The sequence below is a fragment of the Ixodes scapularis genome, unplaced genomic scaffold, assembly GCF_016920785.2.
Source record: "Ixodes scapularis isolate PalLabHiFi unplaced genomic scaffold, ASM1692078v2 PGA_scaffold1__304_contigs__length_218370807, whole genome shotgun sequence".
In the NCBI taxonomy this organism is placed as follows: domain Eukaryota; kingdom Metazoa; phylum Arthropoda; class Arachnida; order Ixodida; family Ixodidae; genus Ixodes; species Ixodes scapularis.
In genome coordinates this window covers 144,657,735-144,718,770 of record NW_024609846.1, presented here as the reverse complement: position 1 = coordinate 144,718,770, position 61,036 = coordinate 144,657,735, and the positions used below count along the sequence as shown (strand labels likewise).

The following is a 61,036-nucleotide window of genomic DNA, read 5'->3' as shown; positions in this document are numbered from 1 at the left end:
CAGATGTAAAATGTGTCCCAGCCAAACTTATTAACGCGGTGAGGGTCACCTCCCAGTGAACACTACGATTACTAGAAGTAGGCTATCTTTCGGTGTTTACGAAAAATAGCAAATCAAGCCAAACATAGGGATGGGTTGTCTTTTGGGGATGGGGCATCTCTCGGAATTGTATGGTAAGAGTTGTAACTGTGCACACTTTATAACGCTTCATGCTGGTCATAACTTGACAGTGCTTGCAAGCTCGGAACATGGGTACTCTTTGGTGCAATCGCCCACAGCTTTTATCCCGTCACCCTTCTGCTCTGTGACAACAAAAATTAAAATGTTCTCAAGCAAAATGCCCCACACGAAAGGCAAGTTATTTCTGCTTTCTTTGCAAGAGTCAAGCAACGAGATCCACGAGTGTAGTTTCAAATACACTATCGTCCAGCCCTGAGCTGAATGGAACAAAAACTATGAGGCCGTCCGTGGTGATGGACTGACTGACTTAATTCTCATGCCTCTGTCTTCCAAAATGATTCCATTATATACTCCATTCACTGAGACTAGAAGCTCCACTTTCAGCACAAGCTCGCTGGCTTTTGCAGTGCTTTGTGTGCTCTTGCCTGTGCATTCACACTTGTGTTAGCAAGGGCAGAAAGCTTGCATCAAAGGTGGAGCTTCTAGTCTCAGCGGGGTGAACAGAGTATAATGGTTCTTTTCCAGAAATATCGGTTTGAGGGCAAATGGATGTAGTACCCTTTCTCTTCCTTCTCGCTGAAGAGAGGGAAGATGGTTTCTTTGTCTCAACTTCGGGACCGAAGACAACCTACGATGGTAGACAAAACCAAAGTTTGAGGGAGCCATATCTAGGCCTTGCAGCAGCTCAACGGGCAAACGGGATGAAACGGGTGGGACGGGCCTTGCGCACGCATTGTTTTCTTGCCACTTAGTCTCGAACCCAGTCGCATGTCTATACTTGTTTTCGCCTCAAGAATTAAATGAGAGTTTGTGCACTGTTCATACGCCACACGAAGTACCTAGCTCTTAAATGATATGGTTGTCGAAGGAACAAATGATGCTTTTGGCATTTGAAATGTGTACGTCTTGATAGGACAACAGATATCTAATCTAATATACACCTACATATATCTTAATTCTCTACATAAAGAGGGAAATTAGTAATGCCCCGCAAGGGGCCAGACATTTTTACTACAGTTCTTGAGGTGTAAACGAGTATTGGCGGCAAGATGTTTTTGTGGCGCCACATCGCGGGCGTCCTCCTGTGACGGAGATGGTAGGGTGCAAACAGACGACGCGCTATGTCAAAGCGTGGAGTGGCTATGTTAGCTTGCATCTATGCCGATTAAAAATAGTTTATTTATTAAAGAAACGTTTATGGCATTTTTGTGAATGGTCTTTCTGATGAATAAAAACATCTTGAGGATGCTTTTTTATATTAAAAAGCTTTAGAATGTTCAAAAACAAGCGCGGAGCTTCACATTACAGCTTGTGCGGCATGTGCAGTGGTTTTGAGTGGGGGGGCAAACCGGACCCCCCCCCCCAGACCGGGGGACGGTACCCTTGGTATCGTTGGGCGCCGCCAACCACTGTTTGACCTGCCCAGTGGCGGCTGTTTCAAGGGGGGCAAAAATACATGCCTTGCCCCCCCACTCTGAGAACTGGGGGAAGGGGGGGGGGGGGGGGGGGGGGGGGGGGGGTAAGCGCCCCCCTTGCCCCCCCAGTTGGTATGCCCAGGGGCATGTGTCAAAGCTATTCACCGCCTCACTAATTTTTTTTTTTATTTTTTTTTATCTGTGGAGGCTGCTGTAGAAAAGTTCTGCGTTCACCAGAGTAAATGACGTAGTGTCTTAGCTGTGCATGCACGCACAGTTGTGTCGCAAAGCGCCGCTCATTTGTTTTAGCTACATTAAGCTTGCTATACCGACTCTTCTATCCAAGTGCGACTTGACAGTTGCTCATGAGCAAATGCTTGTCAGCAGCTGACGCTTAGCTCCTCCTCCATTGAATACGTGGCAAAGAAGTTTGTCACATCGCAACCTCTGCTTGAAAGAAAAGCAGAAAGTTTCATAACTTCTTAAATTGTTGGACATAGCCTGGCAAATTCAGGCAATCGATTCATTTGTTCTATACAATTTTTACTGAGAACTGTTTACACGTTCGCCGAGAAGCGCATCACGCATTATGCGCATTTGGGTCCACAAAATTAAACATACAAACAATGGTAATTTACAGGTGTATACTTTCTTTTTTGGTATGCTGAAGTGTCACCAACTTACTAGATTTAAGACTTCGATCGCGAGAGGGTCTCGCGTGTTTCGCGTCGACCCGGTGAATAAGGCGGGATTTAATTGAAACGAAACTGGAAGCCAGCCACCTCTTCTTCCTGCCAGTTATATTGAGGATGTTTGTTTACTGGTTTACAAAATTCAAAAAGGAATCAACTCGGAACTAATCAGAGACCGTCACTCACAGAACCCATTGCAACCAACGGGATACACAGAGTCGCTTTCATTGAAGTGCAGGGGTTTCCCCAGGAATTGAAATCAGGGGGGTGTCTAAATTTTTAGGGAGGGAGAAGGGGGGGAGGGAGAGTTGAGATAGAGGAGTCGTTGCGAATTAAGGGGTAGCCTTCAGAAAAACAAGGGGGGGGGGGGGGGGGGGGATGTGTAGGGAAATCGCTGCTCAAGTGTGTACTGCACATGTGAGAGGTTCTCGAATTTCGCTTTCTTTTCAATTTGATGAGACATTACTTTCTCAGTTTTATTTTGTCCGAATCATAATAAAAAATACACCCTATTCGCCGTGGTAGATGTTCTAGCTGGGTAAAGCGCTGAATATTCTCTATTTTTGTCATCCAGCTTGTACTGGGTTAGAGAACCATCATCCCAGTGCTTCAACACCTCAGTGCCAAAAGTGCTTGTTAGCACGACTACACGTGCCACAGTTTTAAGCTTTGGTAAAATGTCCACCTCCACGATCCCCAGCGATTCGACACCTCAGCGCCAAAAGTGTTTGTTAGCACGCCTACACGTGCCACGGTTTCAAGCTTTGGTAAAATGTCTTAGAAATATCACTGCACCGAATTAACACAACATGTGAAAGAGCTGCTTTGCCTTGCATTGCCCAAAGAGCGCATGAAGCGAGCTGTTGAGCCAAGGGATCCAAGAACTGCGCGGTCTGTCCCAGTTTGTCCTACCAGTGACGTCACAAACGATGATGATGATAGCTAGAGAAGCACCTTCTGTAGTTCGCGCATACCGCCAATAGTGGCAACAGATAATGGACCTTTTGCAGAAACATCGGTTCGAGAGTAACTGGTTCCAGTACCCTCTCTCTCTTCCTTCTGGCCGAGCAGAGAGGGAAGATGGTTTCGTTGTGTCGACTTCGGGGCGGAAGATTACGCACGATGGGGACAAAGGCGAGTTTGGGGGAGCCGTATCTAGGTCACAGCGCCTCAATGGGTGAACAGGATGTCGCTGACGTTTTGGGTGTGCAACGGGTGGGAGAGGCCTCGCGCGCGCGTTGTTTTTTCGCCACTTAGCCTCGACCCCAGTCGCGTGTCTAGGTGGCAGCACATATTCGCCAAGAGGTCCATTGAAAAAGGTGGATTCAGGACTGGCAGGTGGCTTTACTTTTGGTAAGATTACATGCCCGACGAATGTGCCAGGTGGGAAGGTTTCAATGAAAATAGTTCTTGGTTAGAGCAAACATTCCTGGCAATCCGGCAATGTTTTTTTTTGTTTTTTTTTAATATATAAATTAGATCAGAGTTTAAGTGGAATGAGAGTTCATATCTCCCGGCAAAACAAAGTGATGACGTCACACACACCTATATTGACGCGCGCGCCACCTTGAGGTGAAATATGCAGAAGCCGGCCACAAAAGCCGGCTTCAGGAAAAGATAAAAAAAGGGGAAAACACTTTCAAGAGCGCAGGCCTAGTGGTCATTGCTTCGTGCTTTGTCTCGTTGAATGATTGCTGCGTATGAACTTTTACCACCCGTAGCTTTTGCGTCTCGCACTGCGGAGCGCCTTTGGATCAAGTTCTGCGGCTCTGCTGCTCGCAGGAAACACTTCGTCGTGTTGATCGCTACTCCCATCCCGATTTGTAGCGCTAGCATCTCGGAAGCAGCGATGGTTAGCTGTACCTTCAAACTTCGCACTAAAAAGTAAGTCGACTACGGCAAAAACCTACGCTCCTCGCTTGCTTCGACGCAACCTTGCTTCTAAAGATGGAAAAGCGCGACACAGTCGGTGGTTCAGCGAACGTCACCGAAAACTCTCCGATCGCCGGTGCCGGTAATGGCTGTGTGGCGGGTCGACATGCCGACGAGGCGAGCTCGACTGCCGATGTGATCGCTGATCGCTCAGCGCGGCCGTATGACCGCGGCGAGACGATTGAGGACATCTTGTTGGAACTCAACGCGACGAGTCGGAGCGCTGTTCCTGCGCCCGTGGAAACGCCGCAAGCCCCCGTTGAAGAGTCTGACAGAGATTCAACGTGCGACAAGAAAACGGAATCGATCGCATCGTCGGGTTGTGGTGCGCACGCTTTAGAAGAGGACGATTTGCGCAACCCCGGCGTCGATCCCGAGCCACGGTCTTCGGAGATAGACTACGACGACTACATCGTCGCCGATGAGGCTAGCGCTGACGAGGGTACCACTCAAGATGACTGTGCCACAAAAGACGAAAATGAAGATCGCGTGCCGCTTCCACCATCTGGTAACGACAACAACGGTGAAGAGAAAAACGAATGCTCGGAAGCCGCCGCCACCTCTTCCGAAAAAGCCGGTGGTACAGTCGTAGCCGAGACCGTGAAAGTGACGCAGCTTGATAGTCCAGTCAAGTCCATGGTCGGGAGTCAGGAATCGGGTGAGGTGAAGGAATCCAAAATGTCGAGCGGTCCAGTATCTGAAGTGCCCGGAACGCCACGTAGGACCGGCCGTCAGAGAAATGCTCCGCAGAGGTTGGCGGACGGCACCGAGAAACGTTCCCCTGAACGTAAGCAGACCGGACCCCAAAAACCGGCTGCAGAAGCCGCCGCGGCAGAACTTTTAACAGTTGACCAGAACCATCATGCAGAAGCTGTACCGAACGGCAACGGCAATCTAGCTGGGCAGACGTACAAGGTATCTCCCGGGAAACAGCATTTGACCAAAGCACAAAGAAAGCTCATGGTTGACGATGAAGTGCCTGCATTGCCAAAGCAAGTGACCCCGAGAAAGCGTGCAAGTAAATTAATCGTGGAGGAAGCTGCTGTTCCCCCTGAAGCATCTGTCATTGTGAAACCAGAAATCTTTTCGGATGGTGACAATCCTCTGATTGAATGCAAAACAAAGGCATCACCCAGGGGTAAGCGATTGACCAAAGTGCAGAGCCAAGGTGCACTTGAAGATCAAACATCTGCATCGCCCAAAAAGGGTACTCCGAGAAAACGAGTTGCTACACCAGCTGTGGAACAAATGACAGCCAAGGCCCCCACCAATGGTAATGAACCAGGCATTCTTTCAGGAAGTGATGTTCCTCTGGTCATACACAAAACCAAGCCACTGCCCAGAGCCAAGCAACCACCCAAGGCCAAGCAATTACCTATTTCTTCCAAAAAGGGTACATCAGGAAAACGTGTAACCACGGAAGAAGCCTTGCTTCCTGAAATTGCTGGAACTGATGCCCAGGCAGAAGTCTTTTCGGATGAGGATGCTCCCTTAGCAAAACGTAGAAAGAAGCAATCTTCTGCAAGTAACATGCTGACGAAAGTGCAGAAACAGCTTGCATTAGAGAAACTACCATCTGGTTTGCTAAAACGGGGCACATCAACAGAACATGCATCCAGGTCAGCTTCAGATGTGCCCGCTGTTGCAAACAGCACCGTCCAGCCAGACTTTCTCTCTGATGATGAGGAACCACTTAATAAACGCAAAACAAAGGCTTCACCTAAGAAGCAGGCAGTCAGAGCAAAAAAACAGTTAACACTTGAAGAACAACCACAGGTCACATCCGGTCGAGCGGTGCCAAGAAAGCGTCGGAGCAACGTCGACGCAGGCCTTGAAGTGTCATCTCCACCTAGAAAAGAACTAGAAGTGAAAACAAGAGGCAAGAAGCAGAGAACAGCAGCTGATAAGGACCTGGAACTTCCAGCAGCATCTGCTTTGGGGACTCTGTCTAATGAGAACCAAGAGCCTTCTCTAGCCAAAATGCAACAAAAGGCAGCAAAAAGTGTAAGAGCTTCGAAGAAACCTGGACAACTCAAAGGGCTTCCAACCGAGCCTGATGAACAGCCTATGGAGCATGCAGATGTAGTGCAGGAAAAGCAGGCTACATTGGAAACTGATCCTCTTCAGCAAGTGCATCCTAAAGAGTCCCCGTCCAGTTCTCCACACCCCAGATGCATCTCGGGTAGTCTACAAAATCAAGACCTGTGGACTCTGCGTGATTCTCCCTCCTGGAGAGCGGAACAGTTTGTCTCGTCGGACCGTCTGCTGAGGGAGACCGTCTGCCTCGGCCTCCGTGAACGAGAGGTGACAACAGGTCCCGCTTTCTTGACTATCGAGGTCCCTTCCTCGGGCCTCGACCCCAGACGGTGCTGGGGACCGAAGTCTGCTCGTAGAAGGCCCACCGTGGTTTTTGGTGGCTGTGATCCTTACAAGATGTATGTGAATGTGCACGGCACAAGGGTCCTGCTGCAGCAGTGGAGCCGGGTGTCCAACATCACGCCGACTGTACGACTCACCGACATGTTTGCTACATTTTCTTTGAAGTGATGTCACAATTTTGTTGTGCACACTCAACAAAAGGTCTATTGCAAGGCTTTTTGTTCAGTGATGTCAGAATTTTGTTCATTTCCTCTTCATATTGCTAGTGTACTCAAAATATGGCTGGCTGGGTTTGTTCTTGGATTTTAGAAGTTTTTTTCGGAAAGTTATTTGTGGTCGAGCAACTTTTTCTGAATGCAAAGCATTTCGTCGATTGTCATGGTACATGATGTGTTTACTCCACAGCAGCGTTTTGTGGTTTATTCCACACACCTTTAAGGTGGACTTGAGAGTATGAATTGGATAGATTTTGACATTGTGACAGGCCATCTTGTTTTTCTGTTTTACACATATCCGTAGCGAATTGTAGTTTGAACATGTACCGACGGGGGACTTGGTCTCTTTGGATGTGCTGCACGTGTTTCTAGACTGTGCTGCTTGGTGGTTTAGATGTATACTAAACACCTTGATTACCAACCTCCATATTCATATCCCGTGTGGATGTTGGGCACACCGTCGTAAAATTGGAGTCCCGGTTTTTTTTATTTTAAAGTGCTTCTGCGGCTTGGTTGGGAAAAAAAGTGAAGGTTTTTTGGTTTTTTTTTATTTCCATCAACATTTGGCAGGTGCATTTGCAGATGTGCAAAACAGTTGTACCTCGGGAATCTGCTGCCATCGGCAGTTTCACCCCATCATTCCTCGCCAACAATGTATGTTTTTTACACCATTGTTCATATATTAAAACATTTGTAGACGTTCCTTGCCGTGTAAAAATGTGCAACTGTGACAATTCTCCTGTCTCTCGTTTTCAATCTGCTCAAACATACTTCCCAGGCACTAGCTTCACCTTGAGCATTAGAGGGTGCCCAGTAACAGTGCTCCCATATTTCGAACTCTCTCTGTACTTCCACAAGACCATGCACAACACACAACAGTAGAAGTAGCGCTATCCACCACACGCTGCCCTATGCACTGCACACGGGTTGGGACTCGAGACCAGACTTTTGGCTTTGCAAGATTGCCCTCGCTGCATGGATGTCTACAAACCAGAGGCACACTTCGCAGCAAGGGGGCTCACGGTCGCAGATGTAGCTGCGCTCCCTAGCTTGGTGCAAATGAAGCGGAACAAGGCAGGGGCATCGAGAAAGCGTGCCTGTGGAGGTCTACTCACCCTTTTTTGTTTGGCAACAAACTTGGTTAGCCCCGGCACACTTCCGGTTCACATGTTTCCCAATTTGTTTTACTCGTCATCCTTTTATCGTAAGAGTAAATCAAGTCTGATAGAGCTACGAGTGGCCATTTCCTGAAGATAGCGTGAATATTTGATTATGCAAATACTGGGAAACCTCCCGTCAAGTTCAGAACCGGAAGGGGTTGGTGCCTATTTGCACAATGGCACCACGTTTCGACCCTCGCGAGAAAGAACGAATAGTAAAGCTGACACGCTGGGACTTACGAATTTGACTTAGACCGAAGATGGATTTCGCGGGATCATACTTTCAACACGGGAAATTTGTACATTTATTGATATCGGTTCAAGATCACCGGGGGTAAAAACGTGATGGAACGCAACCTATGGCAAGACTAGCCTTTTCTGTCTGGACGATCTCGCAGTACTAATATTTACAGCAGGGAATATGGCTGGGTTTGTGTACCCGTCAAAAGCACTTCATTTGCACAAGCACTTGCATACCATTAGCACCCTCAAACTTTCCGCCCACACTGCACCATACAGGAATATATGGCACGGTGTGATGCTGCTGTGCTACAACAGAGTGACAATCCTAAGCTGAGTGCAGCAGATGAAGATAAAACATTTTTTTCCCCGTAATTCTGCACTGGTAGAAAAACAGTTTTAGAAATGCGTCATAATTGCGGGTCAACTGGTACTCGGGCCACAAGATGAAGGGGGCACCACTATGCTCCGTTAATGGCACGCGAGACCTGCAAAGGAAACTACCTGAACTTGTCTCGTGTCTGGATGGCATTGCCACAAATCCTCAGTCCGAGTTGTAACAACTCCCTAAACAAGCGATGCAAGGCAGACTAATGGGCCGACCAGCAACGTTGAGCAGCACACATTAGTTTTCAGGTCAGTACAACACGTCCAGTCTCGTTCCGGCCATCGCATGCTACGCACTGTTCCTAAACGCTCCGGAAATGCACGAGATTACCCGCACAGCGCAACACCTCCGGTGTCGCGGCCCACGTCGAAGAAACGGAATCCACACGGCGCCGCATCGATGAGCTCTGCTCCCTTCTTCAGAGGTCGATGAGCAGTTCGAGTCCCCGCTCCTTCTCTTCCCTCCGCCTCCTCTCCTCGATGAGCTTTCTCACCCTCGTCCCGTACTGCCGGTGCAGCTCGGCAAATGTGTACTTGGCCGACGCCACGGCACGTGGTGATGCCGACGCGACCGGCGGCGCCGCCCCCTCGCTGCCGGCGGCAAAGTCCTCCTTCCAGCGATCGAAGGGGTTGAAGCGGGCGGTGCGGCCCGAGGTGTCGCGCACGCACAGGCAGCTGTCCGACCGGTTGGCCGGCAGCTGGCCCCCGACGAGCAGCGGCGTGGTGTTGCCGCACTTGGCAAGCCGCTCGGCCTCGGCCACCTCGCTGAGCTGGCGCTGCAGCTCGGCCACCATGAGCTTCATGTAGTCGTACGAGGCGCAGGCCAGGGCCTTCATCCAGCCCTCCATGCACTCCTGCGACTCAGCCGAAAGCATGTACATCCGGTGGCCCGAGCCGTGGAACACCACCTGGGGAGCAACGGTCGGGTCTCATTAATATCGGCTCAATAACATGGATACCTTGCTGTGTGGGCAAGCTTTTCGGGGACGAACTGGGCAATTAGGTGCGTCTCTGTCTCGCTGTCACGGACGGTTCGCATTATGGATTATTTGTCCGGAGAACAGAGGTGTCCATATGGACGAGATATCGCTGCATTGGCAAACAAGAACACTGATTTGACCTTTTTTCTTTATTGTTTTTGTGCCACTTTTTAAGTGTTAACCCCTAATAACGAGTGTCACTCGTGCCGCCATTTACGGACCATAAAACCCGACCACGAGTGTGACTCGTGTTTCGGTTTCAGAGCTTGTTTTGTGAGCTCTGCGGCAGATGGCAGCACTACCCCTGTTGCTCCTGTTTACCTTGGGTTCTTTTCTTGTTTGCTTTGCCTTTTGACAGAGAGAGGGCGCTCCATTGACAAAAAATAAGCGCACTATTGTAAGCAAGCGCGCCAAAAACATGTCTTCGGCGCGGAGGTCTGCTTTGGCGGACGAAGATATACAAAGACTTCTTTTTGAAAGTGATGAATGCGCCACTATTTCTGACGACGAATCCTGCTGCCTTTCCGATTACTCGGAATCCGATGAGAGTTCAACGGACTGTGAGAAAAGTGTTGAAAACGATGCGAATCCTGGAAGCATTTCATCGACTTCCGCGTCTGCACGTCAGTGGAACTGGGAGAAGAGGGACAACCAGCCTGCTCAGTTCACCTTTGTAGAAACCCCAGGTGTGTCAGCAAGGGTTCAACGCAGTCTTGGTGAGAAGACAAGCGCCTTGTCGACCTTTTCCGTGCTTGCAAGTCATGATTTTTGGGCGTCTGCCTCTGCTGAGACAAATCGCTACGCCGAACAAGAGATGGGCGATGAGGATCGTCCCAAGAAATGCTATGAGGAGCAATGGTTTGACACCATTCCGGATGAGATAAAGGCATACTTTGCCTTGTGCATCATTATGACGCAAGTGAAAAAACACACAGTCAAAAGGAACTGGTCCAAGAGGTCCATAGTGGAGACCCCAATTTTCGGCAAAACAATGTCCTATGTGAGGTTTCTGCTAATCTCTCGATTTCTATCATACTGTAAAGAACTACTGAAGAAGAGGAGACGACCAGAGGTCCTGGTATAGAGCACGAGACTACGCCTGAAAGCCAAGGAAACGTTTTTCTTTATTTTGACTCAAATTGCTTGATTTAAATAAAGCTTTCTGTACGATCTTTAAAGAAAAAAACATGAGTAGGCAAGGGGTTAAATGACCGCATTCCTGACAGTCCACGGCGACGAGTCTCGACCTGCTGCAAGATGGAGAACTAAGCAATTAAAATCTACTTGTATCTTGTGCCCAAAGATGGCGTGAAGTATGAATGTAGTGCTTACTCGCGTATGTCACGCTTTCAACCTAGTCTCGGCGTCGTTTCAGGTTACAACCCTAGCAGCGCAGTCTGATCGGAGAATGATTACCAGCCCAATTGCAAGCACTGCTGTACAGATATAGGCAATGGATAGTATTTAATAAGTAATTTCTGGGGCAAAGTCATAGAAATAACACTGTGCACTATTGCGTGAAAAACGCTGCACAATATAATTTCTAGAATTTTCCCACAACAGCTTGACACTAGGTGTCCGCCGGAAGCTTCCGCATCACTCACTAAAGGAAATCAAACCTAGCCTCAACAGAAATCGAGTCAGGAGAGCCCTTGCCATATCTTCCAGAATGTGAAAAAAGTTGCTAAAAGTGAAACAACGAAAGTAGTGGAAAAACAATAATCGCCGCATTGCCAGCATGATAAACCAACCTTCGATACCTGCGGAGCCTTCTTATTAAAGATACAACCGGAATACTCTGGGCGAGTACAGGCACGACATACTCCAGTTATCTGAGCATTTATGCAAAAGACATTCCCCAAGATGATGCAATGCTGCACTTTGAGCATCCAACGAGGGGGATTGACGGCCAAGTGTGTTGGCACGCAGCAGATTGGAGCATGTGGAGAGAAAGCTCGTGCTCCAGAGCCCAGGGATCCTGGGCTCTATTCTCCCCACTCCTGCCGATTTCAATCTGGACGAGCATCGCACCGGCGTGAGGTCGTGTATCACTACAGCGTGATGCATGTTCAGACCCCGCAATGGCAGTGGTAGTGGCAAGATCTCTCATCTGTAATGGAGATGCCAGACACCCATTGTGGCTAACTAACATTGCACTGCCTAATGAGCAGCGACTTCAATATTTTCCAGGATGGCAACTACAGCATGAAAACTAACGCTTTTAGGGCACTTTAGACGGCCCGCAAAAATCGGTTTTTCAACGTATCGCGCTGCAATTTGCTACAGAGGTGCAAGCAGGTGGTGTAAGTTTACGGTGAAAACAGCAGAAAATAAACTTCTTCCCAGACGATGCACGCCTAGAGAGAAGTGCTGCCGACAGACGGCGTACGCTGCGTCGAGGGAGCGCTGGCCGATTTGGGTTCTTTTACGGGATCGTCTGCCAGCTCACTACTCGTGCATTGCCTGCTAAGTGGCGGCATAGATTGCCCAGAACAGGATGTTTTCTTCTTCTTTTAAATGAGGTAAGTTTGTCGAATATGGCTTTTTAAAATATGTGCAAGCATATCCCTTCATTTTTTCACTGTAAACTTACACCACCTGTTTGTACCTTGTAGCAAATCGTAGCGCAATACGTTGAGAAGCCGATTTTTGCATTAGTTTACATGTGGGTCTAGACATTTCATCACACACTGTTTCATTGAAGCCGTTTCATAGAATGCCATTTCATCAAAGCCGTTTCATCGAACACCGCCTACTTGAGCAGATGGAATTCTACACCTAGGAAATAGTTTTTTTTTTTTAACACCACAAGGAGAACACTGTTATTCAATATAATGGGCCTTTCTCAGAGTTTGGCCACAATCGTGGCTCACCCTTGTGGGAATCGCTCAAAACTTTTCTTGGGGAGCTCCATCATCCACACCAAGACCTGGCGTGTCTGTCGATCCGTGTGTTTAAGTGTGTTCTCTGGTGGCGTTCCATCTTTCGCCATTATGAACATGTCTTTCTGTTGTCGCTTTGCGTGTATCTTTTTTTTTTTTTTTTTTTTTGAATGGCTGAGGACGACCCTGAAGGATTCATGAAAGCCACTGTCTACGATACAGATGACCTCGTTCGTCTTTATACCTTGAAACTCAATCGTCACTTGGGTGTCGCGTCGAGCAAGTAACTGAAAAAAGGGGTCGGCTTTCAAGGCAGTGTTATGTAAGTAATGGTGACCAGTTTTGATCCCGACCCAACTATCCACCTTGTGCGGAGTTTGTGAGCTCCATTTATGAGGCCAAGCCACTACAAACAACTAACTACGCTCTCCTTGAGCGCCTAATTTATTCAAGCTTATTGTGTTCCGTCACTTTGCCATCCTCTGTATTGCGCGAGCGCACGGGGCATCGCCATACCCGGGGCCGTGCAAACAAACTCGGAGGGGGTAAAATCCGAACAGTCCTGATATCGAGAAGGTTCGCCTGCGTCGTCAAAAAATAAGGAACTGTATGTTAGAAACAACCTCTCTTTGAATTCAGCACGTCTACGAACCTCCGATGAAGTGGACCCGGCGAACAGGGGAGTTTACGGTTGGTTGCCAAGGTGTTCCATCAGGCTTCTCTCACCGTAAGGCTTGAATCCATTTCGCACGCCTCAAATGTTTTGCCAGTGACTGATGTTTCTTGTTTTCTTTTTCTTTCACCTTTAACGTGACAAGACGTAAATGTGTATAGCGTGCGCCTGAAGAACGGAAAGCTTTAACCAGTTGTTCTTTACTTGAGTACGGCATGATTAAGTTACACAACCGCGCGTGTACCTTACTGTCTTCTAGTTAAAAGCAGGGACTCAAACCGTAACCGTAACCGAAACCGAAAACCGTTTAGGAACGAAATTTTTTCTGTAACCGTAACCGGAACGAAACCGCTATTTGATATTTATAAAAACCGGAACCGGAACCGGAACCGTAAATTATTCACCGGTAACCGGTTTTAACCAATATTAACCGAAATATAAACTATTAGTTTTTCTGAAGTATGACCTGGAGGAGGGATCTTAAATTGTTGTGGCCATTTGACAGAGTTACTGTCAGCGAGTGGTGCATCTGGTTACATATTTCCATTCAATCTGACTTTAGGAATAAGAATAGTCAGATTGAATTAGTGGTCGAGCTTATAATTAAAAAAATTCTATATTTCTAAATCTGCCACACTCCTACATCGCTACATGTATTCAGTACGTGTCGCTTTCAGTGTATTAACTATTAAGTTCGAATTCTCAGATGTCCATCCAACTCGGTTCTATCAAAAAAACCGATGTTCCTGACATGCAGTAGCCAGTATAAAGAAACGAGGTAAATTGGCCATCATGCAGAGCTGGCGGAAAAGAAAACCTAGGCCCGTTTGCTCGAAGCGCTAACCGCGGCTAAAGTTAGCAGCAGTACCTAGGAGAGGGAGTTTGAAATCACGTGACTGGGGGCTGGGATGCCGGGAAGCATGGCGGCGCCCCGGTGCGTGAGCGCCGCTCGCTTTGTAACTAATATGTCGTTGTAGCTGCACTATCGGGCGCGTTAGTCAGCAACGAATGGTTCAGGAGGCTTTCGCTTTGCCTTACCTCGCTTAAATCGCAAAGCACGAGCAATGACTTCGCGGCATTTGTTGCATAGTCTTTCGATTCTGGCCTTTCTAAGCCTAAATGAACGCGATAATTGTCGGCATGGCAACGTCTTTGGAAAGCGGATTGCCTTGACTCAATCGACCGGATATTAATAGTACACAAAAGAAGACCAGCGTCCCGCCCCAACATACCTTTTTCTAAATTACCCAAGCATCGAGAAGAACGCTGGAAGTGTAATTCTATGGTCCGCGCTCGCTGTCCTTCCTCTTATAAAAGATTCAAAGTAAATAATCATTACAAGACTTGGACGAACGCGCGTGCAAGGCAAAATTTGTTTTAGACTTTTTCCTTTAGAACGATAGGCCCTTAGCTCACAAGTTTTGAGCAGCACTGCAGGCGAGCAAAATAGAATATTTGGCTCGCGTTTCGAACATGCATCAATACGCTTCTCCACTAGAGTTTTTTCTACTCAGTTCCATTCTAAGTTCCAGCGTAGCAGAGGCTACAAGAGCGAGCTGCGAGCTTTCCTCGTCCCTGCCAATCACGCGCGCTCGTGCAGTGCGAGCATCGTTCAGGATGACGCGCTTTTCCGGGTAGCTTCGGGTTCACTATCAAGTAAAGTGAAATATACGTGCTCGGGGAAGCTGTGAAAGAAAGCAAATATGAAAGGAATGTTTAATGGAACGCTGCGGCCGCAAGCAGCATAATTCTGTTCTTTTTTTTTTAACTTTTTTTAGACGTTTTGTTACCGCACATCTACAGATGCTGACAGCGGCTTGTATTCGAACGTGGCACGTGCAAAATCGAACGTTACAGCGCCACACGGATGATGCAGCCAGCAAAACGTGGTCGCGTCTTGCGTAAGTCTTCCGGACGCGCTCGCGCCCCCTGCCCAGAGCAACGGGTATATGACTACTGCATACGCCAGCACGCGCAATGCCTGCAACTACACTCGTAGCATGCACCTCGGTACTTGGGAAATTTGTGTGCTATCAATACAAGGCCGATTGAGTCAAGGCAATCCACTTTCCAAAGACGTTTCCATGCATGCCGACAATTATCGTGTTCATTAAGGCTTAAGAATGGCCAGAATCGAAATACTATCTAAAAAATGCGGCGAGGTCATTGCTCATGCTTTGCGATTTAAGTGAGGTAAGGCAAAGGGAAAGCCTCCTGCACCATTAGCTACTGACTACCGCGCGCGATATTGCAGCTACAACGACATATCAGTTCCGAAGCGAGTGGCGCTCACTTTGCGGGGCACCGCCATGTTTTCCCGCATCCCTACCGATCCCTGTCACATGATCTCAGAATCCCTCTCCTAGGTACTGCGGCTAACTTTAGCCGCGGTTAGCGCTTCGAGCAAACGGGCCCTAAAGCCCCTGTATCCTGGGAAAAGTGGCGCCTTCATTGTTGTGGAAACGCGCGAGACAAGTTCAGCGCGCCACTTCTGGAAAGAACATGGCGTCTGAAATCTAGCTCAGTGCTGCGCTGTGCCGCCTTGACCTTCCCAAGGGATGCACGTTGCACGTGCCTCGTGCATCGACGCACTTTGCGCTACTTTTGAAACATGAAGGGGCTTTAATGGGCCCTGCTGTTCATTAATAATGTTTATGTTGTTCATTTAGTGTGAAACGTGTCGCGAGTGACGATTTTGAAACAACACAGAAAGAAAAAAAAAAGTCAGGGGTTTGACATTGGCGTTTTGTATTATATATACAATATATATATATATATATATATATATATATATATATATATATATATATATATATATATATATATATATATATATGCTCGGGCTGAGAGTGGTGGAAGGATCGAGGAAACGTCAGAAGGGTGTCCGAGTTTTTTTCTTTTCCTTCCCGCGCCGTGACCCTTCTTCAAACCGAGTGGCACCCGCCGCCTAAAGCCCCTTCATGTTTCAAAAGTAGCGCAATGTTCGTCGATGCACAAGGCACGTGCAACGTGCAGCCCTTGGGAAGATCATGGCGGCACAGCGCAACACTTAGCTATTTCAGACGGCATGAATTTCCCAGAAGTAGCGCGTCGCACGTGCCTCGAGCATTTAACATCAATGAACGGCGCCACTTTTCCCAGGATAGAGGGGCTTTACCGTCGCCGGCACTGCCACGCCTCTCAGCTTCTCAACATGACAAAAGAAAAAGCCAGGGAGAAGGATGCCTCCTCGTCAAACGCGCCAACGCGCCACCCTCGTCCAACAGACATGGGATGCAATTTCTGCCTCCTTCGCCTGAACCTTGGGAGCTGCCCTGCTTCCAATCGTCGATGGCCTGGCCAATCTCGCCCCACACGGCCAGCAGTCTCAACAGTCTCTCTGGCAAAACTGTGAACGCGAGCTATTCGAACGTCGGCACGGTAAGCTCGAACATCCACAGACGCGCCGAGAGATCGCTTCCAGCATCGCCGGAGGCCTCCCCCTGCCACCGCCGGAGGTATGGCTTCTACGAGAATCATTTCTACCAGAGCCACCAGCGCAATCCAACTACCTCTGATAGAGCCCCCACCACCCATGCCGGAGCGAGAATCCCATTCATGCCTACGACATTCTGAGCGACCTCGCCCAGGACACCATAAGTTTCTCCACGAGAGATGTCCATGAGATCAGGCATCTCCCCCGCCATCGGTTCTACTGGGATGACATGCTCCCCGAACACCAGCACCTCATTTTCGATAAACTGGAACTCTTCCACGTCGTCGCGAGAGGGAACTGTAGGACGGCAGTCCTATCCCAGACGTCGAGGATTCGAGTCTGAGGTTTTCAGAGAGCTCCCCGACCAGCTACCCAACCAGCCTCGACGCGGACGCCACACGCCTCGTGCTCCCGCGCACACCAGCTACCGCCCAGACACCAAGTCGAAGAGGCCCCCTAATCGTGAGTCCGGCAGCTACGCTGAGTCTTCGAAACCCACCAGTGCCGTCATTGACGGCACAGTCGTCTCCTCGACGCTCCTGTGCGTTTTTCCTGTCGAGGACATTCTCGCCCATGCTCTTTGCGAGGCTGGCGTCTCGGCCGACCGTGCCCGAGCTTGATCTTGGATCGAAGAAAACGACCCAATGGATCCCGACTCGACAACCACCGCCACCGAGCGAATCCTGGAGTGGCTCAGCAGGACCGACAGTCATTGAGCCCCACGCCGATGACGGCTCCTTCGACACGTACGATGGCAAGGAGGAAAACCACACCAACACAAAGGAACACACTACAGACAAACAAAGCGTCGTCGAAGACTCTCAGTCGGACCTGGGTAGCACTGCCTACAAGTCAAAAGCGACGGGACCTACACCGCCAGTCCACTCGACCCAGCAGGCACCTGAAGTCGACTGGGCAGTGTTTAGTGAGGCAAGTAGTTTTCACGGGCCGCCCGACTACGGCGGACTTTCCATTCGCTGCACGAAGGCTTCTTGCCTCACGGCCCGCCCAGCCCAGCTCTCAATTTTATTACTTCATTCCACTTAGCAGTATTTTACTAGTGGATGGCTGTAGTTCTGTTCCTTCCTTCAGTGAAGCGAAGACTCGCCTGCATGTATGAGGTTGAAATCAACTGTAGCGACGAGAAAGTGCGAATGGTTCTTCCAGCATAAAGTGGGAACTTTCTTATGGTAATTGTTTATAAATGGTGTCAAACAACAGAGTAGCGCTGTTTATTTTAATTTTTATTATATAGAACGCGATGATCCCCGAGTACTAGAAGTAACATGTATGCTCGGGCATCAAACTAAATAATGTAAGTAGATGTAGTGAACAAGAGTTGGAGCTAGGAACGTGTGCAACTTCTGACCAATTAGAAGTATTAAGACGTTTCTAGGTTCCTTGTATTTCACGTTATTGGATATCTGAGACTACTTTAAACAGTTTTTTCTAAAATGGCTGTCTAGCATTTCAATTAGACAAATTATTGGAAAAACCGAAATAAACCGGTTTTTATGAACGTGTAACCGGTAACCGAAACCGTAAAAATTAAAACCGTAAAAAACCAAAACGAAACCGTTATCAACAGGAAGCGGTAACCGTAACCGTAACCGAAACGTTATATTTTTCGGTTTGAGTCCCTGGTTAAAAGCAGGATGTCCCACTGTCACGTTGAGGACCCGGCCAGCTGACACCGGGGATTCGCGTCATGGGCTTCTGAAACCGGGGCTTTCAAAAGCGGAGCAAAAAGGCCGTTCGACACCGGGTGCTTTCGTGCACCACCCGCAAAAGGCTGCTGGAACTTTATAAAACCTTGCATTTTAACCAATTTTGCTGCTATTTGTGCTACCTACAGCTGCGCAGCGGTAAGGCACGACGACTATGAAGCCACACCGCAAGAATAGCAGAGAGGGTCAAACCGAACCAGCATTGTCCGAGTGACTGATCGGACGACAGTGCCCCCCAAAGTGGTGCCTTCCCCTTTACTCCCCTCTCTCAGGGTTGGTGCATACTCCCAGCGGTCACTGAAAAAAGTAAATTTGTTAACTCATAAATTTTAAAAGGAAGAAACTTTCTTCTTTTTTCCTTCTAATTCTATTCTTTTTTTTTTTTCTAGTAAATGATGACTTCTGTTGTTAATGTAGCCAATGAAAAATGGGAACACTGACAAACACTTTTTACACCTGTGAACAATAAGTGCAGTGATGAACTTCCGTCCATTCAAGGGCGTATCTTCGTCACTGAAGAGGCATATTCTGCTTCAAGATGAAGACGCTTTCTTGAAGCAATGGTCTGTCCCAATGTCGCACGATAGAAAAAAAAAAAAGACCTGTCTCCCCTCTTTGTTAATTTATTGTAACCGACTGAACTGTGGACCTGCCGGACTTTTTACGTACAGGATATGTTCTTAAAAAGGAAGCTATTCTCCTAGGATAGAATGAAAACACGGGTAAAAAGGTCAAATACAAAATAAAAAAGGTACCGCGAAGAATAGCTGATTCCCTTTTCAGAGAGCGCCTTTCACGCGTGAACGGAGGGATGAAGTGGGAAAAAGTGTGTGGTCGAGAACAGCCACTTACCTCGCCAGAAAATAATAAGTCGCATATCCATTCAAGTTCTGGTATGATAGTTACCTTCTCTGATTCAGTAACCAACGTGTAGGTGGAAAACAAATTTACCGGTGGAGTAATTCGATTTCTGGTGAACTTAGAGCCGCGTCAAAACTATTTCAAAAGCGATATCAAATTATGTAACATGTATTGTAATACTTCCAAATTCTCTAAAGGAAAAATCGATGAAACTGCGTTCGATGAAATGTCCGGTACCCGTTTACATGCTGTACTGCCCGATATGACGCAGTAACAACGCGATTTGCAGGAATTCCTTGCGACTTGCTGTGGACTAGGATACATCTCATTAGGGCCGAACGAGTAGCTCGCATAGAGTCACTTGAGGTCACTCCCAACTACAAGAACCTCCCACACAGTGGATATGCTCCCCATGTTCGAAAACCGCTGTACTACGCCGCATTTGATCGAAGTGAAGTGGCAAACGCAGGCAGAAGCTACTGCTGAGGCGCGCGGAGCGGGCGGCGCTTGAACCCACCTTGAAGGCGAACAGCTCTTCGTTTTCGGCCAATTCGACGGTGCAGCCTTCGAGGATGACGACGCCGACGGGTTCGCGGTCCGTCTTCTTCTCGAAGTAGAAGAGCAGGTTGCCCTTGAGCAGGAACCAGCGCTTTTGGAAGGACCGGTTCACTTCGCCCCGCTTCATGAGCCAGCCTTCTCGGTCCACGGGGGTGTTGCTCAGCGCGAAGGTGACTAGGTTCTTGTCGTTGATCTTCATGATGAGGGCAAGGCGATAGACCAAGCTCCCCTGTAACGTGGTACGTGTACAGAAGCCAAGATTCAGCGACAGTTGTCGCAAAAAATATGACGCTAAAAGAAAAAAGAAAACACGCTCGTTCGCGCGGCGGATTGCGCAGTTTGGCAGGTTAGCATAACGGCAACAGCGCTACGGGCATTTGAGCCATAAATAAATGACGGTAGATCGAGAGGGAGCGCGTAAAAACGCAAAGTTATGTTGTCGAAAGTCGACGCCCGAAGGGCACATACCGCTGCTTCAGCAATCGCTCCAAAACATCAACCTTTCGTCGACGTCAGCTTCCTGGAGACATAACGGTCGCTTGTGAGCAGAGTTCGAGCGACTGCACGGTGGTTTAAAAGACTTCAAAATGTTTCCACGGTAAGGTTTCATTCGGTTCTAATTTAAAACATTTTTATGTCCAAAGATTGGCCGCAGATGCGCGCAGCCGAAACTACGAATTCCAGAGGACCGCAGAATCTGTCGGCCGCTGAGGGCCGTTCAAAATTAATAAGGCTAAAACAATACGAACGCTGGGGGCGCTAGCAACAAGTTGTTTAGGACGGATATGCACGATACACCCAGCGAGGTGAGGGGCTTAGAGCGATACATTGGCAGCTGAAAGTGACCCCCCATCCGGCCGCCGCGATGTTGCATATTTTTGACCTCTGTACATGTGACCTTATAGTTTTACGTCTTTAACCAAAGTACGGCCACGGCGGCCACCGGACGGCCATCTTTCATAGAGCGAAATCGCGTTTTCGCTAGCGTTGCAGAGGCTGACGGCAGCGGCAGCGTGGTGAAGAGACGTTTTCTACTCGTTCGTCGTCATTCGCCGAAGACGTTTTTTTAAAACCCTGTGTAAGCCGTGAGACTTGCCGTTGAGAATAGGGATGTCGCGAACATGTGTCGAACCGAATTTTTGGGTCGAACTTTCACGGTTCGAGTGGGTCGAACCGGTTCGACCAACCTTCGAACTTTTAAGGCTCGTTCACACAGACCCGTTTTCTTACGTTATGTTATGAAAAGTCATCGGGAAATCTGTGCTTCGTATTAAGCGCGGCTACCAATTCAAGGAGACAGCCTGGCACGCGACATTCGAGACACGAATGTTTCGGTGACGAAGAGCTAGGACGGTAAGTTGCCGTGGCGACCGAGGACACAAGGTTCGTCGTAACGTAACGTAAGGAGTTCAGCCGTTCAGCTCGATTCAACTTTTCACACAGCACCGTTTTCTTACGCTACGTTTAAGCCACCGAAACATTCGTGTCTCGAATGTCGCGTGCCAGGCTATCTGCTTGAATTGGTAGCCACGCTTAATACAAAGCACAGATTTCCCGGTGACTGTTCGTGAAAACGGGTCTGTGTGAACGAGCCTTTAACGCTTTAACCACAGGCGACCGGAAGACTGTGGCGGCTGTTGCGACTTGTGTGGGTGGCCAAGGCGTAGCCAGACAAGCGTTTCGGGGCAGTAAAACTGGAAACGCCGATTGGCTGAAAAAAAATGACGTCACTTCCGGTTTTGTTATTTTGTTGATTTTTAGATAACGTTTTAAAGTAAAAATATATAAAAAGGTACTTTTCTTGTTTTTGTTTGTTTTTACTTTTTTTTTTTTTATTTTCCTTGCTTGATTCTTTAATTTTGGCTGGTACGGTTCCGTTCTGTTCCGCCTTGGCGCCCTTGGCCGCGGGGGCAATGTTTTTGTTTTCGTTCTACGTTCAGGTGTTGGGTGGCGACGTATTAACCGTCGATAACCAGCTGAAGCAGCTGAAGTTCTCGAGTGGAACGAGGTTGACTGTGCGCAGTGGCAGCCGTTGACAACAAAAACAATGTATGCACTCAGCTTCGCCGGATGAGTCCCGGCGTCGATCGCGAACCGCCAGAGCCGCCAAATACCTCTCGTACATCTCCAAGAACACCAAGAACAGGAGGTATTCATAAAGGTGAGTGTTCACCGCACTTTAGTGCTTCAGTTCCGTTTGGAGTCGTTTGACGTAATTTAGTCCGGTGCGTCCGGGAACAAAGGCGCTACCAGAAATGGCGGGAATGGTCGGTCGGTGCTGAATGCTGATGCCATCCAAGCGGATTTGAATTGGGTTTCGTGCGCTCAACGTGTCGATTTGTTTCTTGAGCTGCCTTTACCAACCGCTCGCCCGAAATCGTTCGGTAGAACATGCGGACGTGACGGCTAGCAGAGCCCTCCGCAAAGGCTTAGGAGCGCGCTCACAATTTTGGAAGCTTCCGTATGACCGCAAGTGCTCAATAAGTCGCTATAGCAATGATTGCATGCCATCGACACAGACTTCGATCCAGTTTTTCAACGAGACAGGAAGGCCCAACGAAGCAAGCGTAGAATCTGATGCTTCGCCTGTCACTGTCTGCGCGGGAACACGCCGAGAGGCGCTTAAACGAGCTGCCAGGGCGTAATTAAAAAAAAAAAAAAAAAATCTAACGCAGGTCTGAACCACGCGAGGATCGTCTCGAAGCATGGTAGCCTCAACAGACGCTTGCCGCCACACGCGAGGAGAAAGCAGGAGGCCCGAAGTTTGAATGTGAAGGTAAAACGTGCTTTAATAATAATGATTTTTATCTGCACGTTCCTTTGTATGACTAAGGTGATCGTGCTGAGACACAATATAGCAGCGATTGCTCTCGAACAAAGGACAGGACAGCAGAAAGGCAATGAGAGGCAGGGAGATAACTGACCTCTCTGTTGTAAAACATTTTTCAGAGGAGGTGCGAAGAGCTGGCCCTCACTTTTTCAAGGCAGCCGCAGAACACTACGAGCCCCGAATCACTGCCGCGGCTGACTCACGCGGATGCTGTGCTGCACCCTGCACTGCACATGGTTCGAAGCACACTTCAGGGGACCAGTGCATGCCCCTGATGCATCGTCGCGGTATGTTTTGTACTGCTTTTCCTAGCGGTGCACTGAGCAGTCCAATCTTGAAGGGAGCACGCGAGTGCGTAGCCAGTGCTCCATGCAGCAAGGACCGCAAGCACCCGCGGAAGCTTGGAGCACACGCAGTGACGCCAGCAGCCGTGCACGCTGGCGTCGTCTGCTACTGTACCGTCCTTTCGTTCGGTGCGCAGAAAAAAAAAGGAGTGACCGCTCTGTTAAAAGTCTGATGGTGAAGGCATCCTTTACAGAAGCACTGTATGGCTCTCTGCACGCTAGAATGGGGGCTGTCGTTGATGCTCGCAGAGGCGTCGCCCACAACTAAGCAGACGACCAAAGTCCTGAGCAGGTGACTAATCGTTTCATTGTTGTTCTTTGGTAGGGTAAGGTAGATAATGTGCTTCTACTCCCAGCTTTGTTTTTTTTTTTGTTTTTTATCACCATTTAGTATGTTACCATCAAAACAGCATCCTGGTGTTCACATAAATATGTGTTAACAATACCTATCGTCAAATATGTGACTCAAAGAGCCAACTGCGGCCGAGGATATCTTTTAAGTGTTCTTTTTCTCACAAAGATCCCTGGCATCTGGCATTGACTTTTTAGCCACATACCTTGAGTCCACAAAAACAATGTGCTTCAGCTAAATGGTATTCACACAAAATACATCCTGACAAGCTGCTTTCACTCTCGAGCCTCGAAGAAATTTTGCAGTTTGATTTGAACTATGTTGCAGGTTAAGGAGGTAGGGTCAGGGAAAAGAAGGTGGGAGAGGAGGAAGCGGGCACAATGCTGGTCAAACCCTCTCCCTTCGCCGGCGTTGCATCCATCTCGTCCTCTCCCACCTTCCTTTTTCTTCCCCTACCTTCTTGAGTTGTCACCGACCATATAAAAGGCATGCATTGATATCACTTGTTCGTTTTGTGGCCATGGCGCCAGCAAGGTTTGAGAAACGTATCCTGCTTCACAGGAATTCAGCACTCAACATGGAGAAACTATTGGCAGTGCTGCTGTAATGTCTTTGTCCTCGTCTTTTGCAGCGATCTAAAAAAGAGAAATATAATACTAGGAACACAGAGCAACGTCACGCGCCAGTACATAGTGTACTACGAAGGGCAGGTAAATTGACTGCGGAACACGATTTTCTCAATGTCCTCACGGTTCTTTCGGCCAAGTACATACAGATAAGACGATTACCATTAGAAATGTTGAACGCCAATCCGAAATGTTTTTTGGCGGTGTGCCGAGCAAAAGGACATTGCTGCAACAGAAAACATGTGCCATCCTCCGCCTTTGGTGCTTCTGTGTCTGCGCCGAGCTTCCGCAGCCACCAACAGTCAACGCTGCATGGACTGCCCGCCATGCTTTCATGCGTTCCATGTATGATTGGCACGGCATGTGGATGTGTCATGCAAGTGACATCAGCGCTGTTGGCAGTGCCATGCTGGTTGAGCTTTGCTAGGCTCTGACCATTGACAAGCTGTTTTATGCAATAATCGCTCTTGGAAGTCCCCAAACTGTTTTTAGCAATTCAAGTGTCAGATTTTTTTTAGCTATGGTTATACAGGTTTTCTTTTTTAACATTTACAGATTTCAAAGAAAAAGTGAAAGTTATGACAGTTATAAGTTATACGGCCAGGCGGACATTAGATTCATGGAAGAATGCAGCTAAAAGTCCGTGTAGATCATGTGTATCATGCTTCTCTGCAGCGCAGCTACATACTTGCGTAGGACCACCCCCATGAAGTGGGGTGGGGGGGCTGCATGCGTGTGTTGGGTAGCCCCTCTTGGTTTTACAACTCTACCCTGTTGTAAAATTTTAGATTTTAATGCGAACAAGTTGATAACAAAAAAGAACTTGGTCAACATTGATCTTACAACTAGAGATGTAAAAGGAACAAAAATAGAGAACAGCAAAATGTGGAAGAAGACATCTCGCTTCTTTCATTTTCATTTGACTAAGTGACATCGGTCGGCGACTGTAAGACTTTTAATCACAATAGTTATACACCACAGGTCCCGGGGATCATGGCATCGATGAGCTCGCTTTCGCCTTGTCCAAGGTAGCAGCGGAACACTACGGGCAGGCCCGGAGTCACCGCACCGGCTGGCTCACGGGCGTCGTCCTGTACTCTGCACGGCACTGCGTGTGGCTTAACCGGCCAAGCAGAGGGTCACTGCATGACCTTTATGAGGCGTCGCTAGCCATTGTAAGTATATTTTGGACGCTCGTGTCAGGGGATGTACTTTTGTGTTCTACAACAGAACATGTTTGGTGGCGGTTCAGTCTTGCCAATTCAGCCATTTCGAAACATAAATTTGTGGCGACTTGGCTTAGGTTTTCTGGCTCGGCCGTCTTTTGCACCAGTGTCTAGGCTCGGCGTAAGCCTCTTTGTTCTTTATTGTCAAGGCTAGTGTAATTTCTGCTACGCCGTCGAAGCAACTTCTGCATGCGAACAAGATGCAAGACGAAGCTACATGCTCGTGCACAGTGCATGACCACATGTGAAAACTAATAGAGAGTTTGTTTCGCTGCAATCGTGCCCATGCGCACCCACTCGCAACATGAAGTGAGTTTGTTTCGCCGCCGGCACTCCACACGTGCGTGCGCTCGCTGCGCCCTGAGAATTAAGTGTGTACCTGAATGCACTCCCGTCATGCATCACTTAGGCAGGGAACAAGAGCAGATGACTGGTTTGTCCACCATGCGGGACAGTAGAACTGCAGAAAAAGTGAACTTTCTGCTAAAAAAATGACGTCCCACGAGCAACAAAATCGGACACAAGCTTGAATTGTGTGTCTGCTATTCTATAAAGCAAGCAATCCACAACCTGTGCTTAACTTGCAAGTTTTCAGTCATTTTGTTGCTGTACAGACGTCCATATACACCGGTGGATAAAGAAAGGTTCAGAACGAACATCAGCCACCGCGAGATATCTCTCACCATCCGTGCGGGGCTAAAGAGTTGGGACGTTAGTTGACAAAGCTTGCCCGGCAGAAACCTGCGACGCGTCCAATCGGGAGCCGAGAAAGCTAAACTGTTTTTACCCGAGGCTTGGATAAAATCACAGTGTTTAAAAAGGAGCCATGGAATTTATTTTGGGTGGGATAAATTAACTTAGAATCGTATTTTGCTAATACAGTTGAACCTTTCAAGAACGAAATTCTCGCGGCAACGAAGAAATCTGGCGGCCCCAGCGAACGTCCATAGGGTTCAATGCATTTGCACCCTCTCAACAGCAAAGAGTTTTAAAAAGCAGTCCCGCATTAACGAAAGTTTGAGGTAGTGATCTGCCATAGAGTTATTCAATGTGTCTACCAAGTTGGCATTTTCAAATTCCCTGAGTTTTTCAGGTTTCCTCTGAGTACTTTTGTGAAATTCCCTGAGTGACACAGAACTTTGTTTTAGGTCAAGATGGGCGGACACCATGTCGCCACATGCTGTCACTCTCTAAAAAGCATGTCATAAAATAAAATAACAACACAATACAGTTTTGATGATAGCGAGTAACTTTTATTAGATTTAAAAAGAAAACAGAACGAAGTGGTTAGTAAAATTGATAGCGAATAAAGTATAAAAAAAGGTAAACTGAGGTTTACGTGACCCCCCCGGGTCTGGTCATGTGACCTGGGGGGGGGGGGGGGGGGGGGGGTGTCGAGACCTGACGGCGACGCCGCTCAAGCCGGAAACGGGAGCAATAACAGGGAAAGGAAAGGGTAAACAAACATAAGGCGTTCAAAGTGCGATTGCTCAACCCTTGTTGTCAAAACACTCCACCTAACAAAATCTTTTTTTTTTTTTTTTTTTTTTTTTATTTTGGGGTGAAGGAGTCGCACAGTGACAGCGGTGTTTGCACGCGACCGTTCCAACAGCGGGCACTCCCTGCCCTCCCCACGCGCGCAGGTGCCCTTCCCCTTGCTTTTGCCATCCTCCACTTCTTTTGTTTTTATTGGTTGCTTTTTTTATTTTTTATACAATTGCTTTTTCGCTGCGCATCCCCGCGTGCGCGTATGCTGGGTTGGCGGTCTGCCAGCCTTGCAACCCGAGCTGTGTGCTCCCTGCCGGCGCAATCCAACCTATAGGGAGAAGCGAAGAACGGCCTTCGTTCGCTACATCGAGTGTCCCCTCCATGGGAGTTATGGGCATTCGATACAGAAAAACAATGCAATTTTCTAGGGGATGTTTGGACTGTTTCATATAAACAATAATTCGATATACGGGTGTGATATAACCGGGTTCAACAGTATGTTTGGCCGTCTCCCTTAATTTCCAGATACCTTCGTTCGTTTGGCACGTATATCCCCGATGCTAGAAAGCGCCGACGTTGTGTTCGCGCTGAGAGTGTCCGACAGTGCACATAAATACACGTGCGAAGCCGTTTTTGCACCGTTTTTTTTTTCCCCATAGAAATGCATTACCGGAAGTCAATTTTCGACTGGTTGCTGTCTGCTTCAACTTGCGTCGGCACACTAGCACCACTTGAACCTCTAGCGTACATTACAATAACCCTACGCGATCTGCAACATTTTTTCGTCAAATGAGCCAGTTTGGAACCCAGAATTGTGAAAAATGGAGCAGTACACTCGTCCGACAAGTTGGGCACATACGTTTCCGACAAGCATCGGCGCGGCCATTGCTGTTTACATTCGGTCAAATAATGATGACAATGGCAACTATACCGTAAAGTTCCGAGAGAACGCCCCCGCCCGAAACCTCGCCCACCCACCTTTTTGGACGAAATATATATTTTAATAAAGTTCCCAAACATCGCCCACCCCCTAAAAATCGCAGTAGCTTCGACGCATTCGAAAGCCCGGGAAGCCCCCGCCGCGAACATACCTCTGGAAAAACCGATGACTCGTCCGCAAACACCGCCAGTGACCCGATTTCTAACAAAAGAGAAGATCTTTTCCGGTTAGATTGATAAGATAAGGGCGAACTAGAAGTGAATCATTCAAGACGTCCGGGTACAAAGGAAAAGAAGAAACAGCTCAAGCAAACAAACTCCACACTAGTAGACAGTCATTCCTCTGCGTGCCCCGCAGCTGTTCACCTGCCCTCGCTTCCAGCATCGACCATGAGGAATAGCTACACCATCCAGAGAAAGGTGGAAGTTGTCCAGTGGCACAAGAAGAATGGAGACAACGTAAGCAAAACTGCAAGACATTTTGAGCTGGACAGGAAACGTGTTCGCGAATGGAGCACCAACTACCAGTCCCTTCTGCAGCAGTGCCACGGCAAAAACAAATTCAAGAGAGCCATCAACAACGGACGGCCGGTCTTCAGCGAAGAGCTCGATGAAGCACTCATGGACTTCTTGGATACCGAGCGGGCGGCGGGGCGAGCGGTGAGCAACCGCGTCCTTCAAGAGCACGCACGCAAGTTGGCGGTTCAGATGAACCTGGGCAACTTCGAAGCTTCGAACCACTACCTGGCCCGCTGGAAAGCCCGCTTCAATGTGTCGATGCGAGTGGGGACGAACGAGAGTCAGAAGCTGCCGGCTGACTACGCTGACGCAATCTCCGTCTTCCGGAGGGCTGTGGGAAGCCTGCGCCTGGAGCACAGTTACTCCAACTTTAGTATAGCCAACATGGACCAAACCATGGTACGCATGGACTGCCCAGCCAAGCGGACAAACAACGTTGCCGGCGAATCAAGCATCCGCATCGTGAACACAGGCTGTGCGCGTCGTGGACTGACGGTTGCACTCTGTGCAACAGCTGCGGGCATCAAACTCCCGGCTCTCATCGTGCTCAAGGAACCGATGGGCCGGATCCCGCCAAGGGCACTGTTCGCACTTCAAATCCCAGGTATTGTCTCAATTTCCGCGTGCGGCCAATGTTACTTCTGGTTTGCCCAAACAAATTTCAGCATAAAAATAAGTTGAAAACATGCACTCACGCCTTTCGCATAAAAAAAAAAAAAAAGTTTTAGGACAGCGTTGTTTTGTGAACGATATAAAAAGCGCCTTCCACATGTATTTGTGCATTTCTAGTAGAGGGCGCTGCATGGGTTCGTCACAAGTTTTGTTTTTTCATCAATACCGTCAATACTACGCAGCGATGCGGCGATGCTTTCGTGTTTGCGGCTGCTCCGGTTGTTGGTGGTTGGCTTTGCCGGAGTTTGGAATGAAACCGAATCTCGGCTCCTTTCAGAAAATGTGAGAGTGACCTGTTCAAGAAACGGATGGATGACTACGCCGGTCTTCCTCGAATGGGTGCGGAGGGTGTGGGGTGCCAACAAAGACGACGTGAGGCGGCTGCTCGTCTTGGACCAGGCGCCCATTCACAAGACAGAGGCAGCGCGGGAGGCCCTCGACGGGAAGGAAACCGACGTTGTCTTCATTCCTGGCGGGTGCACGTCTATTCTCCAGCCAGCAGACGTGTGCTGGATGAAGCCCTTCAAAGATGCTCTCAGGAATCGTTGGTCCTCCTTCTTGCGGGAAGGGGCTGTCACCGCCAAAGGGAACCTCAAGAAGCCGTCGCGTCAGGATGTCGTCAGCTTCGTGTCCGAGGCTTGGGCATCTCTATCGGAGGAGGCCGTCCTGACGTCGTTCAAGCGCTGCGGCATCTCAACACGCCTCGACGGCTCAGAAGACGGGGAGTTGAACCACCGCCTGGCCTCTGTAAGCGACGAACCAGCGATGGGGCCCGAAGCTCGGGAGAGCATAGTGGACGAAGTAGTGCAACTCGTCTTTGACAGCGACAGCGATGAGTCGTTCGATGGATTTAGCGATGACGAGTGAGCAATAAATGCGTATGCACCGCTGATCTGTCAAATGCAGCCATTTTTTTTGTAGTTTTTGGCCCTTGGCCCGAAACTTCGCCCACCCCATGTTTTTCACCATTTATCTCTTAATTTTGGGTGGGCGTTCTTTCGGAACTTTACGGTATGCTTTTTTTTGGGGGTTGGTGAAAACAGCGTTTTGCTAGCCCATCTGTTGGCAACTACCTAGGTACGTGACGACACCGCCTGCTGCTATTTCGCCGTCCGCCGCGTGCACGCCGAGATCGCTCGCGCCTTGTTTACTACCTTTTGTTTGGCCTGTCGGAAAGATGCCGCCTCCCATTAAAAAGTTTAAGTTTTTTGCACTTCAGAAGAACTCTGCGATCACTGCCAAAGCCAGAAAGAAGTCTGATATTACAGAGGAGTTCAGTATCCTTTGCTTCTCGCTTTCTACGATTCTGAAATCCAAGGACAGCATCATGAAAAGTAATAGGTGTGCTTAGTTGTCCATTTCTGCAGCAGCGAAATTCTTGCGAGAACGAGAAACGTTTCCTTCCCCCGCGGTTTGGTTATTACGGGTGTGATGATGTGACTTAATGTGGAAAAGAAGTGCAAGTCAACCCATGGATCGGCCTGGAGGGAGAAACGAAGAAGAGAGATTTTGGAGTGCGTGCTCAGAGGGCGTGAAAAGGACTGGCCGGGAGATTGTGCAGAGAGCGGAACGACACGATCGGCCAGGGCAATCGGCGGCCTCCTACTGTCTGACCAGCAGCCTGTTCCAGCGAGGGCAGCGAATAGAAACCTACGCTGCCCCCGGCTTCCTACAGCGGGAGCGCTTGGTGCGGTAACTCTGGGGCCGCCGACGGAAGCCAACCGCTCCCGCTCCTGACTTCCAGCCACAACCGTGGGCCGACAACGACAGCACAAGACACACTGCTGCACAGGGACTCAAAGACATGGTGACTGATGCGTTTTCCTTTCTTTAACTAAGTTTTCTTTTTTTGTATAAGCATATGAACCCTTTGATTTTTTTTTGTAAATACAAGTTTTCATGAAAAACGAAGGACATTGTATTTTGTCAATTATTAACCACAAAGAACCCTGTGACAACGGGGTTCAACTGTAACATATTGTTCAGTGGGCCGAGAGTCAAAAGTCTGCTTTTCGGTACGAAAATTCGAAAACATGACGGACTATTTTGTACTTCCTTTCCCTCAAAAGCTTTCCGCATTTTCAGTGCGACACATCCGTGGTACCCAAAGCACGTGAGCCGGCCCTAGCTCACATGTTAGACTCGACCACTGTGTCACCATTGGCGACGAGATGTTTTGGTGGTTTCATCTCGCGGACGCCTTCCTGTAGCGGTGCTGGTAGGATCGAGCAGACGACGCGCTACGTCAAAGCACCGAGTGGCTAGTTAGTTCGCCTCTATGTCGATTAAAAATGGATTATTAACCCTTTGCAGTCAGATACTCTGACCAACTTAAAGGGCAACTCCGGCCAAAACTCAAAATGAAATAAATTACTGGTATCGTTGTAGACACACAAAATACGACCTCAGCCAAAATATTACGTCCGTGGGACGCCGCATTCTCAACTAATGCCGATAATAAAAATGTGACCTGCCGCAAGCCGCTGCTTCTTAGCGGGCGGCCAGCGGGTTGGCGATCGCTAAAGCAACATTGCGCCGTGACGTCAGTATCGTTCTCTTTTCCTCCGGCCCGGGCGTTGCGCGGAGTGCGTTTCTTCGAGCCGCTACCACCGGTACTTCGGCTTGTGATTGGCGTGTTTAGCCGTTGATTTTATCTGTAGCCCATGTAGCTTCGCTATAGCCTTTTGTTTATCTGCTTGTGAGGACTCCAAGACTCGTTTTAGCGAGCAACTTGGTGCGCCCAAGACTGCCCAGCTGTTCCTCAAAAGATGCCGAGTACAACTTGTAGCGCTGTGGGCTGCTCAAACAACCCGCTGTGCAACACGGAGGTGCTTTTTCACTAGTTTCCAACGGACCAAAAACTGGAGAAGGTGTGGGTGAACGCTGTTCGACGAGTAGACTTTGGACTTCGGCTTTTAAGCGCCCGAGGAAAAAAAAAAGAACGAAAAAACAGACATGTACAGCCCAGCACACATGTGTTGGGGTGCCGCAGCCCGCGCCGGAGAACCTCAAAGCTTCGTGTCTGGGACTGTCCCGCAGCGCGAAAGCGAGGGGGCCCTCAGGGCGTCACCCATCCCTCCGTATCCTTTCATCCTCCTCCTCAAGAGCTGCGCTCTAATCCGGCGTTACAGGAAGTCGTAAACGGCTTTTTTTTTTTTTTTTTTTTTTTTTAAGTTTTGAATATTGCTTATTTTACTGTAGGTAGATGTGGGAGTTGTTTACGAAAATATTTTTGGAGACCGCAGAAGCAGACCACACGAGTCACCCCCCTCGCCCAAGTGAGGGGTGACCTGCAGTCTGTTTGGAAAGATACTGTGTCTGTAGCTTTGATACAAAGATATCTTTCAAAGATACTTTGAAAGATACTGTGTTTGTAGCTGGCTTCAGTTGCTGCGTTCGAATGTGCATCTATTGACATTTGGTGACCGTAGCAGTCAATTTATTGTGCAGGAGGAGACTGGTGGGGCGAGATCAGGAGCACACTTGGGCTCTCTTGCAGTACTTTTCAATGCGGCCACAGAACATGAACATAGGGTTCTAAATAAGGACTGAACGCAGATGGCCGTTACTCTGTGGCGCCTATTATTTTGACAAGCCTTCCATGAAAGGCACTTTTTTTTTTTCTCACCTGGAACATAGGGTTGAAGTATCAAACCGCCCGTGATGTTGCGAGCGAAATAGGATATCACCAGAACATCTCGGTGCTAATAATCGCAGGGAAGATGAGAAATGCAGGGCATGTCTTATAGCTCAGCCTCCAGCGAGCACTCATCGCCTTTCCTCATGCTTTGGCTGTGCGTGCATTCTTGAGGTTTGCAAGATGCCTAAGCATTGCTGAATGGAATGCGAACGGCTGGGTGTGTCTTACAAATGTCCCGCCTCTACGCGTTGCCGAAGGTAGGAAGCTCTCTTGCTGGAGGCAGGGCAACTGAGGCTTCTCATAGCCATTCTCATCTTGTGAGGGACTTAGTCATTAAACCATTTTAAAAGTGGCAGTGCTACACCATACAATAAAGGTTTTTACAAAAGCAATTTGTAATTGATCTTGTCAGAAGCTAGTTATCAATAGAAAGAAAAAATATCAACTTGCTTCAGTGAGAAAAACGGATGGTGCCTTGTATTCAAGTTTACAAAAACATTTCTACTGACAACCTAAAAAAATTCCATTGAATGGTGCTGTTTTTAACTGGAGTAAAGAGACCCATGTCTGTGTACAACTATCTATAGTCCGTTGCAACCTAAGGGCAAGGGTAAGATGGGCCGGGGAGGAGGAAGCAGACGGAACGCTGGAGAAGAGAGGGGGAAACCTCCTTCTCTCTTTAGTGTTCCGCCTGCTTCCTCCTCCCCAACCCGTCTTACCCTCGCCCTTCGTTCTTAGGTTGCAACTGACTATAGACTCTTTCAAAGCTTATATTAAAGACCCAGGCAGTGACTGTCTACCCTAGATATATCACCATCGTCCTTCACTGGTGCTATGAGACCTCTTCCACAACAATGAAAAATCACAACTTCTCGGAGATGAAATGCATGCTTTAAAGGGGCCCTGCAAGGGCTTTTTGACTGGTTTTTCATTTGCACCGAACCTGAGCGCACTGAACGTAGTCAGTGCAACTTAATTAAACTTTTCTTTTCTCGAATTTCGCTTTATTTTAAAAGTTATAGGCAAATTAAAATTACAAGAACAAGCAAAACATAACCTTTTTCATGACGTCCTTGGTCGCTCGAGTGGCCATGAACTAGAAGAGGGCTAAGTGAGCTCAGCAAGCGCTCCGTGTCAACAGCTCGAGAGGGCGCCATATAGCATGTTCTGGAAAGGCTGTATGAAGCGGGCAGCCAGGGGGGCTCGCATTGCATTTGCTGCACGATTAAACACTAATTCGGCATGACACTTCATTGGTCACAAACGACAGCAAACACGGGGTAAAGATCAGTTCAGAACGGGAGCCACTTCGCACTGCCATACCGCCAAAGGGCCAAACCGCAAGCCAAAGCTGCTCGCCGAAGGCCTTTGAAATGCTCGGAACCGATCAGATTTTCGACTGCAACGCCGCCGCATACACCCGAGACCTTTCTACGCTTGCCCTCGTCATTGCCTGATCCCACTACACCTTTCTAGTATGCGCCGCCTTTTCCACCGCTTGGGTGGCGGGTATGTCGAAGGGTCGTTTCTTGTTTCTGTACTTTATAAACTGCATTTGTTTCTTTTCTGGTCTAAAATACTGAACAAAAACTACTTTCACAAATAATTGAAACGGTTCTTTTAGCTTTTAGCGGCTCCGACCACTAGTAAGCCCAGGACCAAAGACGTCGCATTTCGCGCGCTTTCAGCAATGCGGGTCGCCCCCATAGGTAAAGGAGGTTTCTGCGTCGGCCGGTTAAAATATGACGCACTGACATTTAGTTACTTTCTCCGTGCCCGCTGGCTTGCCTGAACGCCAAGAGACGTGGAAACCGCAAAAAAGGTACACGCTTAAATATGGTTGCAGGGCCCCTTTAATGAAGGGGCAAACAAATCAGTGCAGCCCTTAAAATAAAGCAAGATATAAAATCTGCACTCGCAGAACAGCCGGGCTTTAATTTCTTTATTGCTTTTAACATTTCGGTGTTAACTTGTTTGATTGCTGCAATCTTGTTAGTCAATATTACTAAAAAAAAAAGATGTGCTTGCATTGACCAAAGTGTGAACATTGTTCACACTCTAACAATCTCCAGTCCTGCTTGGCAACGGTAGCAATACATGTACCAACGTTCTCAGATCTAGGTCAGTTGACAAACTTCGGAAAACGCCCGACGCCTTTTTGCAGTGTGTCCGCTCAGTGGCGTCTGCCGCAGTATCAGCCTGCCCTTTGGACAGATCCAGTGGAACGTTGGATGCACATTACCTGCAGTGGAAAGTGATTTTTTTTTTGTTGCTGTTGTTGTTGTTGTTCTTATAGTAAACTTAAGGCCTGCACAATACTTAAAACAGAAAGAGCGTTGTTCAAAAAGCGTTTTTCGTTGACCGCAAAGGAATTGGCACTAGGAATGCTATCCGCCCTTACCTGCTTGTGCACCGGCAACAGAGAAAAACTGGTTTAGAGTGCAGCTCTTAGGTGCCCATTTCCACGCTTCATTGCGTCGCCGTCTGCATGATCACCTTGCTGAATTTAGTGAGAAATTGAATTTGTGTTGAGGTCACGCAATGTCAATTTTTCTGCTAAATCTAGCTGAGGAACTGAATTTGTTTGTGAGTGACGTGGCATGAAGTCATGTGCCATTTAGCAGGGTTGTTTCCTCAACACCAATTCAGTTTCCCCGCTAAATATAGCGGGGAAACTGAATTGGTGTTGAGGTTGTGTGACATCAATTTCCCCACAAGATTTAGAGAGGAAACTTAAACCGCTAAATTTAGCGGGGAAATTCTTGCTAAATTTAGCAGGAAATTTAGCGAAAATTGCCTGCTAAATGGGAGGGGGAGGAGAGGGTATGGAGGGATAGGACAGGCATAACCTCCCCTCCTCCTACTCAAGCGCTGCGCTCTAATTTCATGTTACAAAGAATTGTAAACGTCTCAATTTTTTTTTTTTTTTTACTGCTGCTCTTCTATGGAGCTTGTCAACCGACAGATCTAAGAAAGTTGATGTGTACGGCCCGAGCAGAGGCATCTATTTTTCCAAGCACAAGTTTTGAAACCCCCTTTTTTATTGAATTCTTTCAAGAAGACACTCCGTTTAGAGGAAATGGCAACGAATCTCCTTTTAGCAAATTTGTTTTTAGAAAAACAAAATTCACCGAACTTGACTGCTTGCTCTAGCATTTGCTTGTCCTGCCTTGGCTGATGGCAAAGCCGAGCCAGTCAGTCAGTGAGTCGCTCGCTTGGGCGGCCAGCATATTCAGAGCATGATCGACAAGTTTTTATGCATGCCACATCCTTGCTGTTTTCGCAAGAATAATTTTACATTTTGCCTGGTTTACAGCCCAAGAAAGGAGAGTGGGTGCTCAAGCATAGGTCAACATGCCTCAGTGCATCATGCTCTAGTCTTTAGCATCTTCCAGACTTGCTTATGTTAATCGAATGGATTCACTAAACGGTGCTCCTTTGCAACTGATTGTTGTAGGCTGCACCTACAAGCAGTTGTAAGTGCAGTACATTCTATTAGCATAAAATAAAGGCACACAGCCAAATCACCTCAATGATGCCTAGCAAGTGGCGAAATAAACTTCCCTTTAACAAAGCATGTGTAGCTACCGAGACATCACATTATTCAGAGTGCAGATGCAGAGTAGCTTTCTTTTGGCCTTTGCATCATCTTCCATTGTCCAGGCACAAGCGGCACTGCCGAAAAAGACCAATAAATAAATATTCAACACGGTGTATTATTCACTTTTGTACCTGCAACATTACCGTCCTATATAGATAGTCGACAGCTGCCCCGGCAACTTTCCGGACATGCGGAATCAAAACATCTCATCAACACAAGTGCTATTCGCCACTGCCGTAAGTTGAAGAATACTTTTAAAAAAAATAAAAGTGCATCTTTCAACGCAGTGTCTAGCGTAACCTTACCCCAAGATTTCGAGTTACATCTAAGGTACCCAATATGAAAAATAAAGTTTGGTCCGACGTAACCTAATATGAAAATTAAAGCTATGACAAACAGAACCCAAAATAAAAGTTAGTTACGTCCTATGTAACCTACGCAATGTAAGTTTCGCTTTACGGCCGATGCACGACATAAATACAAAAATGTCATGACTTACTACTGCATAACATCCGATGCAGCATTCATTAGTCAGTTAAAATCTCAACTCTATCCGCACCTCCAGCTTTGTTGAGGGGGCTGGAGTGTTCCTCGCACATTGAAGCTGCTGAAGCTGGGCATCCCCTCCTCTAAAACAATTTACTCAATTGTAGGTACTGGAAACAGAAAATGAACCAGTGTGTGATGGGTTTGGGAGGGAAATAAACGTGGACAAAAGGCAACCAAGCAATTTAGAAGAGACTAGACCCGCCGAGCTAACGTTCTGTACGAACAATCTGAACCTTATATACTAGTTCTTGTACAAATACAAGATACCCACGATATTCCGCGATAAGTAGCCACCAAAATTAACATACCAATTAGGCAGTTCTGTTCGTAAGTCACGCAAGTCGCCGAACTCTCCTCGCAGAACGTTCGCGAAACAAAAACGGCCATCTTGGAAAAATCAAAATAGTGATGGTGATAGCGATGGGGCTTCTATAAAAACTCGGAGAACAAATGTAATCCCTTTATCCGATATATAAAAGAAAAAAAAAAAAAAAACTTATGGAAAACATTTACTCTAGCAAAAACTTCTTAAAATAATGGTAAAGTTTAAAATAAAGATCTAAAGTTTAAACATTTAGTTATGTTAAAATACACTTGGTAAAGTCTATAAATCTTGTTTCAGTAATTAAATGCAAACAGAACACAGACTTCGTAACCCTTCTTGCTGATAGCCTTTCCTTGCAAGCGTGAATGGTCAAAAGCCGATGCCATGATAGGCAGAAATACTGCGTAGATAGCACGCTTAGAGTGTCCAGAAAAAAATAATGGGGGATGTCTATCTTCTTTCCATAAACCTTTTCGGAGTTTACCCTTCCTGCACGTTTCACAGTAATCTGCGGCATGGATTCACCACACTGTTTTTGTGAAGTGTGGCAAAACGTATGCACCACCATAAGAAAAAAATATGACAATTTATTTAAGTACAACAGGAAGCCACGAGAGGGGAAGATGGCAAGATCCGATCCACCAAAAAGGACTGGGCCTAAGAGTGCAGTCTTGAAAGGCTTGGCCCATGAATCAGGACGATTTGAAACCTATGATGAATGCAGAGAACAAAGGGGTCGATCAGGTGAACAGTAACTAATATCTGACCCTAACATGCAGGGCAAGATCTGTTTTGTTTATCTAATATTTGTTATGCCACCAAAAACCAACGTTACTAAAACACTCAGCTAGGAAACTCAACCTTGGAACCTGGACTGCTGGCGTCCACCGAGACCAAACTAAATATGATAACAGTGCCACTCTTTAGCAACAAGTCAAAACATGAAAGTTGCCTTGCATAGCTACTCCAAGATGGCCCTGCGAGATGACACCAGTGGCCCTTCCGAGAATCTACGGAACCAGTCAGTGCAGCAGTGTAGTTCACGGAGTGGCCACCGCGGGAGAAACAGTGGCATTGCGATTGCATTTAGTTTGATTCTCTCATATGGATTGAAGCCACTTTTTCAAAGGAGGCTTCTATAGCAGTTTTCCAACCGAGTGTACTAGTCACGTTGTCAAAGACTTAATTTCTTCCTAACAAAAGCCGGCATAAGTCCATTTTTTTTTAGAAAAAGTTAACCTCGAAGGCTTCAGGGGGGGCCGTCCCCCCCCCCCCCCCCCCCCTTCCCCCACCCACACAGTTTCCCCTAAAATCTGCCAAGAAACTGAGGGAAAAGTGAGGACGAGAGCAGGTGTGGATGTCAGGACACCCGAGCTCTGGTTCGAATGATTAGTGGGTACACCTAAAGCTAGGTGCCTTTGTCTTTACTGCACTCGTCAAAGACGTTCGAATGCGAGAGCCCAAAGCTGGATACCGGCGTTCTGCATTCGAATGTGTTCGACGAGTGCAGCAGAAACAAAGGCTGCCTTTGTCTCCACTGCACTCGTCGAACGTATTGGGATGCAAATGCCAAAGGCCGCCCCCGGCGTTTGGCTCTCGCACTCGAACGTCTTTGACAAGTGCAGTGAAGACAAAGGCACCTAGGTTTAGGTGCCTCTGCGTTCTGATGTCCCTGCACTCTCGTCTCCCCCTCTCCATCAATTTCTCGGCTCATAGAGTTCTGAAAGTTTAACACTGGCAGTGTGCGACAGTAGGCCAGCAGGATGGCATACTCTCCCCTACATGATACAGAATGAGCAGGATCGAAGACAGACAGCTCCGGACGGAACGTCCGCAGTTTACAACTCTTTGGCGGCATGCGCTAACTAGCTATCATCCTCGTCGTTTTTGACGTCACGGGTAGGGCACACTGGGACAGACTGCGCAGATCTTGGAACCTTCGGCTCGACAGTCAGCGTTATGCGCTGTATCGCGCAGCAAAGCCCATTTCGCGCATTGTTTTTATTTGGTGAAGTTATACTTGAAACCGTGCCACGCGTAGTCATGCTAACAAACACTTTTGGCACTAAGGTGTCGAAATGCTGGGATGGTGATGTACTGTTCTCCACCCCAGTACAAAAAGATGGACGATTAAAATAGAATATCCAGCGCTTTACCCCACTACAACATCTAGCTAGCATGGCAAATAGGGTGTATTTATTTTATTATTATTCAGACAAAATTAAGCTGAGAAAGAAATGTCTCATTAAATTGAAAATAGGAAAGCGAAATTCGGGAATCTCTAACCTGTGTAGTAAACACTTCAGTGAAAGCGACTCCGTGTATCTTGGTGGTTCCGATGTGTTTTGTAAGTGCTGATTTCTTATTAGTCCCAAGTTGATTCATTTTTGGTCTTTTTAAACCAGTAAACAAACATTTCCTCAAAACAACTGGCATTGACGGTGGCTGGCTTCCAGAGTCGTCTCAATGAAATCCCTGCTTGTTCACTCGATCGACGTGAAGCATGCGAGACCCCCTCGCGACCGAAGCCTTAAATTTAGTAAGTCGGTGACAATTAGCATCCCAAAAAATTAGGTATACACCTGCTATGAATTCCTACCGTTTGTATGTTTAATTTTTCGGTCCCAATTGCGCATAATGTGTGATGCGCTTTTCAGCGAGCAATTTTACATTTGTAAACAATTCTTAGTAAAAATTTGAGAGAACTAATTAATCGATCGCCTGAAATTGCCGCGATGTGACAAACTTCTTTGCCGCGTATTCGATGCGGGAGGAGCTAATCCGTCAGTTGCTGAAGAGCATTAGCTCGTCAGCAACTGCGGTGTCGGCGAAATAGCAGCGGGCGGTGTCGTCACGTGAAACGTCACATACCTTGGTAGTTGCCAACAGATGGGCTTGCAAAACGCTGTTTTCACCAACCAAAAAAAAAAAAGAATCTAGTTGCTATTGTTATTATTTTTTGACCGAATGTAAACAGCAATGGCCACGCTGATGCTTGTTGGAAACGCATGTGCCCAACTTGCCGGACGAGTGTACTGCTCCACTTTTCGTAATTCTGGGTTCCAAACTGGCTCATGTGACGAAAAAATGTTGCAGATCACATAGGGTTATTATAATGTACGCTAGAGGTTCAAGTGGCGCTCGTGTGCCGACGCAAGTTGAAGCAGACAGCAACCAGTCGAAAATTGACTTCCGGTAATGCATTTCTATGGGGGAAAAAAAAAATGGTGCAAAAACGGCTTCGCACGTGTATTTATGTGCACTGTCGGACACTCTCAGCGCGAACACGACGTCGGCGCTTTCTAGCATCGGTGATATATGTGCCAAACGAACGAAGGTATCTGGAAATTAAGGGAGACGGCCAAACATACTGTCGAACCCGGTTATATCACACCCGTATTTCGAATTATTGTTTATATGAAACAGTCCAAACATCCCCTAGAAAATTGCATTGTTTTTCTGTATCGAATGCCCATAACTCCCATGGAGGGGACACTCGATGTAGCGAACGAAGACTAAGGCTAAGGCGGTTCTTCGCTTCTCCCTATAGGTCGGATTGCGCCGGCCGGGAGCACATAGCTCGGGTTGCGGGGCTGGCAGACCGCCAAGCCAGCATACGCGCACCCGGGAATGCGCACGCGGGGATGCGCAGCGAAAAAGCAATTGTATAAAAATTAAAAAAAGCAACCAATAAAAACAAAAGAAGTGGAGGATGGCAAAAGCAAGGGGAAGGGCACCTGCGCGCGTGGGGAGGGCAGGGAGTGCCCGCTGTTGGAACGGTCGCGTGCGCTCATTTTCCCAAACACCGCTGTCACTGTGCGACTCCTTAGCCCCCCCCCCCCCCCCCCCCCCCCCAAAAAAAAAAAGATTTTGTCAGGTGGAGTGTTTTGACAACAAGGGTTGAGCAATCACACTTTGAACGCCTTATGTTTGTTTACCCTTTCCTTTCCCCGTTATTGCTCCCGTTTCCGGCTTGAGCGGCGTCACCGTCAGGTCTCGACACCCCCCCCCTGAGGTCACATGACCAGACCTGGGGGGGTCACGTAAACCTCAGTTTACCTTTTTTTATACTTTATTCGCTATCAATTTTACTAACCACTTCGTTCTGTTTTCTTTTTAAATCTAATAAAAGTTACTCGCTATCATCAAAACTGTATTGTGTTGTTATTTTATTTTATGACATGCTTTTTAGAGAGTGACAGCATCTAGCGACATGGTGACCGCCCATCTTGACCTAAAACAAAGTTCTGTGTCACTCAGGGAATTTCACAAAAGTACTCAGGGGAAACCTGAAAAACTCAGGGAATTTGAAAATGCCAACTTGGTAGACACATTGAATAACTCTATGGCAGATCACTACCTCAAACTTTCGTTAATGCGGGACTGCTTTTTAAAAACTCTTTGCTGTTGAGAGGGTGCAAATGCATTGAACCCTATGGACGTTCGGTGGGGCCGCCAGATTTCTTCGTTGCCGCGAGAATTTCGTTCTTGAAAGGTTCAACTGTATTAGCAAAATACGAATCTAAATTAATTTATCCCACCCAAAATAAATTCCATGGCTCCTTATTAAACACTGTGATTTTATCCAAGCCTCGGGTAAAAACAGTTTAGCTTTCTCGGCTCCCGATTGGACGCGTCGCAGGTTTCTGCCGGGCAAGCTTTGTCAACTAACGTCCCAACTCTTTAGCCCCGCACACATGGTGAGAGATATCTCGCAGTGGCTGATGTTCGTTCTAAACCTTTCTTTATCCACCGGTGTATTTGGACGTCTGTACGGCAACAAAATGACTGAAAACTTGCAAATTAAGCACAGGTTGTGGATTGCTTGCTTTATAGAATAGCAGACACACAATTCAAGCTCACGTCCGATTTTGTTGCTCGTGGGACGTCATTTTTTTAGCAGAAATTCACTTTTTCTGCAGTTCTACTGTCCCGCATGGTGGACAAACCAGTCATCTGCTCTTGTTCCCTGCCTAAGTGATGCATGACGGGAGTGCATTCAGGTACACACTTAATTCTCAGGGTGCAGCGAGCGCATGCACGTGTGGAGTGCCGGCGGCGAAACAAACTCACTTCATGTTGCGAGTGGCTGCGCATGGGCACGAGTGCAGCGAAACAAACTCACTATTAGTTTTCACATGTGGTCATGCACTGAGCACGAGCATGTAGCTTCGTCTTGCATCTTGTTCGCATGCAGAAGTTGCTTCGACGGCGTAGCAGAAATTACACTAGCCTTGACAATAAAGAACAAAGAGGCTTACGCCGAGCCTAGACACTGGTGCAAAAGACGGCCGAGCCAGAAAACCTAAGCCAAGTCGCCACAAAATTATGTTTCGAAATGGCTGAATAGGCAAGACTGAACCGCCACTAAACATGTTCTGTTGTAGAACACAAAAGTACATCCCCTGACACGAGCGTCCAAAATATACTTACAATGGCTAGCGACGCCTCATAAAGGTCATGCAGTGACCCTCTGCTTGGCCGGTTAAGCCACACGCAGTGCCGTGGAGAGTACAGGACGACGCCCGTGAGCCAGCCGGTGCGGTGACTCCGGGCCTGCCCGTAGTGTTCCGCTGCTACCTTGGACAAGGCGAAAGCGAGCTCATCGATGCCATGATCCCCGGGACCTGTGGTGTATAACTATTGTGATTAAAAGTCTTAGTCGCCGACCAATGTCACTTAGTCAAATGAAAATGAAAGAAGCGAGATGTCTTCTTCCACATTTTGCTGTTCTCTATTTTTGTTCCTTTTACATCTCTAGTTGTAAGATCAATGTTGACCAAGTTCTTTTTTGTTATCAACTTGTTCGCATTAAAATCTAAAATTTTACAACAGGGTAGAGTTGTAAAACCAAGAGGGGCTCCCAACACACGCATGCAGCCCCCCCACCCCACTTCATGGGGGTTGTCCTACGCAAGTATGTAGCTGCGCTGTAGAGAAGCATGATACACATGATCTACACGGACTTTTAGCTGCATTCTTCCATGAATCTAATGTCCGCCTGGCCGTATAACTTATAACTGTCATAACTTTCACTTTTTCTTTGAAATCTGTAAATGTTAAAAAAGAAAACCTGTATAACCATAGCTAAAAAAAATCTGACACTTGAATTGCTAAAAACAGTTTGGGGACTTCCACGAGCGATTATTGCATAAAACAGCTTGTCAATGGTCAGAGCCTAGCAAAGCTCAACCAGCATGGCACTGCCAACAGCGCTGATGTCACTTGCATGACACATCCACATGCCGTGCCAATCATACATGGAACGCATGAAAGCATGGCGGGCAGTCCATGCAGCGTTGACTGTTGGTGGCTGCGGAAGCTCGGCGCAGACACAGAAGCACCAAAGGCGGAGGATGGCACATGTTTTCTGTTGCAGCAATGTCCTTTTGCTCGGCACACCGCCAAAAAACATTTCGGATTGGCGTTCAACATTTCTAATGGTAATCGTCTTATCTGTATGTACTTGGCCGAAAGAACCGTGAGGACATTGAGAAAATCGTGTTCCGCAGTCAATTTACCTGCCCTTCGTAGTACACTATGTACTGGCGCGTGACGTTGCTCTGTGTTCCTAGTATTATATTTCTCTTTTTTAGATCGCTGCAAAAGACGAGGACAAAGACATTACAGCAGCACTGCCAATAGTTTCTCCATGTTGAGTGCTGAATCCCTGTGAAGCAGGATACGTTTCTCAAACCTTGCTGGCGCCATGGCCACAAAACGAACAAGTGATATCAATGCATGCCTTTTATATGGTCGGTGACAACTCAAGAAGGTAGGGGAAGAAAAAGGAAGGTGGGAGAGGACGAGATGGATGCAGCGCCGGCGAAGGGAGAGGGTTTGACCAGCATTGTGCCCGCTTCCTCCTCTCCCACCTTCTTTTCCCTGACCCTACCTCCTTAACCTACAACATAGTTCAAATCAAACTGCAAAATTTCTTCGAGGCTCGAGAGTGAAAGCAGCTTGTCAGGATGTATTTTGTGTGAATACCATTTAGCTGAAGCACATTGTTTTTGTGGACTCAAGGTACGTGCCTAAAAAGTCAATGCCAGATGCCAGGGATCTTTGTGAGAAAAAGAACACTTAAAAGATATCCTCGGCCGCAGCTGGCTCTTTGAGTCACATATTTGACGATAGGTATTGTTAACACATATTTATGTGAACACCAGGATGCTGTTTTGATGGTAACATACTAAATGGTGATAAAAAAAAAAAAAAAAAACAAAGCTGGGAGTAGAAGCACATTATCTACCTTACCCTACCAAAGAACAACAATGAAACGATTAGTCACCTGCTCAGGACTTTGGTCGTCTGCTTAGTTGTGGGCGACGCCTCTGCGAGCATCAACGACAGCCCCCATTCTAGCGTGCAGAGAGCCATACAGTGCTTCTGTAAAGGATGCCTTCACCATCAGACTTTTAACAGAGCGGTCACTCCTTTTTTTTTCTGCGCACCGAACGAAAGGACGGTACAGTAGCAGACGACGCCAGCGTGCACGGCTGCTGGCGTCACTGCGTGTGCTCCAAGCTTCCGCGGGTGCTTGCGGTCCTTGCTGCATGGAGCAATGGCTACGCACTCGCGTGCTCCCTTCAAGATTGGACTGCTCAGTGCACCGCTAGGAAAAGCAGTACAAAACATACCGCGACGATGCATCAGGGGCATGCACTGGTCCCCTGAAGTGTGCTTCGAACCATGTGCAGTGCAGGGTGCAGCACAGCATCCGCGTGAGTCAGCCGCGGCAGTGATTCGGGGCTCGTAGTGTTCTGCGGCTGCCTTGAAAAAGTGAGGGCCAGCTCTTCGCACCTCCTCTGAAAAATGTTTTACAACAGAGAGGTCAGTTATCTCCCTGCCTCTCATTGCCTTTCTGCTGTCCTGTCCTTTGTTCGAGAGCAATCGCTGCTATATTGTGTCTCAGCACGATCACCTTAGTCATACAAAGGAACGTGCAGATAAAAATCATTATTATTAAAGCACGTTTTACCTTCACATTCAAACTTCGGGCCTCCTGCTTTCTCCTCGCGTGTGGCGGCAAGCGTCTGTTGAGGCTACCATGCTTCGAGACGATCCTCGCGTGGTTCAGACCTGCGTTAGATTTTTTTTTTTTTTTTTTAATTACGCCCTGGCAGCTCGTTTAAGCGCCTCTCGGCGTGTTCCCGCGCAGACAGTGACAGGCGAAGCATCAGATTCTACGCTTGCTTCGTTGGGCCTTCCTGTCTCGTTGAAAAACTGGATCGAAGTCTGTGTCGATGGCATGCAATCATTGCTATAGCGACTTATTGAGCACTTGCGGTCATACGGAAGCTTCCAAAATTGTGAGCGCGCTCCTAAGCCTTTGCGGAGGGCTCTGCTAGCCGTCACGTCCGCATGTTCTACCGAACGATTTCGGGCGAGCGGTTGGTAAAGGCAGCTCAAGAAACAAATCGACACGTTGAGCGCACGAAACCCAATTCAAATCCGCTTGGATGGCATCAGCATTCAGCACCGACCGACCATTCCCGCCATTTCTGGTAGCGCCTTTGTTCCCGGACGCACCGGACTAAATTACGTCAAACGACTCCAAACGGAACTGAAGCACTAAAGTGCGGTGAACACTCACCTTTATGAATACCTCCTGTTCTTGGTGTTCTTGGAGATGTACGAGAGGTATTTGGCGGCTCTGGCGGTTCGCGATCGACGCCGGTGTAGGACGCCGATCTCACTACCCCTCTGCTTCGACTACGGTAGTGGTTATGGCCTGGTTATGGCGTACGCCAAAATCAATACCGTAGTCATTTCGGCGTACGCCATAGTCAATACCGTAGTCTTTTTCGCATACCCCAAACACACTACCCTTACGCCAAATTCAATACCTTGAATAACGTCGGTTCAGCAGGGGTTGAGCCAGTTGAGCTCCGCATTTCGCTAAAACTGGCGGAAGTAACTTTCTGCAGCAAAATACCCTGATTGTTTGTTGTTGTTTGTATGAGCAGCGGAACGCGCGCGGCAGGCGTTGTTAATTTTGATTAGCGTTGATACGGCTGACGGCACAAGCAAGGAAGCTTGGAGTGATTCTGTGTGAATGTGATTTGACATCGCTTCTTTCTGTTTCTTCGATCGGGGTGCAAATGCAGGTGCCCGACTCCCGAACGATTCGAAGGCAAGAGTGGTAGCCCGCCTGTCCGCTGGTCTCAATCGCATGCACTGTCGTCGTTTTGGGCACATCGGAAGAAAATAAGACGCTCACTATTTTAAATAGCGTGCGATCGGCCTGTCTAGGTTCTGGCGACACCGTTTCAGGCTGTATTTGAGAAAATTTAGCCACTACAGTACGACTGCTAGCCTGGGGTATGTGCCTCACAACAGATCGAAACGCGGTGGGGGTGGGGATCCCTGGCAGCGGGACCTTTCGCTGTACGAGCTGCGGTGCGCTAACACACTCGACCTCCGATACCCCCTTGGGTCACAGCGCTTGCTGAAAGAAGTTTGGATCGTTTTACGCAGATTTTGCAGTGCGTACGAGACGCACAACTGCTACGTACTACGTCCTAGATGCCCAAACTGAGGCTCGCTACTTGTGCGCGGCTCTCGTGATCTGGAGAACAGTATGCTCGCCATGAAAATGTTGCAGTGAGAAGTACGGAAAAGTAATATTATAAAAGTAAAGTATTTAAAACTGGCTTGCATTGTCACTGAACATATGAAAACAAAACTGATTAGGAATGCCGATCAGATCGGGTGGGAATGGGATATAGATCTTTAAATAGGCTCGGGTTATGTGCGAAGTTGCGAACAGGTGGGCAGGGGTGCTATATTCTCCATCCCCCACATAATTCAAACTCGTTGCCCCCATCCCTGTTCCTATATTCTTCCAATGTGGCAGGTTCTTTTTTTTTTTTTTTTTTCTTTGTGCCTAGAGCTGCAGTTTTCTATGCTTCATCTCCCCTTAGCATGGACTGTTAGCCAGATTCTACAAGTGTGAGCTAATTGCTTTGGATCACACCATGGCGGTTGCACGAGCGCTCATTTTCTGCAAGCGCTGTGAAGGCAGTCGAGGCTATACCATCTTGCGCTTGCGCAGCCTTTGCGGTTTGAGGTCCTTTGTTTTGGCCTGTTCTTTTGTGTCTGGGTTTCATGTCCTTTTTGTTTCTTGTTTCGTGTGCTGGGTATGGTTGGAAGTTATGTTACACCTAGTAGTAGGATCTTTTGTAGAAACATTGGTTTGAGAGTAAATGGTCCTAGTACCTTCTTTCTTTTCCTTTGGCCGAGCAGAGAGGGAAAATGGTTTCTTCATGTCGACTTCGGGACAGAAAATAACCCACGATCGGGACAAATGCAAGTTTGGGGAAACCGTATCTAGGTCACAGCGGCTCAATGGGCAAACAGGATGTGGCTCACGTTTTGTGTGTCGAACAGGTTAGAGAGGCCTGGTGCGCGCATTGTTTTCTAGCCATTTATTCTCGATCCCAGTCGCGTGTCTAGGTGGCAGCACGTATTCGCCAAAGGGTGGATTGTGAAGGAGGTATGGACGTGTATATAAGGCGGTGTTTGTTGAATAATTCAACCTGTGTCCGAGACTTCAATGTTCGTTTCATTTTTTTTTATTTTCCTAAGTCTCGGGTTTACTATGTTTGTCATTCACCAGCTCACCTGTGTTTTCTCCCTTTCTTCACTGAATAATGTACTGGTCAAGAATTATCTGGTCTTACCCGAAGTCGAAGGGAGACCAATGGAGTTTGAGGTAGACAGTAGCTTACCACCTTGACCAGGGCAAGACCCTAGATGACGCGTTGCTGACACATGAGGAAGCTCTTGACCCAGGGATGAGCAGGCACAAAGAACCCTTGGTGAACCTGAATCTGAAAAAAGATGTAGCTCTGCGCTTTTTGAAGGCCAGCCCTGTTCCTTTTGCAATGTGTACCGCAGTGGAGGCAGAACTCTGGATGCTTCAAAGCTAAGGCATAATCGAGCCAACACAACGCGGTTGAAAAACTGGCGGTAAATCTGATGCGGGCTGTAGCAGATTTTGTGGCGAGCGTGCTTGGAGGCACTATTTTTTCAACACTGGACCTCACTAATAATAATAATAATAATAATTTTTATTTGCACAAGAAAGTTTGCCCACTCAGCGGCGTGCAATGCTAGACGGTAAGGTTAGTACCCTTACGCATGTGCGCCTGCTAGTCCGCCACTGAGTAGGTGTGGTGGTGGTGGTGGGGGTGGTGTTTGCCTGACGTGAGGTTTTTCTCACTGGCTGTGGAAAAGTTGAAAAAAACCTCACGTCAGGCAAACACCATCGCCACAAACTGTAGTCGTAAGTACAAGATAACAGATACACGTATGGAAACAATGAATAATCATAACCCAGAGGAGAAGATAAGAAAACTTGCTGTGCCCCAACCCACCCCCACGCAGACCATGGCAGAGGCCCCAGCCACAAGGCATTGCACTATAGCTGTGTGTGACGGTGCAGACAGCAGATATGCTCACCATAAACACCATCAAAGGATGACAGAGTGAAAAGGATGCTCTTGAAAATTTCGGCTGCTGCGGCAATTTTCCAACTCCGCAAGGAGACAGTCCTAGCAGGAAAACCCATCATGGAAATTTACCTGGGTAATGTTGTTGTGACGATCTGGATCGGTCATCAAGATAAATGGGCACCGTGCTCAGGAAAGACATGTCAACGTCATCAGCTACCATGCCAAAACTACTTCTTTTATTTCGATCATGAGCGCTCGCACGAGCCGCTTCAGAGCGATGTCTCTTTTGCAGCTCGTCGCGTGCCAAGGTTCTTAAGTGTTGACCTGATATCACGCTGCCATACACCAAACACTAAACAAACATTAAACAAATACTGCGTTGAGCAATATGCACATGAATAAATAATGATATACATACGACGTGATAAATGAGAAAAGACATAAATTTTACAAAGTTCAGTCCCCAGGTAGAGGCTGCACAAATTTGATGACCGGCTTCAGTTTCTCCACATGCACTACATCGCGGCCAGTACCATCCACGAGTTCAAGCTAGTAGTTCACGGGAGAGAGCCGGCTCACAATTTGGCGAGGGCCTGTAAATCATAGTGTTGCCTTGACTCTGATGAGTGGGCTCTCCTACAACACGAGCTAGTCAAAAAATTGTAAGGGTGCAGGCCAGCTGGTGGAAGTTAACCATAGTTTTGTTTAACCCGAGACTGGGGTATTTCGGAAAAGGGACGAGAAGAAAAGAGGCCACAAGGAGGCGACGTCTCAAGGAGGCGACGTTGAGACGTCGCCTCCTTGTGGCCTCTTTTCTTCTCGTCCCTTTTCCGAAATACCCCAGTCTCGGGTTAAACAAAACTAAGAGCTAGTCCTTCTCAAAAAGAACATACATGTGCCACTGTCAAAGTCGCTTTCTCGCTTTTCTTGAGCAAGCTTGATTTGTCTGAAGGTCAACTTCCGAGCTGCGTACCGCTGTTGAATGTAACACCAACGTTGGTGCTGAGGGTTGACTACTTTCCAAGGTTCTGAGACAGAAGTCCCCTGGCAAAAAAAGGCTTGATCAACGGAAAATGGGCTCAGATTCCGCATTGCTAAGCTTAATTGTCTTGATGCCCACTGCAGCACCAGAGGTGATGTGACAAACTACTGATGACACCTTCCAGGCGGTAGGGGCATCAAGTTTTCACTTTTCTCCGTCAACAATGCAACAGACTCAAAGTGCCGTTGCCATTCCAGAAATTCTTGGGTCAGCTCTTGCCGACATCACGTGACCAAAGTGGCCGCTTCTCTTACAAATGAGACGGAGCGGACGAACTTCAGGATATTGGGACGAAGAACATTGAAAGTCCCGCAAAGTTTTTGACATATGCTGAAGCGACGCATGCTGCTTCTTTTGCTTCTCTGTTGCAGAAGGGTGCTGGTGACGATTGGTGTCGTCGGCGTTCCGATGAAGCGGTGGCCGGCCCTGCTTCGAGAGCAGGAGGGAGCGCGCTTTCTTTGTCCCTGCGCAGCTTGCACTCACTCTGCAGCGAGAGCCAAAACCGGTGTCTTTGGTTGGCTGAAGACAACCTGGTCAAAGCAAAGGAAAGAGTCCAGCAACTCATTCAACGAAGCGAAGCGCCTGTCGAAGCATGCTTTCGTGCTTTGTGGAAGAGTGTGGCCAGGATAACCTTGCATTTCTCCGCCTTCGTCTCTGGGTAGCTGCACTCGTGGATGAGCTCCAGTAAACAGAAGGCGGAGTCGGTGCAGGATCGTATGTATGGCTCTGGGTGCAGGACCCTCCCAAGTGCTGACTTGTGCTGAACATCTTTTGTTTTGCCTCAGCTTCGTTGTCCAGGTTGTAACGACGACGGAAACCTTTCTTCATTTGCTCCTACATTGTTAGCTTGGCCGTCTTGAGGTGGTACCTAATCCACATGGAGTCCTAGCTTAGATGGTAGCTTGGATACAATCAATGGGATGGCCTCACCTGGTGCAACTTTAAACGTCTGGAACCTGAAATCTATCTGGTGAAACCAGGCGATGATGTCCGTGCGCAGCCGAGAAACCGAGCTGACAGTCACGTTGGTCAGCGACTGCAGTGTCTGCGGCTGACTCAGCTTGAGTAGGAACCCTCTTCCTAGGTGCCTTGGACCTTTTTTTCTTTGCGGACTCTTGGAGCAGTGTACGTCAGAGTCCACGCTGCACGAAAACTCCAAGGACGAGGTTTTCGGCATCATTGCCTCGAGTTGATCAAGACGATTCATGGTGCTGACAGGTGCCAGCAGGTTACTGACCAAATTCAGTGTTGCCTGTAGCTGTGCGTTGAAGAATCTGAATGCAGACATTTTGAGCAGACTGCCTTTCCTGCGGGCAAGGATGAGCCCAACCCTCCCACAGTTCTGCTCATGTTGCAAGCGTTGACAAGGGCGCTATAGTCTGTTGCAGGTCAAGAACAGCATGAGAGTGGAGAAGAGGAAACCACCTCTACTTGTCATGATAGGTGGTTTGCTTCTCTCCAGTGTTCACTCCGCCAATGTCGAAAGAGAGGGACAGAGACTTCTCCTGCTACTCTTGACCTGCAGGAGACTCTAATTATGTTCCAGAAGCTGGCAGAAAAGACCACATAGAATTTCACCCTTTCTCACGTGTCCGAAGCAGTTCAGGGTAGAAATGTCGGAGGCCCCAGAGAGGACATTTTAGACCTATTCAAGAGTTTTGTTACGCTGCTGCTGCCGCTATTCATTCTGAGAACTGCAGTCCCCTGCACGCGCGATAACCCCGCTGCGGGCCTGTGCGTGCAGTATACGAAACGACACCACCTGTCTTGTGCACGGCCGTCTGTCCCCTGTGAGCAGTTATGGCGTCACCAAGCATGTGCACAATAGCTGGTGAGATCAGTGTGTTGGTGACATGATGTTGTTTAATGCAGGGATCATGTGTTGTGATACCAATGGATCCACGGTCTGGGCCGCTGACTCTGGTGCACTCCACATACCGCAGAATCATCCCCACGAAAGCCTGTGACAGAAGCTATACATCTGATGGCCAGGAATTGGTGAAAATAGCATATATGGGTGTAGGACAATATGGTCCCGAACAATATGGTCCCAGACAAAATGGTCCCGGACAATATGATCCCGAACAATATGGTCCCAAGCGCAATTAAACCTGGACAAAATGGTCCCAAGTAAAATTACCGACACATTTGATGCACTGTCTAAAATGTCACTGATATCTGCAGCGATTACTTTTAATGGTTCATTCGTCACATGTCGATTCGTCATAGGGGGAATAAAGGCAATCTACCGTGCAGATACCGCATGTTTTGATGCAATGTTAGAAAATAAGAATGGAAAATAATAAACATGCTTTTGAACACATGACACGTTTTATTACGTTCCCACAAAAGGTCTACCCTTCTTTGATGCTGTTGGGCTTCAGCAGCCCTTGTGCCATAAAAACCCAATCCAGTCCAAAAGGTCTACGATCCTGAAACGGCACTTGGCCCACGCCTTTCAGAGGGTCATTCATGATACGGCTCAATTGTGTGCAGATTGTTTGAAGTTGCTGTTGCATTTCTCGGTAGCCTGGTTGAAACTCAAGTTGAACACACGAAAAGTAGAACAAATCACGAAAATTATCCGTGAAAAATATAAACTCTAGATTGACGAACGGCTCGCAATATAAGTATTTTGCGAATCACATTTAATAACATAAACCTTTGAAGACCAAGCAATTAAAAAGTAACTCTAAAATAACCAATGGCTCATGTCACAAATGTTCACCAAAAATAAATACATGCAATCACAAACCTGTGAAAAGCAAGAAAAAAAAAAAGAAAAAAATGCAGCGAAAACGACATGGGACCATTTTGTCCGGAACCATATTGTCCGGGACCATATTGTCTGGGATCATAATGTCCGGGACCATTATGTCTGGATCCCATACTTAATGCCAAACAACCAGAAACACAAGCTAAAAGCACTGACACAGTGAGAATGGCCAACATCCTGGAATGAAATTCACATAGGCTTTGCTGGTTCAGTGAGGAAAAGCATTTCAGGTTATTATACACCAAATGGCTCGAGGTGTGAGTGGATAGCAGCATGTCGTCGAGCGTAGTAATCAAGGATTTATGGTCTTTGTTAGACACAATTGAAGTGTTAATGAAGGTTTGTTTGGGCAACGGAGCTGCTTTAAGTTGCCATGATTTATTGCATGAATATCATCTGAGTCACCAGCGCACCTCATCACCGGCAACTCACAGGCTGAGCAGATGGTACAGGAGCTCAAGCAATTGCAAGGGCAACTACAGTAGATAAAAAAAAAATTCAGGTTTATGATTGGTTAAACAAAGTGACCAGATGTCTCCATTTAGGCGGGGCCAGATAACGCTTTTCCGGCCAAGGTCGCTGTCCCGCCAGCAAGCTTGTGAAACAGCGCTTTTCTTTTTTTTTTAAGGGGCGAAGCTCTTTCTGGCCATGTCCTTCCGATGTCCGACGTCGGGTGCTCGTGCTCACGAGCACGTGAGCACGTGCTCCCGTGCTCGTGTAGGGCAAAAAACAACCGCATCCCACGTGGTGAATGATGTTTTTTTTATTAGTGGTGAGAGGGAAGAGAGAAATCCCGGTACATGTTGGCCACACCTTCTGTGGGGGGCGAGTCAGTTCCGGGGTAGGGACGGGTTAGGGATAAGGGATTAAAACAAGGAAGTAGAAAAGAGAAAAAAGAGGAAGGAGAGATAGGGGTGGAGGTAGTTTGGACTACCTATGAGAATGGACGGTTCACTGGCTCGGGGCGTATATGGCACCATGCTTTAGAGCCGGTCTATTAGATCTGCATCTTCTAAGAACGTTATGAGTAAGGCGAATGTTCTAGTGGCATCTCTTACTGAGCCTGGGGGAAAAAGAATGTCTTCAGTTGTCCCGTGGGCAACCCCTGCGAGCTGTAGTCCATCGAGGAAAGATTTCCTCGCGTCCGCTAGATTTGGACAGACCCAGATGAGGTGCTCTAGGTCCTCGGGAACGTCACAGCTTGAGCAGTTTGGGCTGATTGTGGGGTCCAGACGATGAATGGCCTTTGCTGTAAAGGCACACCCAGCGCGAAGCCTAGGCGCTGGCTCGTGAAAGCTTTGGCGGCACACGTGCGGGTGGTCTTCCTCCAGACACTCGCGGGTCAGGATGTTGTCGCTCTATTTCTTTGTGTACAAGCTGTCTGGCCTCGTGGATTTTCGATACATAGAGTGTTGGCACATTAAGGTGGTGCGCTTCTGCTGCAAGACGATCGGCTGTCTCGTTGCCTGTGATGCCAACATGTGAGGGCAGCTATTTAAATAGTTATTGCCAGCCTTTTGTTTCCAAGTTTCTTGCTGTGTGGGCAACGTACCGTTGAATGATGTTGATGGGGCGAAGCTCTGGTGGTGCTTGTGTGTAGACGGTGAGCCGCAGCATGCCGAACCTTTCGTTCGTTTTCATCCATGTCAGAAAGAGAATGTGTGGTATGGAACGTGGTTATAAGGATTGGAGCATTTGACCGCAGCGTGACATGGATGACAACGAACGAAAGGCTCGGCATACTGCGGCTCAGCGTCTACGCAAACAAGCACCACCAGAGCTTCGCTCCAATCAACATCATTCACCACGTGGAGATGCGGTTGTTTTCGCTTTGGCTGCCCCGAACATATAGATGAAAGAAACGATCGCACCAGTGAGAGGTTGCTTTCCCTGATGAAGGGACAAAATATGCTTGGCAAAGAAGATGCTGGTGCTGAAGGTTAATTTGCATATGACATCCCAGTTGAGAATTCCCATTAGATTCCACTTGGAATTCACAATTCGTACCAGTTGGGTTTTCAGACAGCCAATTTATCCCTGCCAAATGGCAGCCGAATTCGCTAAAGGGAAGCTTATTGCCATCTTCTCTAAACTGGGTTCTCAAGGGATTCGATAAACCGGGGTCAGTAAAACGGCGTTCGCTAAAACGAGCTTCTCTAAACCGGATGCCTCTGAATTATTAAATTCCAATTGGTGAGACCCATCGGCCAATGTGCTGATTGGAACGCACTAAACCAATCGATTCCGGTTAAAACCAGTTAAAATTCCAATTGGATCTGATGGGAATTTTAGCTGGGGATCTGCTATACTAAGAAATATTGTAACCAAATGTATTAGATGTGTATACCAAACAGTATGCAAATGGCAAAGAAATGTTTTCACGGTGTATACGGAATAATAGAAAGGAATGATTAGTTACCAAAATTTAAACTTTTCAAGTCTCGCAACACAATAATTCCCTCTCCCCCCTCCCCTCCTCCCTGCAACACTACGATTTACTCATGTATACACCATGGCACGTAGCCAGAAGAGAGACCCATGGCGCCCGGGCTCCCCCCGAAATTTTCCATTTTGCTGGGACCTCCTCTCCCCCCTCCCCCTCATACAGCATTTTGTCATGGGCGGGCGCCCCCCGAAACAAAATTCTGGCTATGTGCCTGCACCGTGCAATGGCTTAAATGTCGGCTAAATATTGCTTGCGGCGCTTTGGAATATGTGCCTAATAACTAGTGCATGCCTACCCTAACCGATCTGTACCCGTGCACAATCATCTCCAGTAGTGTTGACGATTGGGCTAGTTGGTCATTCATATTAGCGGAAAACAAACAGCGCAAGGACAAGGACAGAGTAGAAGGCGGTAGACACACACAGCGCTGTGTGTGTCTACCGCCTTCTACTCTGTCCTTGTCCTTGCGCTGTTTGTTTTCCGCTAATCATCTCCATACTACCTCACCCCTTTCCTCCTCATGCCTACCATACCTGTCAGTTGGAAGAGCTGGACCGCCCCACCCCAGGAAGCACAACTGACACTATGGCCCCAATTAGTGTCACACATATTCTCAATGTCGCAGGGACCATGCTGCCGCCCTCACTACCAGCATCGTTTTGACCGCTGATGAGATGCAGATAATGCGGACGAAGCATCATTGTAAATAAAATTTGTCTCTCTCTCCCTCCTAGCTGTTAGCCAAACGGCTCCAATTACATAAAAGTAATCGGTTTTTCGGCTAAATGGATACAAGCTCAGCATGTTAGATTTCCTCACACCTTAGCATGGACTAACCACAAGGGCTGCATGTAACCCCCACCTCCCCCAAGGTCACGTGACCCCCCCCCCCTTGAGGTCACACGACCTCTCCCCCTCCCAAGGTCACGTAAACCCCCCCCCCCCCCCAGAGGAGATTCAAGAATGAGGGGAGGAGGAGGATAAGGAGGTGAGAAGGAAGGAGTATACCTTCCCCTCACTACTTCCCTCCTCCTCCTCAAGAGCTGCACTCTAATTCGGCATTATGGGGAGTTGTAATTGGCTTTCATTTTTTAACTCGAGATTAAAGAAAGAATATTTTATATGGCAAGATTTGTAAATTCACTCAATTGGGTATGATTGGCTGTCTCTATAGGATTCATTTTATATCAGATCCGTCGTTTACTTGCCATCCCATGACATCAGACCTTCTGACGTCACAGTTCATAAATATTTGATAGCTAAACTTACCTTATAAATGAACAAGTATAGAACAACCTTCACGATTTTAGCTGGGTTTTCGTCTAAGCATATAATGCAGTGAAAGGCATGGGAAAACTTTTAAATATTCAAATTGAAAATATTTGGCCAAAACTATTGGCTTCAAACTCAAAATCCACTATTTGCATATGACTATAACTTAGAATCAACTGTTTTTCAAAATTGTCATCGGCCCACATCAGTTAATGTTTTTGTTTATTTTTGACTCCAAAATGAATGAGGACACGGTTGATCGCATAATTACCTCACGGGATATACTCGGAAGCAGGCCTGAACGTAGCGGGTCAAACAGTTTCAAAAGAATATACAGGAAAGGAGACAAAGTGAGGCCTTCTGGTGCTCAACGAGAATGTACGACGACCACTGCGGTGTCTCTGTCCAAAAAGCCATCTGTGGTTCCACAACAAAGTGTCCAACCATTGGGGTGTTTCTTGAGGCTATCAACGAAAAAGGCAATTTCATTTGAACCTGCCTTCGTGTTTACTCGAGCGGCTCTGAAGAGAACAAATAAGTGAAACAAGTGCCGGCTTCGTGCACAATGTGGGGACGGCTTCCTTGAAAACGAATAGGGAAGAGGAGACGGTGACCCGCTGGGTGTAAAAATGACAGCACGGATATATCCTACAAAGGCGAAGGGAGAGGGGGGTGCAGACACAGCCCAGACGGAACACTCAGAGACATATTGCACGAGCACCGACACCCGCAGATGGTCCCCACATGAGAAGAGTGAGACAAAGTCAGTGAAACGGCCATTGTTCGCCGCCCCTACCACCACAGGTGCTGCTTCCTTAAAATTGGTTTCGTGCTGACTCGATTCTCAGTCGTGGTGCTAAACCAGACAATTTTTTTGTTTGTTTAATATGTGTGGAGTTACAGTTACAGTTACCCAATACAAAAGAAACAGTCTTACAGTTACAAGTTACCAGCAGTAAAGAGTAACTCGTTACCGAAAAGTAACTCTAGCTACCAGTAACGCTAGTAACTATAGTTACTGCCCAAGACTGCTTGTCATGCACGGTCTGGATACGAGTGCTTCGCTCTTACCAGAGCTTTGGTCGTATAAAAAGCGGCCTTTGAAGCGTCATCTTCGATGTCGCTCATCAAAAACATTGGCTTATCAATTATTGCAAATAAATTATGCACATCAAAATGCTGAGATGGAAAATCACGCAAAAAAAAGAAACACCCTTCGTGTTTAAATTTTTCTAATTTCTCAGTTTACCTTTCTTCTTACTGTAGTGTAACAAATAAAATAATATTGTTTTAGTTTGTGATTTCTTAAGTCCAATTTTTGTACTGTAACGAGAAGGTAACGGCGCTATTCTTTTTGCAGTAACTGTAGCATTTTACTTTTTGAAGCCGGTAACTGTCACTGTAACAGTGTTACTTTTCCCCCCTAGGTAACTGTAACTGTAACACTGTTACTTTTTGCTGTTAACGTGCCCACGACTGATGACGAAGTTCAATTTCTTTGTTATGCTCTGGTAGTAAACACCGGGCTGTGGGGACAGGTTCAAATAAAGTACCCGTTACAGTTTGATCTCCTGCCCATCGTATTATCGGGCACCAAACAATGGTTCTGAGCGCTGCAACACTTTGCGCACCATACTGCTCGACATTTAAAGTCTTTACCCAAAAGGAGACTTTGCTATCTTTGACGACTTAAATTTTCCAAACATTGACTGGGTTCATCTTACCACGAGCAGCTCGAATGCTGCGCGAGAGTTTTTCAATAACTGTTAGAATTTTAACCTCACCCCAGTTGTTGAACAACCCACCCGTGGCGACAATATTCTTGACCGTACCCTTACAAGCACAACAGAAATAATAAAAACTGTCAACTGTGTTGCTGGCTTAGGTGACCACGGCATCTTGATCATCGAGTTATCTATCCCTGTGCCGACGCTGAGCCCAACTGTTCAAACAATTCGTGAGCTATAACAGAGGTGATTACTACGTCACCATAAATCGGAACGTGTCATCGTTCTATCAGTCGTATGTCGAAAACCTTCGTTCAAGATCGGTGGAAAAAACTCGTCACTATTTAAAAACAAACTTAATATTTTAACTGAGCAATTTGTTCCGAATGTTATTGTACACAGCGACGGGCATAACCCCTGGTACAATATAAAACTTTACAATCATTATAAATAACAAAAAGAAGCGCATGTATAAAAGAGCTAAAAAAGTAAATAATAACAAAGTCTGGGACAAACATTTCTCATGTCTCAAATCTTGTACAGAGCGTAAGGTTGACGAAAAAAAAGTTATTTTCTTTGGGCCTGCCACGAATTCTGCAAAGTAACCCCCAGAAGTTCTGGAAGGTATTTTCACCCAGAGATAATACTGACTCTATCCGACTAAAGAATGAAAATGTAGACGCAGTGTCTGAGCCACATTGCACTAGAGCTTTAAACAAATATTTCTCTTTCATACTATCAAACGAAAGCATCAATCATATACATATAGTTTGCCTTGCTCTGGTTTTGAGCCCATGGCCCCCATTGACACTAACATTTCTGCTTCCAGAATACTTTGACTTATAGGTTTAAAACTCTTATCATCTTGTCGTCCAGACAATATTAGCCCCAAGATTCTTAGCAACACCAAAGTAATATCTAGTGAATTCCTCACATTCATATTTTCTTAGTCATTACAGCAGTATTGCCTATACTCCGTTTCACCTTCAGTCCGAGCGCAGCGGACGCTAGGAGCTATCCCAGCCAATCCAGCGTTGAGAGAGTGTCATGTGACCTTGAGCTCCCTGCGTCGCTCTGGCCAACCAAAAGGTCACACGATTTTCTCCCGACACTGGATCGGCTGGAATAGCTCGTGGCGTCCAGTGTGCTCGGACTGAAGGTGGAACGGCGTATACCATTGGACTGGAAGCTGGGGAAGGCCATTCCGGTCTTTAAAAGCGGTGATCGTGTGCTGGCCTCAAACTATCATCCCATATCATATTAAGAAGCCAATCATATTTTTTACAATCATCAATCCATGAATTTCGTAGGGGTTTTTCATGCGAGACACAACTTTTTGAACTCAAACACAAGTTAATCACTAACCTTGACTCGCAGGGCCAAACCGATGCTGTATTCCTCGACTTCTCGAAGGCATTCGACAGAGTTCCCCATCGTCATCTAATTTCAAAACTTTCTATCCTGGGTATCGACCCTTTGGTCCTTTCTTGGATTCATGACTTTCTCTTTTCTCGCACTCTGGCTAACAACCATATGTCAGACTTTACTAACGTTATATCTGGAGTTCCACAGGGGGCATTACTAGGTCCACTACTGTTTCTTATTTTTATTAACGACTTATCAATTGTAGGCTTTGTCTCTTTGCTTACGATTGTGTCCTATATCGCAAAATTACTGTCTGATGACCATTTAAATCTTCCGAGTGATCTTGACCCGATTCGTGCCTGGTATCTCAAATGACTCATGTCATTAAACATGTCAAAATGTAAAGTACTTCGCTTTAATTGGAAACATGTAACATCATGTTTTTCGTATTCCATTGGCTCTGGACTAATCATCTTTGCCTGCCTCCATCTATAAATATTTTGGTGCAACACTGCCTATTGACTTAACCTGGAATAACCACATTGAAACAGACTCAGCAGAGGCTTCGCACACTCTCGGGTACATCAAAAGAAATCTGAAGGTGCCACCATCTCATCTCCAGATAATGGCATACGAGACTTACGTTGGACCAAAGTTGTATGCAGCAGCAATTCGCAATGCTCATCAAATTTATCCCATTAACCATCTTGAGTCGGTTCAAAATTGCACGGCCAGGTTGATTCTTAATGATCATTACCGAAGAACTAGTGTCTCTGCACTGAAATTCCAGCTGTATAAGTCGTGCCATAAGATATCATGCTTAACCCCATTTCATAAAATTTTCTATTATAATCCAATGCTTCATAACTCACTGCTACTTCCTCCTAGAAGAGCATCGGCACAACTAAACCACCCCATGTCACATATCTCGGATCACAAACTACTTCAAACAATCAGAGAGGGAGAGAGAATAAACTTTTATTCTGAGCATTTCAGCACGATGGTCTCTGCCGGATGGAAGGGCTTCCCTCTTCACGAGATCCTATATGCTGCCTTGTCTGCCTGGCCCCTGTTGACCAATTGAAGCTGATTCTCCAGGGCGGGGCTGGACAGCAAGTTCTCCCATCGCTCTACAGGGGGAAGGGTGGGGGTAGTGGGTGGTCTTGATTGAATCTACACTCGCCTATTTTGTGACGGAGGGTTCCTATCTCTTGGCACACTGGGCAGTTCCCACTGTATTGAGTGGGGAACATATGCGACTGAGTAAAAGGGGTGGGGGAAGGACCCCGACTGAATTTGCCTATACGCTACCTGTTCCTCCAGCGTTAACTTAGGATGCGGGGCTGGCAGTCTTCGCCTATCCTTGCAGTAGAGTGCGACTAGTATTTCCTTTTAGGTCACCATGGGTTGGTCCTGTACCTCTTCCATGGCTGTGGCCCGGTAAGTCAGCGCGCAGGCCTGCTGGTGAGCAAGTTTGTTGCCCTCTACCACGGAGTGGGCAGGTACCCATTCAAATTCTGTGGGCTCCTTTGGGGGTCTTTTGTTTTTGAGCACCTGCAGCGCTTTTCAGGACACCAAGCCTGACTGGAAGCTCTGGTATGCTTGGTGCAAGTCGGTGATTACCCTGGTTCTGCCCGGCAATAGGTGACCCCGTCTTGTTCCACAATGCTTCGATTACTCTTTTAGCTATAGTCGGTTACAAGTCAAGAAGGTAGGAGAAGCTCCTCCCACAAGTGTGATGCGCCCGTTTCAAATCTCTCCGCAGTCGAAAGAAGAGTTCACTAGCAACGCTCCTTGTTCCGCTTGAATGGATTCCCACTTGTCTCCGATCCCACTTTTTAAGAAAGCGACCATTGTATTCATCGGAGAGGGAACCAAGCCCCTGAAAGCAGCCTTTGTATCCATCGGGGGGGGAAGCTAATCTTCGAAAGTCGTATTTGTTTCCGTCGGTGGGGGAGAACTCTAATCTCCCTCTCGTGGCTTCCACAATGCTAAGTCAAAGTTGAAAGATAAAGCAAATATGTACAGAAAGGCAAGACCCTCCTCGCGCGTTGACCGCGACGTCACGGAAACGGTGGGACG

General features: G+C 47.4%; 5 protein-coding genes and 1 long non-coding RNA gene across 10 annotated transcripts; 3 read left to right on the top strand and 3 right to left on the bottom strand.

The window, feature by feature from the left end:
* The first annotated feature begins 3,891 nt into the window (after positions 1-3,891).
* On the top strand, positions 3,892-7,515 carry LOC8038353 (nucleolar protein dao-5). The gene has a single exon (XM_029978108.4). It carries the CDS (start codon positions 4,235-4,237, stop codon positions 6,764-6,766), a length of 2,532 nt encoding a protein of 843 aa, XP_029833968.2. The 5' UTR covers positions 3,892-4,234; the 3' UTR covers positions 6,767-7,515.
* A 749-nt stretch (positions 7,516-8,264) lies between these two features.
* LOC120839731 (sesquipedalian-1-like) lies at positions 8,265-20,542 on the bottom strand. Its single transcript, XM_040210093.2, has 3 exons — positions 20,225-20,542; positions 19,716-19,985; positions 8,265-9,508 (listed from the first exon to the last, which is right to left on the bottom strand). Exons 2-3 carry the CDS (start codon positions 19,953-19,955, stop codon positions 9,020-9,022), a joined length of 729 nt encoding a protein of 242 aa, XP_040066027.1. The 5' UTR covers positions 19,956-19,985; positions 20,225-20,542; the 3' UTR covers positions 8,265-9,019.
* A 1,053-nt stretch (positions 20,543-21,595) lies between these two features.
* LOC115316564 lies at positions 21,596-25,519 on the top strand. Of its 3 annotated transcripts, XR_005715367.3 has the most exons (5): positions 21,600-21,917; positions 22,432-22,532; positions 22,706-22,873; positions 23,125-23,222; positions 24,890-25,020. XR_005715367.3 is itself a non-coding variant. In XM_040210094.3 (4 exons), exons 1-4 carry the CDS (start codon positions 21,827-21,829, stop codon positions 25,246-25,248), a joined length of 726 nt encoding a protein of 241 aa, XP_040066028.1. In that variant the 5' UTR covers positions 21,596-21,826; the 3' UTR covers positions 25,249-25,519. The 3 variants fall into 3 exon arrangements, 1 of the variants encoding a protein (XP_040066028.1); XM_040210094.3 differs by lacking the exon at positions 23,125-23,222 and having other exon boundaries at positions 21,596-21,917; positions 22,699-22,873; positions 24,890-25,519; XR_005715366.3 differs by having other exon boundaries at positions 21,597-21,917; positions 22,706-23,222.
* A 443-nt stretch (positions 25,520-25,962) lies between these two features.
* LOC121832848 lies at positions 25,963-30,666 on the top strand. Its single transcript, XM_042290964.1, has one exon. It carries the CDS (start codon positions 27,952-27,954, stop codon positions 28,759-28,761), a length of 810 nt encoding a protein of 269 aa, XP_042146898.1. The 5' UTR covers positions 25,963-27,951; the 3' UTR covers positions 28,762-30,666.
* A 4,001-nt stretch (positions 30,667-34,667) lies between these two features.
* Positions 34,668-36,999, bottom strand: LOC115314189. Of its 3 annotated transcripts, none has more exons than XR_003917491.4 (4): positions 36,851-36,999; positions 36,493-36,649; positions 35,921-36,067; positions 34,668-34,892 (listed from the first exon to the last, which is right to left on the bottom strand). It is a non-coding gene; the product is annotated as an uncharacterized LOC115314189 (long non-coding RNA). The 3 variants fall into 3 exon arrangements; XR_006077810.1 differs by having other exon boundaries at positions 36,553-36,649; XR_006077809.1 differs by lacking the exon at positions 35,921-36,067.
* Positions 37,000-37,094: 95 nt separating this feature from the next.
* On the bottom strand, positions 37,095-45,541 carry LOC120839732. Its single transcript, XM_040210097.3, has 4 exons — positions 45,464-45,541; positions 44,508-44,675; positions 42,301-42,494; positions 37,095-37,576 (listed from the first exon to the last, which is right to left on the bottom strand). The coding sequence occupies exons 2-4, from the start codon at positions 44,527-44,529 to the stop codon at positions 37,121-37,123; spliced, it is 672 nt and encodes a 223-aa protein (XP_040066031.1). The 5' UTR covers positions 44,530-44,675; positions 45,464-45,541; the 3' UTR covers positions 37,095-37,120.
* Between the last annotated feature and the right edge of the window lie 15,495 nt (positions 45,542-61,036).

Coding starts and splice junctions, on each gene's coding strand:
- LOC8038353 (XM_029978108.4), top strand. CDS start 4,235: ATGGAAAAGCGCGACACAGTCGGTGGTTCAGCGAACGTCACCGAAAAC.
- LOC115316564 (XM_040210094.3), top strand. CDS start 21,827: ATGAGTCCCGGCGTCGATCGCGAACCGCCAGAGCCGCCAAATACCTCT. Junction 21,918..22,431: donor AACAGGAGGTATTCATAAAG/GTGAGTGTTCAC, acceptor AATCTAACGCAG/GTCTGAACCACGCGAGGATC. Junction 22,533..22,698: donor CCCGAAGTTTGAATGTGAAG/GTAAAACGTGCT, acceptor GTTGTAAAACAT/TTTTCAGAGGAGGTGCGAAG.
- LOC120839731 (XM_040210093.2), bottom strand. CDS start 19,955: ATGAAGATCAACGACAAGAACCTAGTCACCTTCGCGCTGAGCAACACC. Junction 9,509..19,715: donor AAGAGCTGTTCGCCTTCAAG/GTGGGTTCAAGC, acceptor GTTGCTCCCCAG/GTGGTGTTCCACGGCTCGGG.
- LOC121832848 (XM_042290964.1), top strand. CDS start 27,952: ATGAGGAATAGCTACACCATCCAGAGAAAGGTGGAAGTTGTCCAGTGG.
- LOC120839732 (XM_040210097.3), bottom strand. CDS start 44,529: ATGCCCCTGATGCATCGTCGCG. Junction 42,495..44,507: donor GCCCCTGATGCATCGTCGCG/GTATGTTTTGTA, acceptor TATACACCACAG/GTCCCGGGGATCATGGCATC. Junction 37,577..42,300: donor ATGAGGCGTCGCTAGCCATT/GTAAGTATATTT, acceptor CATTCATCATAG/GTTTCAAATCGTCCTGATTC.